The following is a 72,089-nucleotide window of genomic DNA, read 5'->3' as shown; positions in this document are numbered from 1 at the left end:
CTTTTTGTGGCCTTAAAACACAGAATTACTTATAAATTTAAAGATGATATTTTAGGTCATCATAATTTGCGGCAGTGAAGATGGTTGGAATTGCTTAAAGATTATGATATCACCATTATCTATCATCCCGGGAATTCCAATGTAGTGGCTGATGCCTTGAGTCTTAAGGCAGAGAGTTTGGGTAGCTTAGCATATTTACCTGTAGCAGAGAGGCCTTTAGCCTTGGATGTCCAGGCCTTGGCCAACCAGTTTGTTAGACTGGATGTTTCCGAGCGGAGACGAGTTTTGGCTTGTGTGATTTCTCCATGTTCTCTTTATGATCATATCATGGAACGTCAGTATGATGACCCCCATTTGCTTGTCCTTAAGGATACATTTCAGCACGGTGATGCCAAGGAAGTCGCTATTGGAAATGACGATATATTACGAATGCATGGCAGGCTATGTGTGCATAATGTAGATGGTTTGCGTGAGTTGATTCTCCAGGAGGTTCACAGTTCACGGTACTCCATTCATCCGGGTGCTGCGAAGATGTATCAGGACTTGAGGCAACATTACTGGTGGAGGAGAATGAAGAAAGACATAGTGAAATGTATTTCTCGGTGCTTAAATTGTCAGCAGGTAAAGTATGAACTTCAGCGGCCAGGTGGGTTGCTTCAGAAGTTAGAGATTCCGGAGTGGTAAGGGGAGCGGATCACTATGGATTTCGTCTTTGGACTTCCACAGACTCAGCGAAAGTTTGATGCAGTTTGGGTGAGTGTGGATAGGCTGAACAAATCAGCTCATTTCATTCCTGTGATGACTACCTACTCTTCCGAGCAGTTAGCTCGAATCTATATTCGCAAGATTGCCAAACTTCACGGCGTACCGGTATCTATCATCTCTGACCGGGGTACGCAATTTATATCACGATTCTGGATGGAAGTACATCGTGAGTTAGGTACTCGGGTAGAGTTGAGTACAGCATTTCACCCTCAGACGGATGGGTAATCTGAACGCACTATTCAAATACTGTAGGATATGCTTCGTGAGTGTGTGATAGATTTTGGGGGTGCTTGGGGTCAGTTCTTACCACTTGCACAGTTTGCTTAAAACAACAGTTATCGGTCAAGCATTCAGATGGTTCCATATGAGGCCTTGTATGGTAGGCTGTGCCGTACTCCAGTGGGTTGGTTCGAACCGGGCGAGGCTAGACTATTGGGTACAGACTTGGTTCAAGATGCCTCGAAAAAGGTTAAGTTGATTCAGGATCTACTTCGTACAGCCCAATCTAGACAGAAGAGTTATGCGGATCGGAAGGTTCATGATGTTGCATTCATGGTTGGTGAGCGGGTATTACTCCGGGTTTCGCCTATGAAGGGCGTGACAAGTTGAGCCCTAGGTATATTGGACCTTTTGAGATTCTTGAAAGAGTTGGAGAGGTGGCTTACAGACTTGAACTACCACCTAGTCTTTCTGTAGTTCATCCGGTATTCCATGTTTCCATGCTTCTGAAATATCACGGCGATTTGTCTCATGTGTTAGACTTCAATTCAGTTCAGCTGGACAAGGATCTATCTTATGTTGAGGAACCAGTGGCTATTTTAGATAGGGAGGTTCGAAAGTTGAGGTCAAAGAACATTGTTTTTGTGAAAGTTCAGTGGAGGGGTCATCCGGTCAAGGAGGCGACTTGGGAGACTGAGCATGATATGCGCAGCTGTTACCCACACTTATTCACCAACTCAATTACTTTTTTCTAACTCCGTTCGAGGAAGAATGTTTGTTTTAGAGGTGGAGAATGTGATGACCCAAAATGTCATCTTTAAATTTAATAATTAATTATGTATTCTAAAACCTCGTAAAAAACTATTTATCATTTCTCGACTTGCATGCGCAATCCGTAAAATTTTCTGAAAAGTTTTAATGTGAAAAATAGATTAAAATGTGAATTAGAGCTTTAAAACTCAATTAAGTTGACTTTGGTCAATATTTTGAGTAAATGGACTCGGATTAGTGTTTTGACAGTTCCGGTAGGTTCGTATCATGATTTAGGACTTAGGCATATATCCGAAATCAAATTCCGAGGTCCCTAGCCCGAGATATGGAATTTTGATGAAAAATTAAAAGTTGGAAGCTTAATAATTTTTAAGAATTTACTCATGTTGGATTTATTGACACCGGGTTCGTATTTTGGTTTCGGAGCCCGGTATAGGTCCATTATAATATTTATGACTTGTCTGCCGAATTAGATGAGAAATGAAGTTGATTTGACGTATTTCGGACGTCCGGTTGTAAAAATATAAGTTTTAAAGTTTTCTTGAAAATTTCCTTTGATTTGGTGTCCGATTCGTAGTTTTAGGTATTATTTGGGAAATTTGATCACGCGAGCAAGTTAGTATAATATTTTAGGACATGTTGGTAAATTTGGTTAAGGTCCCGAGATCTCGGGTGAGTTTTGGATGGATAACGGATCAAATTCGGACTTAGAAAAAATCTGGGGAAAACTTCTATTTTTTGGTGTAATCGCACCTGCGAGAAATTGGCCGCATGTGCGATGCCGCAGATGCGGCTCATGTTACGCAGAAGCGAGAGGAAGGGCGCAGGTGTGGGCAGGCACGCATGTGCGATGGAATTTTCCGCACCTACGAAGACGCAGATGCGGTCCAAAGCTCGCAGAACTAAGTGTGGGGTGTTTCACCGCAGATGCGGGACCGTAGGTGCGAGAATTCTGTCTGCAGGTTCGAAAGCACTGGGCAGTGAACAAAATAGAAGGGTCCAAGAAATTTTGTCATTTTTGACATTTCCAAAAGCGGGTGAGATGATTTTTGAGCGAGAAATCACGGGAAATTTTGAAGTAAGTCACATGTGATCATTGTTAGTCAATTATATTGGATTATCATTGAATATTTCGAATAGATTACATATTATTTAGGTGAAATTAGAGAATTTGGGCCTAGAGATTTCAAAATGAGAATTTGAAATTTGGAGGTCAAGTTGATGTCGAATTTTAGTAAAAATGATATGGTTGGACTCATGGTTGAATGAGCGTTCATATTTCGTAACTTTCGCCGGATTCTGATACGTGTTTTTGAGTTAATTTTGGATTTTATTGAAAAATATAGTATTTTCTTATGGAATTGATTCTATAATTTTGGTTGATTGTATCGAATTAATTATGACTAGATATGAGTCGATCGGAGTCGGAAAATTGAGGAAAGCGCATACTATGTGATTAAATTGGAACAAGTCGAGGTAAGTGACTTGTCTAACCTTGTGTGAGAGAAATTTCTCCTAGGATTGGTATTAATTGTAATGTGATGAAAGTCGTGTATACGAGGTGATGAGTGTGTACACAGACTAAATGTGAAAGATTATGTTTTTTTAAATTGTGTAGATCACTATTGCATATTAATTAAATTATTAAATCTTATTATATTCTCCATCATTGATTTGATTTATATACTTTAAATTTGCTTGACCTTTTTCGTGCTAATTGTTTTACCTGTTTTAGTTGGAACTTGGTTTCTTTTTTTCTGTCCATTATTTGAAGGTTGATTTTCTTTAAATTAAATATTATTAATATGAAGTATTTGACATTTTTAAATTTTGTATTGAAGTAACGTATTAAGATTTTGAAATATTATTTTGCTGAATTATTTATTCCTGAATATTTTTGTAATATTTTTCGTACTCATTGTGATGGAGCCGTGAGCTCTTTATTAGTCAAAAATATTATTGATAATTTATTTTGGCATGAGCCGGGAGCTCTTTATTGTGAAAATACATTATTGTTGAATTATTTTGGCAAGTAAAATTATTTGAGCACTTGAGGTGCAAATTGTGATATATATTGTGATATTGATACGCATGCGGTTGTATAAGGTCTGAGTATTGAAACGCATGCGATGAGATAAGGGTGACTTGATACGCGTGGCTAGTAGGGGAAACTACTAGAAGTCATGCGGTGTGATAAGGATGGCTAAAACGCGGGATGCTATTTTGGAAAAAATAATTTTTTAAAATAAATTGTGAAGGCTCCCGCGATGAGATAAGAAAAATGAGATATTGTTAATTTATTTATGATTTGGGACTACGAGGCGGCACCTCGGGAGTGCCCTTATTGATATTGATTTATGGCCGCAGTTGCCTTTGATTCTTTGTTGTGATTTTTTTTAAGTTGAAAGGAGATTTTGTTTGTTTCCACTGAGATATTATGTCAGGACCCAAAATCCAAAAAGGCCGTGATGGCACCGGATACCACTGTCAGGCAAGCCAACCATAATCAATTAACTTAATTACCCATTTTAGTATTTTTGAAATAAAACTTTCTTCAATGAAATGGTAAAGATAAAATTCATAGAGTAAATGATAAATATTTTTAGCAACTAAATTTCTAAACAATTCACAACCATTCCCAAAACCCGGTGTCACAAGTGCATGAACATTTACTAGGAAATTAAAAATAAAATACAACATCTGTCCAGAATACAAATTAGACAGGAAAATATAATAGCTCTGAAGGAGACTATATTAGCTGCGGATCGTAATATAGAATGCAGCTCACCTATGTCTCCACAATTATTAACCACATATTTGCTCCCACAAGGCCGCTATACATTATGTACCTGCACAATAAAATATGCAGCAAGTGCAGTACGAGTTCGAAAATAACGTGTACCAAGTATCAAGCCTAATCTCGAAGTGGTAGAGACGAGATAGCCGACTTTGACACTCACTATGGGTCAATAATAATAATTGAAATAAAACTAGAATATCTAAATCAATATGATTCACAGAATTTACAATAATTTATTTAACTAGTAGAAATAATCAAATTCCTTCAAATGCAACATTTCTCAATATATTAATTAAATTACTTTAATTCAAATAATTTCTAATTATCAATTAATCTCATTTACAGGAATAACAATTAATTCCTTAACAAGCAGGAATAATAATTCATTAAATTCCAAGAATTCTCCAATTTATCAATTAGCTTCACAAGCTGAAATAAACTATTAAGGTATCGTGTAATTATTATTATTAAGCACGATTTCGGCCGAGGTCGATCGGCCCGATATAGAGTATCGTGTACACTGCCGAGGGACGTGTGGCATGATCCATAGCTGCATCTATCCTGCCGAGGCGTTCGGCCCGTTCCACAAGAAAGGAGGACGTTTATCTTATGTACTTCCGGGAATGAGAGTGTGTTTATTAAGATAAATTCGAGAGGATGAACAATTTCTTTTAACAATTTATTTAATCTAAACAAAAATTAAGCATATGAAAATTTCATCTTTTACTACCTTTCATAACAATTCACAATATACACATCAAATAATTTAATTAATAAAGAATACAATTTACACAAGTAATTCATGCTTTGAGTCCTAAACTACCTGGACTTTAGCATTAATAGTAGCTACGCACGGACTCTCGTCACCTCTTGCGTACGTAGCTCCCGCAATTAGAAACAATTATTTAATTTAATCCCTATGGGGTAATTTTCCCCTCACAAGATTAGACAAGAGACTTAACTCGTCTCAAAATCCACTTTCCGATTACCACGTCGCTTTGAATTCTCGATTCGACGCCGAAACAAATCCGAAGCTATCCAAATATTATAAAAAATAATTAATATATTCTAAATGATTTGAAATTTATCTATTAAATAAATTACCTTATCCAAAATGATAAAATTCCTAAAAATCAACCCGGGCCCACGAACTCAAATATATAATTTCCATCCAATTCCATAACTATTTCCGTGGTAAAAAATCAAAAATACCAATTTCTAGGTTTTTCTTCAAAACTCCAAATTTCTACAAATGTTTACGTCTAAATCCATATATAAACCATGTATTTAACTTACAATAGGTGTGAATTAAGTTAGCTCCAAGTTGCTAGGTGAATGCTCCTCTCAAGAAGCTCCCAAGATCGTCCAAGAATGAAGAAATGAGCAAAAATGCTCAAATTCCTGCTTTAAACACTCACTGCCTAGCGATCATCGCGCCCGCGGCAAAACTTTTCGCACATGCGGCTTCGCACCCGCGGTGGATTATTCGCACCTGCGGCTTCGCACCCGTGATGAATTTTTTGCATATGCGGCTTCGCACCCGCGATGGACTTTTCGCACCTGCGGCTTCGCACCCGCGATGGACTTTTCGCACCCGCGGCTTTGCACCCGCGATCACACCAGATATCAGCTGCCTCAACTCTTCTTCAAATTCCAAATTCGATCCGTTAACCACCTGGAATCCACCCGAGGCCCTCAGGACCTCAACCAAATATACCAACGAGCCCTACAATATCATACGAATTTATTTAAAACCTCAAATCACATAAAACGTCGCTAAAACCACGAATTATGCTCCATTTCAAGCTTAATGAAACTTAAAATTTCCAACCTCTACATTCGATGTCGAAACCTATCAAATCAACTCCGATTGACCTCAAATTTTGCACACAAGTCATAAATGACATAACGGAGCTATGAAAATTTTCAAAACTATATTCCAACTCCGGTCTCAAAAAGTCAACTCCCCGGTCAAACTTCCGAACTTAAATTCTTGTTTTAGCCATTTCAAGCCTAATTTCACTACGGACTTCCAAATAAAATTCCGATCATGCTTCTAAGTCCAAAATCACCATAAGGAGCTGTTGGAATCATCAAAAGTCTATTCCGGTGTCGTTTGCACTTAATTCGACATCCAGTCACTATTTGAACTTAAACGTTTTAATTGTTTCATCAACATTCAATATCTCGGGCTAGGGACCTCGGAATTTGATTCCGATCATACGCCCAAGTCCCAAATCACGATACAAACCTACCGAAACTGTCAAAACACTGATCCGAGTCCGTTTGCTCAAAATATTGACCAAAGTTTAAACTTAGCCTTTTAAAGCCAACTTAAGGAACCAAGTGTTCCGATTTCAACCCAAACACTTACAAATCCCGAACCAACCATCCCCACAATTCACAAATCATTTAAAGCACATACGAGAAGTTTTATTTAGGAGAACGAGGTTCGAAAAGTCATAACGACCGGTTGGGTCGTTATATTCTCTCCCACTTAAATATACGTTCGTCCTCGAACGTGCTAAGGAGTGTTCCAGAGTTATCCAAAATTACTGTTTTAACACCTCGTGCACCTACCCGTGTTACCACACCCAGTTGAGCACATTAACTCGAGCCAATTTGAAAATTCTTCCCTTTATTTAGGCAAATAACCTTAGAGCCTAATTCTAACATCCAGAATTCTCCACCATGCCTGTTTCCAACCTATGAATGTCGTATCAATCACTACACGATGCACCAATACATGATTGCATACTTTTGTTGAGTTTAGACCATGCACCGCATCATTCACATGACTATAATAACATCCTCCGATAACAATAGCCAAAATTCTACGAATCTGATGTTCACAACACACCTCATGATACATATAAGTCCTGTTCCAACTCTTGAAATGCTTCCACGATGGAAGAAATGTGTAGAAATTCATAACAAATTGCCGAATCAACAATTATTGAGTTTTTCCTTCTGACAAGAACCATTGCCTCATTATAACCAAATAATAGTATTTGCTCTTTATTACACTCCATATAATCCGATCGCACTGATTCCGAATCGAATAATCTCGTCTCACCAAGTATAAGCTGCTCAGGAAATAAACCACCTCAAACACGATAAAAAAGCCTCATATGACGCCACAATTAGCTAATAAGCTACAAACTCAATTGCGATACATAAGGAAAACGAACTCTGGAAAGGATTACTCAACCCACGTGACTAATTAGACAACTGAAAAGGTGTCATGAACCTTCCTCAGAAAACGGGACACAAAACACACAAAATAGAATATAGGTGACTGTACTCGACATCACAGTGTTGTGGTGTGCAACCCGATCCACACATGATACCGTTGCTGTGTGCAATCTGATCCAAACAACATACCCATGGCGGCGTGCCACCCGATCCGCACAAAAAGAATCTATAAGAAAATACTTACAAGCACGCTCAGTGCATAATATCATCCCTGGAAGGACCGACAACGCTATACGCTACAAAACTCAAGCATAACTAAGGTGCGATATATGATCTAAATCTCGAGAGCCATCTTGCTCACATAACACTATCGCTACGCGGAACTTCATCACATAAGAAATTTATCAAGCCGTTTCATAACTCACACGGCACAATACAGTATTACTTGAAATAACCAACGACGAAACGACATCCAACGTCCGAATACTCCTTCATAAGGAGCTTTTATGCTGAAATGAACACATCCGGCCTGATATAGAGTCTGTATTCATATTTAAATCCATCCACAGACATCAAGCCGATTCTGATAGCACCGTACTAGGATAATAACCTTTCAAGGATCAATAATAACCCTTTTCCCCATAACACACAAGAATAGCCATCATAATCGGAACAAACTTCCATAATCCGTAACCAAATGAACCAAGCGCCCTCCAGGCATAAATTCTCGAATCAACGATATTACCACAATATTCATACTTGGTTTCAATCTTCACTCAATCAAGTGATTACATGTAACTCTTACACAATCTTTCCGTGAGACATGCTCCCATGACCTTTCTCACCAGGTAACAAGTCTGCACATCCATGCTACCGGTTACACTAATGCTGTAAATCATATCAAGAATCCACAAATCAATACACAAGGTCTCTTACACCTTACATCGACCTTAGATAATGCCAAAAACAATACCACCTTACTTTAAACATCTAAATCTATTTCCTGCTCATCCGAGCTCATGACATCCTTGTCAACACCGAACCGAAATCTTAAATCCTCAACCTTCGAATCCCATGCTACTTAGTGCACTTAACCACGTCAATGCGCATGAGTACAAGAATTCCATCGTAACTTCCGAACCACTAATAGGGTAAACACTTCATCATATAGAAACCTTCTTCTTAACTCATTTCAAGAGAACCATTGCAACACGTGACTGAATTCCCATATCTGTAGAAAATACCGACCTCAAGTAGTGGTCTAAACCACCATAACTCTTCTAGGATCCATCTACACATAACATGTCATAATACTTGAATTTCTCCAAACAAAATTAATTACGGCGACCGTCAAGACTTGCACATACCGCCATAGATCACATGCATAATTCAATGCGCTGAAGGAACTGATCATTGCCACCATCATGCCGATTCAACCATTTTTAGCCGATCCGTCTTTTCTCAATTTACTCTTAACTTGCCTTAGAAATAATAATAGCTCCATTCATTACATCACGAGCTCAAATCCGCACTCATCCCAAGTGACATTATTTCACGAGACCATGCTATTTCAAAACCCACTAATTATCTCATATTCCTTCTTGTGCGTACTTTTTACATCTTCAACTAGTACACCCATTCTGATACTTCTTTTATGAATCCGAAGTTATTTTCTTACGTTTCTCTAATGCTACACCACAACCTGAAGATAATGCAGAGTACTCCAAGCCACGTTTCATAATCTGCTGCAAAAGCTCGATACTCAACTATACTATAGACTCGAGATCCTTAGACACCACACTTTAAATTTTTTAATCCACTAGGACTATTATTGAGAGTCACTTGCTCTGACTTGTTCCCAAATATGATCAATTCCAAGTCCCTGCTAGCACATGGACACTTTATTAAGGAAACATCTGACTGTTTCACTTTCCTGTGCATTACATCTACACGAAGCATAAACTCTGAGTCTTCCAAAAACCTGAATATGAATTGATAAGGCTAAATATGTCACACATTCCCCAAATCCTTTGCTCAAATTACCATTGATATTTTCTTTCCTTAGTTGCAATGACCCACCAATACACCGATAACCAGAAACCGCACAAGTTGACACTACACAATCCAATCATAGACGGTGGGTCTCTCCCACTTAGCTTGAAGGTACAATTATAAAATTTTGGAATCCACCGAGATTCTTTCTTCATCGTTGACATGATCTTGCACACGCTACTCGCAAACTTTTCTCGAAATCCTTCTATTAACCTTTAATAAACACTTCGAACCACTAGCCACATTTATATATTAAATCTCTTACTAGGTAACCAGTAGAATTCTTCGCAGAAGCTTCGTCAACACCACGCGACCGCTAACCTGCTTACAGGAGATAACCCACATGTGGAAATTACATGCTGACATATTCCAATGTCGCTGCACTGGGTGCAATTACTACGAAATCAGTAGATCATCCTGAGTCCGAGATCATTCACCAGCTGCACCAGTCCGTTCACTCCTCATGGACGTCAACTAGAGGTGTGACAATACATTCCAATCCAAAATCATGTTTTATCCTTCTTCATATCAAACAACTCTCTCATGTTGTATTTAATCTTCCTCAATATAAGAGCTAATATTACAACTTAAGTCTGTAGACCTAGTCACTGTCCATTTTACATCCCAAATCACTCCAAACGTTCCTCAAGACATGTAATCATCCTACCACGTAACCCATGTGCTACCTTGCCACTCTCCCACTTTGGTCAACCATCTCCTTTAAGCAACTACTCTGCTTCTGTTTTCTTACACTTGGCCTTTTCGGAACCTAACCACCACAAGGCACCTTCCATATGTCCTTCCTCATCCTTCGCTGCCCAGTTGTTGCCTTAACTCAAAATCCATCTCTGTAGCACTTGAACCAATAGCACGTTACCAGTTTTAAACCTTTATGACGATCATCCTTCTCGAAACATCAATACTAGAAACGGTGCTTCGATTCTGAATCACTGCATACCATGATATCTAACAACTGCTTCCCCTATACTAATTCCTAACACCCCGTCATGAAGGCGAGTTGAAGAAAACCATAACAATGGCGAACCTTAACGCATTTTACAAAGCGATGACACCACATCAAAATTGAAAACTCTACCACACTCGAAAATATCAAGCTTCGTTACTCCATCAACCCCAAACCTGAACATTCATAGTCCGATTGCCTTTTCTCCGCTGGAATTAAAATATGGAACCTCTGAATCATGTACTGAGAAAACCTTCTTTTAAGTCGTTTATTGCCCTGACACATAGACGGGTATTTTACTATTTCATAAACACTGTGCGATAACAACGCACGAATCGTCATAACAATCAATGCCAAATCTCAAAACCTTAGGTAGTACTGATACTTAATTTGAAATGACAGAGCGGCCTTTCGCAAGGCGACGACAATAGCCCAATTAATTACACAGGGAGAAGCATCTTGTACTACATCTGTAGTACCATTAAAAAATTTCCCGATCCCCAATTTATAACAAGCACTTCACGTCGCATAAGATTGAATAGGAAGGAAATGTAGGCATAAGCCTCAAAGGAATCGAATCGCAGGATGAGGAATCAAACAGGGAAGTATTCCTAACAACCCTATAGCTTCTCGAAGATAATCACAAACGTCTTTGTACCGATCCGCAAGACTTGATCATGACTCGTGAGACCTACGTGAACCTAGTGCTCTGATACCATGTTGTCACGACCCAAAATTCAAAAAGGTCGTGATGGCGCCGGACACCACTGTCAGGCAAGCCAACCATAATCAATTAACTTAATTACCCATTTTAGTATTTTTGAAATAAAAATTTCTTCAATGAAATGGTAAAGATAAAACTCATAGAGTAAATGATAAATAATTTTAGCAACTAAATTTCTAAACAATTCACAACCATTCCCAAAACCCGGTGTCACAAGTGCATGAGCATTTACTAGGGAATTAAAAATAAAATACAACATCTGTCAAGAATACAAATTAGACAGGAAAATATAATAACTCTAAAGGAGACTCTGTTAGCTGCAGATCGTAATATAGAATGCAGCTCACCTGTGTCCCCACAATTATTAACCACACCTCTGCACCCACAATGCCGTTATACATATATGTACCTGTATAATAAAATGTGTAACAAGTGTAGTATGAGTTCGAAAATAACGTGTACCAAGTATCAAGCCTAATCTCGAAGTGGTAGAGACGAGATAGCCGACTTAGACACTCACTATGGGTCAATAATAATAATTGAAATAAAACTAGAATATCTAAATCAACATGCACAGAATTTACAATAATTTATTTAACCAGCAGAAATAATCAAATTCCTTCAAATACAATATTTCTCAATATATTAATTAAATTTCTTTAATTCAAATAATTTCTAATTTATCAATTAATCTCATTTACAGGAATAACAATTATTTCCTTAACAAGCACGAATAATAATTCATTAAATTCCAAGGATTCTCCAATTTATCAATTAGCTTCGCAAGCTGAAATAAACTATTAAGGTATCGTGTAATTATTATTATTAAGCACGATTTCTGTCGAGATCGTTCGGCCCGATCTAGAGTATCGTGTACACTGCCGAGGGACGTGCGACACGATCCATAGATGCATCTATCCTGCCGAGGCGTTCGGCCCGTTCCACAAGAAAGGAGGACATTTATCTTATGTACTTCCGGAAATGAGAGTATGTTTATTATAAGATAAATTCGAGAGGATGAACAATTTCTTTTAACAATTTATTTAATCTAAACAAAAATTAAGCATATGAAAATTTTATCTTTTACTACCTTTCATAACAATTCATAATATACACATCAAATAATTTAATTAATAAAGAATACAATTTACACAAGTAATGCATGCTTTGAGTTCTAAACTATCCGGACTTTAGCATTAATAGCAGCTACGCATGGACTCTCGTCACCTCGTGCGTACGTAGCTCCCGCAATTAGCAACAATTATTTAATTTAATCCCTATGTTGTAATTTTTCCCTCACAAGATTAGACAAGAGACTTGCCTCGTCTCAAAGTCGACTTTCCGATTACCACATCTCTTTGAATTCTCGATTCGACGCTGAAAAAATTCGAAACTATCCAAATATTATACAAAATAATTAATATATGCTAAATGATTCAAAATTTATCTATTAAATAAATTACCTTATCAAAAATGGTAAAATTCCTAAAAATTACCCCGGACCCACGTGCCCGAATTTCGGAAATTTTTGGAGGGAATAGTTACCCATAATCTCAAGAACTCAAATATATAATTTCCATCCAATTTCATAACTATTTCCGTGGTGAAAAATCAAAAATACCAATTTCTAGATTTTTCTTCAAAACTCCAAATTTCTACAAATTTTCATGTATAAATCCATATATAAACCATGTATTTAACTTGCAATAGGTGTGAATTAAGTTAGCTCCAAGTTGCTAGGTGAATGCTCCTCTCAAGAAGCTCCCAAGATCGTCCAAGAATGAAGAAATGAGCACAAATGCTCAAATCCCCGCTTTAAACACTCACTGCCCAGCGACAAAGTTTTTTGCACCTGCGGCTTCACACCCGCGGTGGATTTTTCGCACCTGCGGCTTTGCACCCGCGGTGGAATTTTCGCACCTGCGGCTTCGCACCCGCGGTGGATTTCTTGCACCTGTGGCTTTGCACCCGCGATGGATTTTTCGCACCCTCAATGGATTTTTCGCACCCGCGATGGATGTTCTGCACCCGCGATCACACCAGATATCAGCTGCCTCAACGCTTATTCAAACTCCAAATTCGATCCGTTAACCACCCGGAATCCACCCAAGGCCCTCGGGACCTCAACCAAATATACCAAAAAGTCCTACAATATCATACGAACTTATTTGAAACCTCAAATCACATAAAACGATGCTAAAACCATGAATTATGCTCCAATTCAAGCTTAATGAAACTTAAAATTTCCAACTTCTACATTCGATATCAAAACCTATCAAATCAACTCCGATTGATCTTAAATTTTGCACACAAGTCATAAATGATATAACGGGGCTATAAAGATTTTCGAAACTGTATTCCGACTCCGGTATCAAAAAGTCAACTCTCCGGTCAAACTTCCAAACTTAAATTCTTGTTTTAGCTATTTCAAGCCTAAATTTACTACAAACTTCCAAATAAAATTCCGATCACGCTCCTAAGTCCAAAATTATCATACGGGGCTGTTGGAAGTATCAAAATTCTATTCCAGGGTCGTTTACACATAATTCGACATCCAGTCACTATTTGAACTTAAACGTTTTAATTGTTTCATCAAAATTCCATATCTCGGGTTAGGGACTTCGGAATTTGATTTCGGGCATACGCCCAAGTTCCAAATCACGATACAGACCTACTAAAACTGTCAAAATACTGATCCGAATTCGTTTGCTCAAAATATTGACCAAAGTCAAACTTGGCCTTTTAAAGCCAACTCAAGGAACCAAGTGTTCCGATTTCAACCCAAACACTTTCAAATCCCGAACCAACCATCCCCACAAGTCATAAATCATTTAAAGCACATATAAAAAGTTTTATTTAGGGGAACAAGGTTCTAAAAGTCAAAATGACCAGTTGGGTCGTTACATATTATTTGCCATTATTTTGTGTAATTAAATGATGACTTGCTATTTGATTCATTTCCTTTGTCATTTATTTTATTATATTGTTAACATTTTACCATGCTATTATTATTTTTCAGTAGGGCCTGACCTGACCTCGTCACTACTCTACTACGGTTAGGCTTGGCACTTACTGGGTACCGCTGTGGTGTACTCATACTATGCTTTTGCACATCTTTTTGTGCAGATCCAGCTACTTCTTACCTGCCCAAACATCAGTGAGTATTTGTGCACGTAGATTTCGAGGTATATCTGCTAGCGTCCGCAGACTCCGGAGTCCCCTTCTATTCTTGTTAGGTTGTTTTTCTTATTTTTCTTAGACTTTGTTATATAGAGACATTGAGGATAAATTCTTAGAAACTTGTGACTTATTTCTGCCAGGTTTTGGGAGTTGTAATTATATAAAGTTTCAGATTTAATTATTTCAAATTTCTATTTTTATTCTGCATTGATAGGCTTATCTAGTCTTAAAGACTAGGTGTCATCACGACATCCTACGGAGAAAAGTTGGATCATGACAGTGTTAGAGAAAGTTTGATTTTTCTTGTCATCAAAATGGTTCTTGAAAACAACATAAGAACTAATGAAACCGACGTAGCGCTATTTTGTTTGGATATGCTTGGAATATTTTTGAAAAATTAAATAAATAAAATGGGGAGAGACTAATGTGGAATATTAATAACGTAATTTTGTAAATGTTGCCACCAACTCTGGCCTTTTGTCATGAGCATATTATATATTTGCAAGTCAAGCTACTGGGATACTGTGACTATCCCATTCCATATACATTTTACAAATTTGATAACCTTCTTCAGTAATAACAATAAAATATATTTTAGTAGTTTTGTTACATAGAATAAATTAAAAGCTTAATAATTATAGTCTATTTGTAGTTTTAAATATTATCTCGTTACTAAAAGAAAATATACAGGTAGGGGTGTATATAGGTTGGGTTGATTTGTATTTTTCAACATTAAAATTAAAGGGACAAATCTGTTAAATTGTATTTTATTTATATTTATTTATATTTATTTTAAATGAATTTAAAGAATGGTTACAAGAAAATCAAAATAAGGGAGGTAGGCGTAATATTGTAAACTACAAGGAAGGTCAGTGTGATAGGGCGAAACCTGGAGGGAGGTCTTTGAAATTATCCATAATTATTTTTCACAATTATTAGTAAGGGTTAACATGGACCGGGTTGGTTCGATTTTTATCAAAACCAAACCAAACAAACTATATAAGTTTGGATTGCTTCGTTTTGTCGGGTGTTTTGAATTTTTGGGTTTTTTTATTGTATGAATATTATTTCAATCTTATTTTGTTAAATTTTTTATAAGTAAACATATGTTTAATAAAAATTAAAAAATATTTACAAACATATGATCTATTAATATATTCTTACGGGAGAAATTTCTTAGTAACATATGATAGTTAATATTTTAGTCGTACGACAATAATATTTCGTTGATATACACTTTTAAGGTTAACTGAATTAAATAATTAAACATAAAAATTAATATGATACCTATATAATGATATGTTCTATTTCATTTTAAATTATTGAAATACCATTTCAAATTCGAAAAAGATATACAAATTTTAGATCTTGACTTATGAATATGGAAGAACAAAGAGATTGAGACATTTTACTAACACTTAATAAGATAGTGATCATACAACCCATTATTTAAAGGTAATAAAAATAGAGCACTTCATATTTAACTAAATATTACATCTCATTAGTGAATCGTAAATATTTCTACACATCTTAAAAGAAAATTCTATGAAAAGTTTTAAAAGTATGTACACATGTCGATTTGGTTCAAGTATTTTAAATCAAACCAAACCTAATCGAATTTTTTAATCGGTTTGATTTGATTTTTTGATTTGGTGCAGTTTTTCAGTTCGGTTTTTACATCCCTAATTATTAGTACTAACTTCAGGGTACGTGCGTTGCATGTGTAAACCTTCTTATTAATAAAAGAATTGTATGTAACAAGAATAAACTGTGTATAATAACAATTGACGCCCTAATAGATCCAATATGCATTTAAAGGAAAAAATTAGTTGTAATTACATTTAACATAATAGATGTGTTCAAAATTATTGGATATTGAACATGCAAACATGGATGATTTAATTAGCTAAGTAAGTTATATAGTATTGTCAATGATACACGTTGTATTGTATGAGATAGTATGATGTAATGTTGTTGTATCCTCTTTATAGAGGATGTTCTCGGTGTATGTTGCGTTGTTTCAACTAAACTATCATGACTAAATATTTTATTGTTGGCATCAATATTCCTCCTAAAAGTATATTATATAGTTGTCCATGTGAAAAATTATATATGCGACAAATATAGTCCAATTTTGAGGATTGGTTGACCCAATAACTTATTTATTATTTACGTATCTACCAATTATTTAACTTGTCATTTTTTATTAATCACAAGTTTTATGCCCATACTGTAAAAATGTCAACTATTAATCTATAGTTTTCACAAAGTGGTGAGACGTATAAACAATCATCAAATTGTACTAATCCCTTCAAGTTAAACAACTAAGTAATAGTCAACTATTAAGAGCTGGCAACTACCATATCCATAAATACGAATATTGTAACGATCCGACCGGTTGTTTTGAGAGTTAGAGCCCCTAATCCCTATTAACTGCTTTTTCCATATCTATTTCTGCTAGTGTGACTTGTCGGGATGATTGGTTTTGAGTTTCGAAGTGTTTTGGGACACTTAGTCCCTAAATGAGAGCTTAAGTCTTAGAATTTGGACTGTAATTGGAACTATGTGAAGACTGTTCCGGAATGGAATTCCTTTAGCTCCGATAAGTAATTTTAGACTTAAGAGCGTGTCCGGGTTGTGTTTTGGAGGTCAATAGCTTATTTAGGCTTGAATTGGCGAAAAATCAAATTTTTGGAGTTATGGATCAGTAGTGAAAATTTTGATATCAGGGTCGGATTTCGATTCCGAAAGTTGGAGTAGGTCCGTAATGTTGAATATGACTTGTGTGCAAAATTTGGGGTAATTCGGACGTGATTTGATAGGTTTCGACTTCGGTTGTAGGAATTTAAAGTTTCAAGTTCTTTAAGTTTGAATTGGAGGGTGATTCGTGACTTTAGCGTTAGTTGATGTAATATGTGGGCTCGACTAAATTCGTATAGTGTTTTAGGATTAGTTGGTATATTTGATTGAGGTTTCGGGGGCCTCAATTGAGTTTCGGGTGCTTAACGGATCAAAAGTTGGATTTGAGTTGCTGCTGAAGTCTTCAGACATCTGTCATTTTCGCACCTGCGATGGAGAGACCGCAGGTGCGTGATCGCACGTGTGGAGAAGCAAGCGCAGAAGCGGAAAAATGGAGGAGTGTCAGGGGTCGCAGGTGCGAGGTGAATTCCGCATCTGCGATGCCCGCAGATGCGTCAGGGTCATCATAGGTGCGCAATGTCCGTAGAAGCGGAAGGGATTTCCGCAGGCGCGCACGCGCAGATGTGGCCCTTTCATCGCAGGTGCGAAGGAAGAGGGGGTAAGTGATTTGAGCAGATGCGCACATTCTTCCGCATAAGATCACCCGCAGGTGCGAGCCCAGGCTCCGCAGGTGCGGAAATACCTGGGCAGTGGTTAAAATCGAAGGGCTTCACAAAATCGAAGGTATTCCTCTTAGCCTTTATTGATGTCTGTCTTTTGTTACTCTGAATCAAAAATTTTGTTCATGTTTCCATCAAATAGGAGTAGTAAGTCAATATTACAATTCTCAATGCGAATTCTGTGTTATTTGAAAGAATTTTGCAGCAGCCTTTTACAAATCCTCTGGTTAATTGCCTAGGAAAGAAAACCACCACTTTAGTTGCTTCTTGTAAATGCAAATAAGCATGAAAAGACTTTATAGAAAATTATATACTAAAAGTAAATTTGATAAAGACTAACTAATGTCTTTTTGGTTTGTTAAATAATACTCGGTCAAATTTAAAAGGCAAAAAAGATATTTATCTTGAGAGGAGAATACCATTTTTAATCAAAATCACAAATATTTTACTCATTTTTAATCAAAATCATAAATATTTTACTCCTCTTTTATCGTTTGTAGTATGGAGTACTAGTGAAATACTATAGTTTCACATAGTATAAATCTTCAAAGTTTCACAAATTATTTAACAAATGAAGATTTATGTTGTAACCCAGTTTCAATATCCACAAAACCTTTACAATTTCAATTTTACTTTCAAATATTTATTTTTTCAATTAATTATTCAAGCGCCTACTTATTTTGGTTTATATCAGAGGCCTTTTTTTTGGGTTGAATAGTGAAAAAATGCACACAAGTTCGGCCAACAAGATGCACAGCTTGCTGTTACTTCAATCTTGAGAATTGCAATTGAGGTATTAATTATTTATAAAAATTATTAGTATTAGAAAATCAGAAAGCATTAATTATTTTTTTTAAAGCTACACTTATTATAGCAAAATAATTTAGTACTACAATTTTTTAAACGTTTTACCATACATATTTATATTTATTAGATTAAAGAGGGGATTAGGGGATTATTTGTCCACTATAGACTTTGCACACCCCTTAAAAAATAATAAATGAACTGCATAATTTATCATGATACCCATATTAATTGATGTAAATTTTTAATGGATTTAAAAAATGATTTAAAATGAGTAATTAATATTGTGGGTATAACACGAAAAAAGAAATTGTCTTCTCTTGATATGCTAAAATTGACAAGTAAAAGTGAAAATGTATTTTTAGAATATCGGACAAGTAAAAGTGAACGGGGGATTATGTTTCTGTAGATAAATGAAGCATAACCAAACGCCGTCCTTTCCCTCTTTCCTATTTTGCACACTTTAAACTATCCAAAAAACAATTATTACCATATACTATTTACATCAACTTACATTAATTAAGAAAGTGACGATAGTTAACCATATAGTTGAATGACAGAAAAGATGAAGATTTTCAGAGATATATCTTCAGGTTTATTTTTATACTAATACTTACTCCTTTATGGTTTGATGTATTATACTTACTTTTTTATTTTATTTTATTGTTTATAATAAATTGATTTTATAGGATAAAGATTATATATTCCAACTTTACCCTTTCATAACCTTAATTATTAGATTCTTAATCTTAACAGTAAGCATTTTTCAAAACATTGTAGTAGTTCATCACACAATGACTAGTAGTCAAGAATCACTTAATCATCAAAAAGTTTGATCTAATATTTGTATTTCATAAAACACCAAAACTCATTGGATTTTGTATAACCGGCTACAACAATATTTCACATTAGATTTCCAAAGTATTTTATATTTTTAAGGAAGAAAAGAGGTGCAATATCTTGTGTCTAATAATCAAGGTTAGAAAAAGTTAAACTTGGAATATACAGAATTGTTACACTTTAAAATGAGAGATAAATGTAATATGTCACAAATCACAAGGAAAGCAAGTGTTATAAAAGCAAAATTTGGAGGTAGGTCTTTGAATTTATTTTTAAAATTATAGTATGTTATAAATCGACATATGTCATTTATTTATTGATTTAGTGTAAACAAACAAAGTTCTAGCTTTTTATAACATTGCCATTTCTTGTTCCTGGAGTATACAAAGAAGAACAACAAAGTAGAAATGGTGAATTTCTTTAACTTTTACTTTAATTATGGTTTTCTGATCTCTAATATACGATTCTTTTTTTAAGGTAGGAAATGGTTCAAATGCAATTCCAAAATGGCTAGAGATGCTTTTGGGAGTGAAATTCTATAATGCATGTTTGGTCCATGAATTGGAGAGGAAAAATGAAGAAAATGTATTTTGTTTGGATTGTTGCTTTAGCTTATGCCTCCACTAGCGTTTGAACATACTTGGTTGAAACTTAAAAAAAAAAAAAAATGAAGTTATGTTAAAAAAATAATTTTAAAAAGTTAAATATTGTGTTTGGACATACATTTTACTTGAGAAAAAAATTAAAGTTTTATGAGTGGAAGAAAAGATTTTCAGTCAAGAACTGAAACTTGGAAAATTTTCTTCAAATGTTTTTCAAAAACTGACCAAGTTCCATAAACAAACAATATTTTTAATATATTTTTTTAAAATGTATAAAAAAAAAAAAAAAAAAAACTATGTCCAAGCAGGATCTTAATTTTACGTCGGATTTGGGTTGTATTTTAACTATTTCATTAAAAACAGTAGTATTTTCACCAGCACAAATTGGAATCAGCTCAATAAAAATGCAAGGGGGAAGATGTATTCACTGATTCAACTTTAAAGTTTAAAAAAAAAAGAAGTATTCAATCGAGTGAAAAGCTCTTCAGTGATTCTATTAAACGGATTTTTTAAAAACTTTTTAAAATGTTTTTTTTAGGAATTGCAAACTGTGATAAAATTGGTGCATATGAATTATTTAAGCAGATAAATAGAAGTAAGAGTTAAGTAAAGATGTAGGGGCAAATATTTAAATCTTCGGATATTTCATATTATTCATTTTCATATTTTTAAATCACAATACCAACTCTTCACTCTTCCATCCGAGTCATACGTATGTTTTCAAGAAGACTTTCAATTTCTTTTTTTTTTTTTTAGTTGTCACCACCCAAAATTCCATCACAGGCGTCGTGATGACACCTAATCTCTAAGACTAGGTAAACCGATTTCCATTACATTTTTGAAGTCATTTTGTTTTTTGAAACTAAGTAATAAAAACTAACAGCGAAAATAATTACAATATACAACCCCCCAATACTGGTAATACTGAGTCACGAACTCTAACTGGATACATAGAATGATCACGAGGACCGAATATACAATACTGTTTGATTACAAATTAACAGTACAGTGAAATGAAAAGACTGCAAGGGACTGCGACGACCAAACAACTCTACCTTGAATCCTTACGATCCCGCTTTTACTCTGCTCAAGTCCGATATTTCCAATACCTGGCTCTGCACAAAATTATGCAGAAGAGTAGTATGAGTACGCCACGGTCGGTACCCAGTAAGTATCAAGACTAACCTCAATGGAGTAGAGACGAGGTACAGTCAAGACACTCACTAGTCTAATAACATGTGCAATATAATATACAAAATAGAAAACAAATAACAATAGAGCAACATGAAACAACCAGTGATATGCACAACAGACAACAAGAATACCATTAATATCACTCAACAATTAATAAGTATAATTACACCCAATTAAATCAAGTCCTTCAAGTAAATGTCTTTCACATATAATTCTTCCAAATAATTCTCTTTCAAATATAATTTCCTCAAATAAACATCTTTCGAATATAAAATTATTTCAATAAATATCTTCAAATATAATTTTCTTAAATAAATATCTTTCATATAATTCTTTTGAATAAAAATTCTTCTAAAATAAATATTTTGAATATAATTCTTTCAATTAAAAGTCACCATGTGACACCTCATTTCAAAATCATAAAAATACGGGTCTCAACCCAATTTCATATTTTTCGTAAACACGAGTCTCAGCCTATTTTTCATGTTTTCACGGCACCTAGTGCCCATTATCCTATTTCCCCGGTACCTCGTGCCCTCAATTCATATCTCAACTGCACGGACAACTCACGTACCAATATCCTCAATGTATATAAGATCCACATGATCAATTTATTTTTCAATAAAGTAAGGTTAAAATCTTTAAATTAAGTAAGAAATCAATAAATGAATAAATTTATTTTAGAATTATTTAGGTGGAGAAAATAATATTTCAAATAAAATGAAACATTAGATCAACTACTGATTTGGATATAAAAATTTATTAAATTAAAACATATTAGAATATTTCTTTTACTTAAAACAACTCAATCATCAAAACAAATACAACCCAAAAATACAATTCCTCAAAGTCTCGTACGAAAAAGTCGAGGTCAACACAATACCTCAAAAAATACAAAATACTTAATATTAGGTGAAATAATACATCACGGAAAACACAAAAATTTACAAAATTCAAAAAATATTAAAGTAACCAAATGCAAGTGCAACCATAGAGAATATCAACAAAAGGGTACTCCAGAGGTACCGCGTCATAGTCCCAACTTATAAATAAATTCAAAATATCTCATTTCCTTATATCACCACGGGAGCCTTCACACTTAATTTTTAAAGAAATTATTTTTTTCCAGAAATAGCATCCTGCGTTTTTAAGCCACCCTTATCATACCGCATGACTTCTAATAGTTCCCCTACTAGCCACGCGTTTCAAGCCACCCTTATCTCACTGCATGCGTTTCAACACCCTGACCTTATATCACCGCATGAATTCTAGTAGTTTCCCTACTAACCACACATTTCAAGCCACTCTTATCTCACCGCATGCGTATCAATATCACAATATTTCACAAATCGCACCTCAAGTGCCCAAATATCACAGCATAATACAACTTGCACCTCAAGTGACCAAATATTACAACATTTCATAAATTGCACATCAAGTGCTCAAATCTTACAACTTATCACAGATTGCATATCAAATGCTCAAATCTTACAACATATCACAAATTACACATCAAGTGCTCAAATCTTATAACATATCATAAATTTCACATCAAGTGCTCAAACATTACAAATTATCACAGATTGCACATCAAGTGCTCAAATATTACAACTTATCACAGATTGCACATCAAGTGCTCAAATATCATAACTTGCCACAAAAATCAACAATACCTTATTTTCCACAATAAGGAGCCCATGGCTCGACTATAATGTGCACAAATAAAATCTTAACAAAATATCTATAAGTGAACAACTCAACAAAATAACATTTCACATAAAAATCAAGGTGGTAATCATACCAAAAACATCATGTAAAAATAATTTCAACAAACAAGGATCTAGGCATGACAAATAAAGGATTTAATGAGTGCCAATAATTTCCAATTTAATACATAAGGGCGTCTAAGGATTTTTAATCAATGAAATTTGCATATATAAACCAAGTACGTACTCGTTACCTCGCGTACATGGTTTTCAATTATACAAATTGCACATAAGACTCAATGCCTAAGGGGTAATTTTCCCACTCGAGGTTAAGCAAGACACTTACCTCTTTGAAATTATGTCGATATTCCAAAATAGCCTTCTTGCTTGAATTGACCTCCGGACAGCTCAAATCTATCCAAATTAATTGTATAACTTCATTAAAATTCATCGGAAACAATTTCGGGTAATATTACGTCGACTTAAAATTTTATTCCAAAAAGTCAACAAAAGTCAACGCGAGACTCGCCTCTCGGAACCCGACATAATTTTCATGAAATCTGAACACCCATTTCGATACGAGTTCAACCATACTAATTTTATCAAATTCCAATAACAACTCGACTTCCAAATCTTAAGTTTTCGTTTTTGGAAGATTTTACAAATATCTTGATTTTTCCTCCATTAAATCCGAATTAAATGATGGATTCAAAGACATAATCATGGAAATTAATCAAAAACTGGATAAGAATCACTTACCCCAAACACCCACGCAAGAATCTCTCCAAAAATCGCCTTCTACCGAGCTCCAAATTTGATTTTGAGTTATGAACTCAAACCCCCATTTTTGGGACTTTTAATTCTGCCCAGATAGGCCTTCTTCGCGTTCGCGACCATAGCTTCGCATTCGCGAATCACAAAAAAATGTGTTGCCCATATTCCTTCTTCGCGTTCGCGATATCCTCATCGCGTTCGCGATGCCTTCCGATCTCTGCCCTTTGCGTTCTCTAGACACGAGTCGCGTTCGCGAAGGCTTAACGCCAGGCAGGCCCCCAACTCCCTTTCCTCTTCGCGTTCAAGTCTGCCCACTCGCGTTCGCGTAGGCTTTACCCATCTCCTTCTTCGCGTTTGCGGATTCTTCATCGCGTTCGCGATGGGCAAATCCCAGCCATCCAAAATCCTTCTTCGCGAATGCGTGAGCCCCTTCGCGTTCGCGAAGAACAATATCAGATATCAGTTCCGACAGTTGCAAAACAAGGAGAAATGATCCGAAATCATCCTGGAACTCACCTGAGCCCCCCGGGACCTCAACCAAATATACTATAAAGTCCCAAAACATCATACGAACCTACTCGAAGCCTCAAATCATATTAAACAACTCGAAAACCACGAGTCATACCCCAATTCAAGCCTAATGAACTTTGAAATTTTAAATTTTATATCTTGTGCCGAAACACATCAAATCAATATGGCATGACTTCAAATTTTACACACAAGTCACTTTCGATATTACAGACCTACTCCCACTTCCGGAATTAGATTCTGACCCCGATATCAAGGAGTCAACCCCCCGGTCAAACTTTCCAAAATTTTGAGTTTCGCCATTTCCAGCTTAATTCCACTACGGACCTCCAAATAATTTTTCGGATAAGCTCCTAAGTCCAAAATCATCATACGGAGCTAACGAAACTGACAGAACTCCATTCCGGAGTCGTCTTCATACGGTTCCGACTACAGTCAAAATCCTAAGACTTAAGCTTCTTTTTTAGGGACCAAGTGTCCCAAATCACTTTGAATCATCCGATAACTGAATTCAACCATGCACGCAAATCAATACACATAATAAGAAGTTTGCTCAGGGTATTATGCCGCCAGACGGGGCTTAAATTCTTAAAACGACAAGTCTGGTCATTACATTAATTATCCTTATTTAATAAATGATTGAACAAATTTCTAAAAGGTCTTTCAAAATTTCTCTACACTTTCCTATCCAAGAATTAAAGGTTCTTTTAATAAGAAGTCACTTTTCTTAATTCTATAATGAGCCACTTAATCAATATATTAAGTGATTTTTTGTTAATGAGTGTGTCTAATCTTTAAAAATACTTACGATGAAATGAAGGAAATAATTATTAGTTTGGGATAATTACATTAACAAAAATATAATATGACCCAATTTGGGATGTACCTTCTATTTTTAAAATTAAATACTTATTCTTACACCTCTTATATTATGAAAATCCTACATGTAAACCCATGTGAGGTATATTCTTAGCTAAAAACAAAAAAGCAGCTCGGTGCTCTAAGCTCCTACTATACGCAGGGTTCGGGGAAAGGCCGGACCTAAAGGGTCTATCTTACGCAGCCTTAGAAATTAAATTAAAATATAATTGAAAGACAAATCAAAAGTATAAATGAAAAGTTTTTATATATTTATTTCTTATGAATTGTTTTAAAAAAATAAGCATTTTTGTTTAATATAGTTAGTTACAAATATGCCTCATAAACGTGTAAATATATGATTTTCATGTTATAAAGGTGTAAATGTTTGATTTTAAATACATGAAGTATTTCAAAAATTGAATCATATCATAGGGATATTTTGCGTATGTAATGATCCAACCGGTCATTTTGACTTTTTGAACCTCGTACCCCTAAATAAAACTCCTTGTATGCGCTTTTATTAATCTATGACTTGCAGGGATGGTTGATTCAGGATTTGGAAGTGTTCGGGTTAAAATCGGAATACTTGGTTCCTTAAATTGGCCTTAAAATGCTAAGTTTGACTTCGGTCAACACTTTGAGAAAACGACCTTGAAATCAGGATTTGACGATTCCAATAACTCCGTATGATAATTTTGGACTTAGGAGCGTATTCAGAATTTTATTTAGAAGTCCGTAGTTAAATTAGGCTTGAAATGGCTAAAACAAGAATTTAAATTTGGAAGTTTAACCGGGGAGTTGACTTTTTTATATCTGGGTCGGAATCTAGTTCCAAAAATTTTAATAGCTCTGTTATATCATTTATGACTTGTGTGCAAATTTTGAGGTCAATCAGACTTGATTTGATAGGTTTCAATACCGAATGTAGAAGTTAGAAATGTTAAGTTTCATTAAGCTTGAATTGGTGTATGATTCGTTGTTTTAGCATTGTTTGATGTTATTTGAGGTTCCGACTAAGTTCGTAGATATTTTAGGACTTGTTGGTATAATTGGTTAAGGTCCTGAAGGGCACGGGTGAGTTTCAGATGGCTAACAAATCATTTTTGGCTTTTGGGAGATTGTTGATAGCTGCTGGAATTTTCTTCTGATTTCCTTATACGCGATCATGTAAGTCCGTCTGCGATCGCCTAGGGCAATTTGGGCAGAGGTGAATTTGTTCTACGCGATCACATGAACTGGGTTGCGATCACGTAGGCTTAATTGGGCAGCTGGAAATTTGTTCTATACAATCGCGTGGGCTAGTCCGCGATCACGTAGGTTGGGCCAGTCTGTGCATCACGATCGTGTGGTATTGTTTGCGATCGCATAGAGGAAACTGGAGACGAAGTTGGGCCACGCGTTTTCTCTATGCGATCGCGTGAAGAGGGATGTGATCGCGTAGAGTTGGAACCTTGTGCATCGCGATCGCGTAGTGTTATTTTCTGGGCAGTAAAAATTTGTGCTACGCGATTGCGTGAGGAAGTTTGCGATCGCGTAGAAGAAATCACTGGGCAGAAAGTTTAAATTCTGAAAATGGGACCATTTTGATCGATTTGGAGCTCTGATTGAGGCGATATTTGGGATATTTTCAGAGAAAACAACGGGGTAAGTCTTCTTAACTCAATATTGGTTAAATTACCCGAATCCATCACTATTTTTATCATTTAAATGGTGAATTAAGTTGGAAACGTTTGAAAATCTTTTTGGATAGATTTGAGGATTTGAGGGCCGAATTGTTATTGGAATTTAGTAATTTTGGTATGGGTAGACTCGTGGTTGAGTGGGCGTTCATATTTCGTAACTTTTGCCGGATTCCGAGATGTGGGCCCCACAGATGATTTTAAAGTTAATTTTCGATTTTATTGAAAAACAATATAGTATTTTCTTATGAAATTGATTCCTATAATTTTTAGTGATTGTATCGAATTATTTTGGCTAGAATCGAGCCATTCAGAGTTGGATAATCGAGGAAAATACCTACTATTGGATTAAATCGGAGCAAGTTGATGTAAGTCTCTGGTCTAATCTTGTGAGGGAGAAATTACCCCATAGGTGATTAAATTAATAATTATTGCTAATTGTGGGGGGAGGCTACGTACGTACGAGGTGGTAACGAGAGTCCGTACGTAGCTACTATCTATGCTAAAGTCCGTGTAGTTTAGGACTCAAAGCATGAATTACGTGTAAAAATTGTATTCTTTATCTAATTAAAATATTTGAAATATATTGTGAATTGTTAGGGAAATATAGTAAAAGATGGAAATCTTACATACTTAATTTTCTGTTTAAATTAATTAATTGTTAAAAGAAATTATTCATCCTCTAGAATTAATCTTTTAATAAATATACTCTCATTTCGGAGGTACATAAGAAAATATCCCCCTTTCTTGTGGAGCGGGCCGAACGCCTCGGCAATATAGATGCATCTATGGATCGCGCTGCATGTCCCTCGATAGTGTACATGACACTCTGGATCGGGTCGTATGACCTCCGCAGAAATCGTGCCTAATAATAATAATAATTATACGATACCTTGGCATTTCAATTGCAGCTTGTGAATTTAATTAATAGTTTAGAAATTCTTGCATTTGAAAAAATTTAATTATTTCTGCTGGTTAAATAAATTATTATTAACTATGTAAATCATGTTGATTTAGATATTCTAGTTTTATTTCAATTATTATTATTGACTCATAGTGAGTGTTAAAGTCGGTCATCTCGTCTCTACCTCTTCGAGATTAGGCTTGATACTTACTGGGTACACGTTGTTTACGTACTCATGCTACACTTGCTGCACTTTCTGTGTAGGACTTGATACAGGTTCTATAGTTGGACCTATCAGTGCGCACCCTCGATATCCAGAGGCTTAGTGGTGAGCTGCCCTTCTGAGCCATTCTGTAGCAACCAGTGCCTCTTCCTGAATTTTTATTCTGTCTATTCTATTTCAGACAGTATTTGAATTTTTGTATAAACTACTAGATGCTCATACACTTGTGACACCAGGTCTTGGCACACACATTGGTATAATGGTTGGATTTAAATTCTGTTCTTGGTTATTTTAATTTATTAAATTCTTGCAAGTAAGAAGAGTTTAATTACTCGGTTAATTTTCAAAGAATTGAATATAGGTTTAAATTACTAGTTGACTTGCCTAGCTGCAGTGTTGGGTGCCATCATCACCTATAGGTAAAATTGGGTCGTGACAATATGGTATCAGAGCACTAGGTTCACGTAGGTATCACGAGTTATGAGAAGACCTAATAGAGTCTTGCAGATCAGTACAGAGACGTCTGTACTTATCTTCGAGAGGCTATAGGGTGTTAGGATACTACATTTCTTTATATTCCATCATGCAATTGATGTAGTACTAAATATCTTTCTCTTATTCTTTAACACATGGTGAGATCGCGCTCCAATGAGGTTCCAAACTAGGGAAGAGATACTCCCCCAGTTGCTAGAGGTCGAGGCAGAGGCTAACGGAGGGCTCCGGCCCGTGGTAGGGGGCGAGGACGTCCCAGGACTGTTCCAGTTATGCCGCCAGTGGGTCCAATAGAGAATCACATTATCGAGGAACATGGTGAGGTGCCTATGGCAGAGCCAGATCCTGTGCATTTCACATCTGCACCGGTATTTTAGGATGTCATAGGTTGTATATTGCGGTTCATGGACACTATGACTCAGGCCAGTTTATTTCCGGCAGACCCAGCCACATCTTAGGCGGGCGGGGGAGCAAAGACCCCTACCGCACATGCTCATAGGTAGGCAACTGCTGTATATCAGACCCATGGTGCACTACTTGTGGGTGGAGCCCAGTCAGTGGCAGCAGCTACACCTGAGCTCAGGCCAGCTGCAGCCGCTGATCCGCAAAAACTATTGGACAGATGGACTAGACTACATCCTCCTGTCTTTGGGGTGAGCGACATGAGGATCCCCAGAATTTCATTGATCGGTGCAAGGATAGACTGTACAACATGAGGATATTGGAGTGTCATGGGGTTGACTTTACTACTTTTCAGCTAGAGGGTAGAGCTCGTAGATGGTAGAAGTCCTATCTTCTTGGCAGACCAACAGATTCTCCTCCCATGACTTGGGACAGGTTCACCTATATCTTCTTGGACAGGTATATTCCACCCTCCTAGAAGGAAGAGTTGCAGTTTTAGTTTGAGCAGCTCCAGCAGGGTCAGATGTTAGTGACCGATTATGAGGCAAGGTTCTCTGAGTTATCTCGCCATGCACTTATGATACAACCTACTGAGGCGGAGAGAGTGCGGAGGTTTGTTACGGGTATACATACTGGCATTCAGGCCACTATGGTTCGAGAGGTTGAGATGAGTACTTCTTATGAGCTAGTCGTGGAGATAGCTCGGAGGATTGAGGGTGTGCGTCAGTGGAGCCGTGAGCAAGTTATGAAAGATAAGAGTTTTAGATATTCTGGAGAATTCAAAGGTGCTCCGTCTGGGGGGAGAGGTCAGTTCGTAAGAGCGCAGTCTAGCAGGCCCCCATATCCAGCACCACCGCCTCCTCGGGGTGCTCCAATGCGACCTTATTTCAGTGCTATACTAGAGAGTTCTTATCGCGCACCAGCTATTCAGGGTCCTTCCAGTGGGTATTCGGGTCACCAGGGCCATATTTTTAGTCAGCAGCCTATTGTATCTAAGAGTTGTTACGAGTGTGGGGTTCCCAGTCACATACGGAGATTCTTCCCCAGACTTCGGGGTAGACCAGTGCACCAGGGTCAGCAGCTTATGATTACTGCACCAGTTGCTCCACTAGTCGTCTGACCACCAAGAGGTGGAGGACAGGTGGGAAGGGGCCGTCCAATAAATGGAGGTCAGCCAGGCGGAGGGAAGCCAGTTGGCGCTCCAGCTCGGTTTTATGCTTTTCTTTCCATACCAGATGTAGAGGCCTCAGATGTTGTGATTACAGGTGTTATTTCTGTTCGCGGCAAGGATGCCTCCATATTATTTGATCCAGGATCTACATATTACTATGTGTAATCTCTATTTGCTCAATTTCTGGGTGTTCCTCGTGAGTCCTTGAGTACTCCTGTTTATGTGTCCACTCATGTGGGCGATTCTGTTGTTGTGAATCGGATCTACCAATCTTGTATTATTATATTTTGTGGTTATGAAACTAGATCAGATCTCCTATTACTTGAGATGACCGATTTTAAAATTATCCTGGGCTTGGACTAGTTATCTCCATATCACGCCATCCTAGATTGCCATGCCAAGACTGTTACCTTGGCTATTGCAGCATTGCCTAGGTTGGAGTGGAAGGGTTTGTATGTTAGTGCATCTAATCGAGTTATTTCTTTTATGAAGGCTCAACACATTGTTGAGAAGGGTTGTTTAGCTTATCTAGCCTATGTTTCTGATACTATTGCAGAGACTCCGACTATTGATTCAATGCTTGTAATTCGGGAGTTCTCCGATGTATTTCCTTCAGATCTTCTAGGCATGCCTCCTGATCGTGATATTGATTTCTGTATTGATTTGGCTCTAGATACCCAGCCTATATCTATCCAACCGTATCGCATGGCTCTGAAAGAATTGAAAGAACAACTTAAGGAGTTACTAGCCAAAGGGTTCGTCAGACCGAGTGTATCGCCTTGGGGTGAACCAGTGTTATTTGTGAAGAAGAAGGATGGTACTATGCGAATGTGTAATTATTATCGCCAATTGAACAAAGTCACTATTAAGAACAAGTACTCGTTGTCGTGTATTGATGACCTATTTGACCAGTTGTAGGGTGCTAGGGTGTTCTCTATGTTCGATTTGAGGTAGGGGTACCATCAGTTGAAGATACGGGATTCTGATATTTCGGAGACTGCTTTCCGGACTAGATATGGTCATTATGAGTTTCTGGTGATGTCCTTCGGTTTAACTAACGCCCCGATAGTGTTTATGGATTTGATGAACATGGTATTCAGGCCATATATTGATTCATTTGTCATTGTCTTCATTGACGACATCTTGATCTACTCGTGCAGTTAGGAGGAGCACGAGCAACATATAAGAGTGGTGCTTCAGACGCCGCAGGAATAAAAGTTATATGCTAAGTTCTCTAAATGTGAGTTTTGACTAGAGTATGTATCATGTTTGGGTCATATTGTATCGGACGAGGGCATTAAAGTTGATCCCAAAAAGATTGAGGCAGTTCAGAATTGGCATCATCCCAGTTCGGCGACTGAGATTGGGCGTTTTCTGGGTTTAGTGAGTTATTATCCTCGGTTCGTGGAGGATTTTTCATCTATTGCAGAACCTTTGACCAAATTAACCCAGAAGGGTGCTCTGTTCCGATGGTCCAATGATTGTGAGGAGATCTTTCAGAAGCTCAAGATAACATTGACTATAGCACCCGTGTTAGTGTTAACTTCCGGTTCGGAGATATATACAGTGTATTGTGACGCTTCACGCGTTGGCTTGGATTATGTATTAATACAAAAAGGGCGGATTATTGCATATGCTTCTCGCCAGCTGAAACCCCACGAGAATAATTATCCGGTACATGATTTGGAGTTGGCTACGATTGTTCACGCTTTTAAGATTTGGAGGCATTATCTTTATGGGGTGTCTTGTGAGGTTTACACTGATCATCGCAGCTTGCAGCATTTTTTCAAGCAGAGGGACCTAAATTTGAGACATTGCAGATGGCTTGAGTTACTAAAATATTATGATATTACTATCCTGTATCATCCGGGTAAAGCAAATGTAGTTGCAGACGCCTTGAGTAGAAAGGCGGAGAGTATGGGTAGTTTGGCTTTCATTTCAGCAGAGGAGAGACCATTAGCTTTGGATATTCAATACTTGGCTAACCAACTTGTGAGGTTGGACATTTCAGAGCCCAACTGAGTTCTTGCATATGTCGTAGCTCAGTCTTTACTATTTGAGCAGATCAAGGCTCGCCAGTATGATGATCCACACTTAATGGTTCTTTGAGAAACGGTACTACGGGGTGGTGCCAATAAAGTTGCTATTGGCGCGGATGGTGTTCTGCGACTCCAAGATTGTCTATGTGTTCCTAATGTGGATGGACTGGGGGAAACAATCCTAGAGGAAGCACACAGTTCTCGGTATTCTATCCATCCAGATGCTACGAAGATGTATCTTGACCTGAGGAAACATTATTGGTGGCGGCGAATGAAAAATAACATAGTTGACTATGTAGCTAGGTGTGTAAATTGTCAGCAAGTTAAATATGAGCACCAGAGGCCAGGTGGCCTACTTCAGTAGATGACTATACCAGAGTGAAAATGGGAACGCATCACTATGGACTTTGTCACACCTCTTTTTTTTCGAGGGATAGGGGAGTTTTTCCAATTTAAGTGACATTAATCGAAATAAGATTATTTATTTAAATTAGAGTCCCCACTTGGAATAAATTTTTATGTTGTCCCAAGTCACCATTTATTTTAAAATCCCAATTCAAGGAAATTGACTTTGTTTAAGTCTGCGAAACACAGAAGACCGGGTGTGAAACACTCCCGAGTTCCGTGGTTCTAGCACGGTCGCTTTAATAATCATACATGGCTTAATTAATTGTTAATTACGTAATTTTAGAACATATGTGTATTTTATTCTTTTTCCGCCTTTTAATTATGTTATGGAATTAATCTTGGAAACGGATCACGTATGTGTGAATCCTCTTTTTTTGGATGTCGAAATCATATAAAGCGTACGTGTACATATTTAGCGACACTTAATTATTTATTAAGATAGTTTCACCCAAAGTTGCGCGAACGCATACCTTGATTTTAACTTTTTGGAGATCGTAATTATGTCATGTGAACATATACATAATCACGATAATTTAATTATTTAAGAGCGCACCTAAAGCATTCCAACACATTCAGATTTGTTAAAATTTATTTATCCAACTTTATTATGAAAGATTGGACCAAATTAGTTACGGAGAAGATACGGGATAACATATTTATTATTTTTCTTCTTTGGTTGTAAATCTTAACTTATTCGTTTGGTACAAAATATTAAACATCGCCATGACCCATTAGTATTATTTGTCATCATTTATGCTAAACCAAACCCGACCTTTCACTCTTAACTATTCCGTTAGTTAACAAATGCATCCCTTCTTTAGGAATTGAACTGGATATAAATAAATTAAAAACTTAAATATGGAAACTATTTGAATAGAGATAACGACAACAAAGAAAGAACTACCAGTTTATTAAGGAACTAACATATTGTCATGCTCACATTTACACAAAATACCTTAGCATTTAAACTAATCATGAATCCAGCAAGAAAAGATTTTGGCAAACAACTTCAACCAAACAAACAAAAAAAATAAAATTTAAAGTTGAAGAAATAGTTAGTAAGGAAAAAGATGAACCTTTATTACCGAATCTTATCAACATATACAGTGAGGTGAAAGCTCCAACAATATCAATCGAACGGAGTATCGGCCAAAATCTTTCAAGCTACAAGCATAACCAATGACCGAAAACTCAACAGCGACCTCGAACGGAAACCTCGCCAAGCGAGTGTCATTTATTTTGACCTAAACATAAAAGGGCTGTTTTTGCTGGTGTTTCAAGGTGTTTGAGGTGGTGTTATTGGCTGATTTAAGGTAGAGTAATAGTAAGGTTTCAGAGTTGCTCTATGGTTTGTTTTCGTGGGTTTTAGAGCTGATTTTTGGGAGGTTTTTCAGCCGGGTTTGGGACTGTTTTGGTTCGTTTTCTGATGCGCTTTTCTAGGAATGTTCAGTGATGTTTTTTATGCTGGTTTGGGGCTGTTTGAGGTTGGCTTTTCAGGTATTTTGGTTGGTTTCGAGCTGTGGTTTCATGGCTGCGTTTTCAGCGGCGTTTTTTGTGGTATTTTTGAAAGTTTATGACTAGACAGTAATGGAGTTTAGGTTGGGAAGCTATGTAACTATGGAGTTTCCATGGCGATTTAAGAAATAAAAGAGATGGAGTCGAGATGATGCACATGTTTTGGGACCTAAAGCTCTAAAAGAAAGCTGCTCTTAAGGCTTCTCCAATTGTTCTCTTCCATGCTCCTACTAAAGATTAGAGTTTTTCCTCGATATATGCATGTGTATCAGTTGAGGATAAAGGTGTGCAGGTATTTAACAAAAATATGTGTGATCGTGTGTGTGTGCCAGTGATTGTGTGGGAGTGGGAGTATAGGATGAGAGAGATGTGAAATCGTGGGGGGGGGGGGGGTTATGAGGGAGTTGAGTGGGGGAAGTGGGAGTGTGAGCGGAGAAAGTGGGAAATGAGCGGGGTAAGTGGGAAGTGAGGTATTGCTGAGATGAGTGAGATATAATTTTCTTAAGTAATTCCTATAAAAGGTGAAATAAGAGCTAAAATATGTAGATTAAACTTAAAATATATTTACATATTAAAAAATGGTAAATAATTCAAACATGCTCAAAATATAGGTGCTCACAGCTGTCCCTCTTTGCTTGGAAACATGAAAGTTTTTAGGCAAAGACTAGGTGAGCCATGTGACTAATTTTTGACCAAACCGTTATTCAAAAGGAAAAGAAATAAAAGATAGGGTGCAATCGAGTACTGATTTTGGACTGCCTACATATCCCGGGTTATATGGGAATCAGGTCACGTGTAGTTCTAGGAGAATAGTGGAGTGATGAGTTGAGGAATCGAGTGAGGTTCCGTCAAGGCTCCGGTCCGCGGTGCTACTATTATAAAAAAGAAACTAAACAATCCTATCAGCTATGAGTTACAAGATTCCTATCTATGAGTCTTCTGAAACTTGATCTTGAGTCTTGACTGGTTCTTCATGCAGACTCTGATCTAAACCTTGATGCTCGCTAGCTGTAGGTGCTAGTTCATTAATCTATAGCTTCTTCTAATCAAAACGGGACTCCAATGGTCGTGGCTTCAGTCATGTCTTGAGCATTCCACATCTTTTCAACTACTTTTGCATTTTGGATTCACCTATTTTTTCTTTTCTTTTATTCTGAATTGAGACTTCTTTTTTTGGCCATCTCGAACACTGTACCTCAAGGTAAAATATACTAAGACACCAAAACAAACAAACGAGTGAAATTTTTCTGTCCCAATTTGCACTAGAAAAATTTTGTGAGTTATTGTAACAAAATTTTAAACTAGTTCTTTATTGAAATCAATAAAAGGTCGGGAATGGTGTACCCTGAAAAACAATCAGAGACTAAGGGAATGGAGACCATATGTATAAAATGAAAGAAACTAGGGAGTGGAGACCATATATTGGAAAAGGAACTAGGGATTGGTGTACCCTAATACCGGTAAGGAAATATGACCAGGGGTTGATACCTTGTATTACTGAAAAAGAATGTAATCAGGGGTTGGTACCCTGTATTACTGAAAAGAATGTAGCCATGGGATGGTGTCCTGTATTACTGAAGGGAAATGTAATCAGGGGTTGTTACCCTGTATTACTGAAAATAATATAGCCATGGGATATCGTCCTGTATTATTGAAAGAAAATGTAACCAGGGGATGACACCCTATATTACAGAAAGGAAATGTTACCAGGGGATGGCACCATGTATTACGGAAAAGAAATGTAACCAGGGGATGATGCCCTATATTACTGAAATGAAAATGAATCCCTTGGGCAAACAGTTTATACCTAGGTTAAACTGTGAAAAGCGAGCCTGGGCAAAGATTACTTCTACCCGGAACTATGAGATGGATCCCCCTAGGTGAAAAGGTTCTACCTGGGTTAAGCTATGTAAAACAACCTGAGCGAAGAGTACTTCTACCCGAAACTTTGAGTTGGATCCCCCTAGGAGAAAAGGTTCTACATGGGTTAAGCTACGAAAAATAGTGTGGGCGAAGAGTACTTCTACCCAGAACTATGAGCTGGATCTCTCTAGGCGAAAAAGGTTCTACCTGGGTTAAGCTACTGTAAAACAAACTGGGCGAATAGTACTTCTACCTGAAACTATGAGCTGGATCCCTCTAGGCGAAAAGGTTCTACCTGGGTTAAGCTACGAAAAACAACATGGGCGAAGAGTACTTCTACCCGGAACTATGAGCTGGATCCCCCTAGGCAAAAATGTTCTACCTGGGTTAAGCTACGAAAAACAAGCCTGGGCGAAGAGTAATTCTACCTGGAAATATGAGCTGAATCCCCCTAGGAAAAAATGTTCTACCTGGGTTAAGCTACGTAAAATATCCTGGGCGAAGAGTACTTATACCCGGAACTATTAGCTAGACCCCCAAAGGAGAAAAGGTTCTACTTGAGTTAAGCTACTGTAAAAGAACCTGAGTGAAGAGTACTTCTACCCGGAACTATGAGCTAGATCCCCCTAAGTAAAAAGGTTCTACCTGGGTTAAGCAACGATAAACAAGCCTGGGAGAATAGTACCTCTACCCGGAACTATGAGCTGGATCCTCCTAGGCTAAAAGGTTCTACCTGGGTTAAGCTACGAAAAGCAAGCCTGGGTGAAGAGTACTTCTACCCGGAACTATGAGCTGGATCCCCCTAGGAGAAAATGTTCTACGTGGGTTAAGCTACGGAAAACAAGCCTGGGCGAAGATTATTCTACCCGGAACTGTGAGCTGAATCCCCCTAGGCGAAAAGGTTCTACCTGGGTTAAGCTACAAAAAACAAGCCTGGGCGAAGAGTACTTCTACTCGAAAATATGAGCTGGATCCCCCTAGGAGAATAGGTTCTACATATGTTAAGCAACTCAAATAATCAGTAACAGTGATACATGCTGAAAATAAAAGAAAATAGAGATTTTACGAAACTCACCTTTGGTGATATTCGTCCTTTAGGAATCGCCATTCTGCACTGCTTTGTTCCTGCTTCAAACAAAGAAACATTGTGAGTTTTAAAAGTGGTGGTCGGTTTGTGGCCTTGATGTCTTTGGAAGCTTAGCTTTGTGCCCATCTTCTTTCGATGATGATTTCAACCTTCCACTAGATGTTTTACGAATACCACTTGCATTTCTGGCCCTCGAGAGCCTTTGACTTTTCAAACTTTTACATGACGGTTGGTCGCGTGGGACTTAACCTTTTCAACTTTATTTTTCCTTTGTGGCATTTCACTTTCGACTTCTTTCCTTCAAAACTTTCAATTTCATAGCATTGAGGAACCTTTGGCTTTTCAAACTTTGCCAAAACGGTTAGCCACTTGGGACTTAACCTATTCAACTTCATTTTTGCCTTGTAGGCATTTTCAATTTGATTTCCTCATTTCGAGAGTTTTTGATTTCAAAGAATCAGCCACCATGGCCAATCAGGGTTGACTTGATGCTCCTGCCAAGGCTGGGTGCCTCTTGAATATTAGCTTGTATAAAACAAAAGCCCTATAAATCAGTCTTGCTATCCCTTTTTTGCCATAGTTTTCAAACAGAGTTAGAACGAAAGGGATTCAAAGAACAACAATGGAATGGACAATGAATTTAGACAAGAGATATCCCTTTCGGGATAACATAGACAATGGAACGAAAGGGATTCAAAGAAGGACTTATCTGTAGTATATGCGTACTTCAATGAACATGACATGCCTTTTGGACTGGATGCCCGATCTGTGTACACTGTATGACTCTCAGATATTCATCACCACTTTTTCCTTAAAACCAAGAAGCCTTGTCTAGGACGGTATCAATGCCAATAGGTGTGAGGATCCTCTTTTCGATCAGTGGAGCCCTTTGCGGGTTTTCACCAATTGATCTCTCTCATTTCTCTTCTCGCCATCGTCTTATAGTGCTCTTTGTGAGTTTTCACTAACAAGACTCTCATTTTTGTTTCTTTACTCACCATCGCCTTGCAGTGCCCGTGAGGGTTTTTACCAATAAGACTCTCTCATTTTACTTCTCTCATTTTGTTGTATCAGATCCAAGTAACTGTATCTTCCAATTCTTGAACATTCTCGTTGATTGATCGGAAGGACTTGAAAAGGATTTGGGTAAAAAAGATTTGGTTTGAATTACATATTTGGAACCTTTCAGGCGAAACCATCGCCGAACCATTGTAACATCTGCCCCAGTTTCAAATTTTGGGGGAATGTGGATTTTTGTTTTGGTGTGACTGAACCCCAAGAGAGACTGCCTACATATCCTTTCGGAATCAAGTCAAACGTAGTTCGATGAACTTTATTTTTTTATATTTTTCTTTTGTTTTTTCTTCTGTTTTGTTTTCTTTTCTCTTTCTTTTTCCTTTACTTTTTCCTCTTTTTTTCATTTTTTTTCTATTTCATTTTTCATTCAATTGTTTTTTCAATAATAACTTCCAGGTTCCAAAAAGGGTAATAAAACAAAAGGATCCGGCTTAAAGGGTTTGCAAAGGGTTGAATATTTGGATAGTGAGAAAGAAAGCCTTATTCATCCCAATCGGAGAACATTAATGTTATATAGAGGATCAAGCATAGTACCTTTTGACTGCACTTGCATTGACAGTTATTTCAGGGACATTTCCTTCGATGTTTTCCAGATACAACATTTCCTTTTGGCAGTACTCTTGTTACAATGTATGGACCTTTCCAATATGGAGCAGATTTTCCTTAGTTGTTCCGATTCTTTATTTTATATCCTTAAACTTATCTTCATTGCTTTCTCACTCTTGAATAATTATTTCAAAGTCTAATACCGTTTTAGGATATGGGCATGAAATCCGCAAGCATGTCATGTTATTGAAATCTGCATTAATATAACTGAAATGAGAATAAACAAAGTGACAAGATTAAGAAAAGAGACATTCTTGTACAATAAAATATTAATTTCATTTTATTTTGTTTTTTATAAAGATGGAAGGGTTCAATCAAGAAAATAAGACAATAAAGTAAAACATCCAGACTACACCCTGAAATAATCCGGATGCAGAAAGGATAGCAAGACCGGCTACCGAGACTCCCGTCTGATAGGGAACTTTTAGGTTTGGCGACTGTTTTTTGGCTTTTTCTTCTGTCTCGTCAATGGCCTTTGGAGCCGGATCAAATTCTTCAACTGCCCTTTTAAGGGTCCAACATTCCTCTGTATCATGTCCTACTGCTCCAGAGTGGTATTCACATCTAGCATCAGCTTGGTGCGAGGGGGACTCTGGGTTTGGCTGGTTTGGGGCCACTGGCTGCAGCAGACCTAACCCGATTAGCTTTTGAAACAAACTTGAATATGATTCACCAATAGGGGTGAACTAATTTATTCTGAGGGGCTCTCTTGGGCGAGGATTGTATTAGGATAATTTGGTTAAGGATTATATGGAGCTTGGTAGGGACGGGCATTTTTTAGAGGTGGAGCTCGATTTTGTGTATAATGATGTGGCCGCGTGTAAGCAACATCTTGATGGGGATAATAGTGTTGTGGGACTTTAGGAAGCATATATGACTAGTTGAATAACCTGCGGGCCCTCTCAAGCTTGAAGCTATAATGGCTCCCTCTTCTCTCCAATTTCTGTTCATCAAACCCTCTAGACCATTTGAACGGCCTATGATGTGGCCTTAAAGAGCATGGCTCAATATTCGGCCCGTTTTCAACCCATTTTCTACCATCTCCTCAATTTTGATAGCCTCAGCGAACGACTTACCCATAGCATACATAATATTCTAGAAGTAGTCCGCCTCTTAGGCCAGTTGGAAGATCGTAACCATTTTTGCTTCGTCCATTTGAGACTTTACCCTGGCGGCTTGCTCGCGCCATTTGACAGCATATTCGCGAAAACTTTCAGCCATTTTCTTTGTCAAACTGGACACAAACTTCTCTTTTTAGATTTTTCACTATTGCTTTTTTTTTTCTTTTTTTTCTTTTTGTTATTTTTGTCACTCTTTTATTTCCTTTTCTTTCTCTTTTTTTTTTCAATTTATTTTATGGCAATGATTGAATCCGATGGGGATTGCCTACGTATCATGACGCCGCATGAATCAGATCTTGCGTAGTTCGGGGAAGATCAGAAATAAAATAAACAAACTAACCCTTTTTTCCTTTATTTGTTTTTACTCATACACAAACCAGACCACGAAAACTTCTAACAAGGAACATATTTTTGAGTTTTGATATATTTCTTTTGGAGGGAATATTTTAAAGGAAAACTTCTTTAAGAGTAAAGAAAATATTTTTGGAATTTGATTTTTTTTTGTTATGTTTTTTTAAATATATTTCTTTTTATGTTTTTCTGAGAATTTTTGAAAAGAAAGACTTCTAAAGAAGAAAGAAAATATTATTTTTTTGAATTTCAATTTTTATTTTATTTTTTCCAAAGAAAGACTTCTAAAGAAGGAAAAATAATATATTTTTGGATTTTTATTTGATTTTCTTTTTCGAATGAAAGACTTCTAAAAAGAAAGAAAATATTTTTGGTTTTAATTTTTTTATTTATTTGGGATTTTCTAAGGAAAGACTTCTAAAGAAGGAATTAAATGAAAATATTTTTGGATTTTTGAAAATTGGGGCCGAAACCGATGAGATTTGCCTATGTATCTCACATCCAATGAGAATCAGACCTACGTAGTTCGGTCAATATTTCAGGAATGGGATGACACTTTTATTTTTGGGAAAAATTCGAACTTATTTTGTAATAATCATTTTGGGGTAAAATTTTTATAGGGATTTTGGATTTTCAAATACCTAGATTTTTTAAAATACCAGATAAATTTTCTCTCTCCTATTTTCTTCCTTCTGATTTTCTCTCAATTCTCTATGTTTTAGAAGCCGGTCAACATGCACAAACCGATAAAACATAATGTACATCTAGCACATAAGATGCATCACGATGGTCTTGTAATTATCGGGTACACCTGTCCTAGACGGACCCAACCCTTAGGTTGAGTCCCCAAAGTCAAATGCACGTGATGCAAACAAACGTTCCTACTAGGGATCTGGCATGAGGCTATGTTATTCTAGGTTTAAAATTCTGGGAAGAGTGTTTTAGACGTGGCTTACCCAACCGGACAGCTCGAGCCGGGGTGGGGGCAAAGTACTGAGAGCACGAAAGTCTACCCGGCCTAGTTATTGATCTAACTTCGTTCTATTTGGTATGATCTCTAACAGAAAAGTGGGCCACACGCACGTGTGCATCATAAATTCAGAAGACTCAAATAACATCAAAGTGGTAAATGAGCGGCAATTAGCACATTAGGCCCACAAACACAGTAATATCAATAATCAAGAAAGCCAAATATAGATCACATTACAAGCTCAAATTCTGAAACCTGAACCAGAAGTTTTGGGTTCTTATCCCCAGCGGAGTCGCCAGAGCTGTCACACCTTTTTTTTTCCGAGGGATAGAAGAGTTTTTCCTATTTAAGTGACATTAATCGAAATGAGATTATTTATTTAAATTAGAGTCGCCACTTGGAATAAATTTTTACGGTGTCTCAAGTCACCATTTATTTTAAAATCCCAATTCAAGGAAATTGACTCTGTTTAAGTCTGCAAAACACAGAAGATCGGGTAAGGAATTCTGTTAACCTAGGAGAAGGTGTGAGGCACTCCCGAGTTACGTGATTCTAGCACGGGATCTTTAATAATCATACATGACTTAATTAATTGTTAATTACGTATTTTTAGAACCTATGTGTATTTTATTCTCTTGCCGCCTTTTAATTATGTTATGGAATTAATCTTGGAAACGGATCACGTATGTGTGAATCCGCTTTGTTTGGGTGTTGAAATCATATCACGCATATGTGTACATAATTAGTGACACTTAATTATTTATTAAGATTATTTTGCCCAAAGTTGCGCGAACATATACCTTGATTTTAACTTTTTGGAGATTGTAATTATGTCACGTGAACGTATACATAATCACGATAATTTAATTAAGTAAGAGCGCACCTAAAGCATTCCAACACATTCAGGTTTATTAAGATATATTTGTCCAACTTTATTATGAAAGATTGGACCAAATTAGTTACGGAGAAGATACAGGCTAACATATTCATTATTTTTCTTCTTTGGTTGTAAAACTTAACTTATTCATTTGGTACAAAATATTAAACATCTCCATGACCCATTAGTATTATTTGTCATCATTTATGCTAAACCAAACCCAACCTTTCACTCTTAACTATTCCGTTAGTTAATAAATGCATCCCCTCTTTAGGAATTGAACTGGATATAAATAAATTAAAAACATAAATGTGGAAACTATTTGAATGGAGATAATGACAGCAAAGAAAGAACTATCAGTTTATTAAGAAACTAACATTTTGTCATGATCATAATTACGCAAAATACCTTAGCCTTTAAACTAATCATGAATCCAGTAAGAAAAGATTTTGGCAAACAACTTCAACCAAACAAATAAATAAAAAATAAAATTTAAAGTTGAAGAAATAGTTAGTAAGGAAAAAGATGAACCTTTATTGCCGAATCTTATCAACATATACAGTGAAGGTGAAAGCTCTAACAATATCAATCGAACGGAGCATCAGACAAAAGCTTTCAAGCTACAAGCATAGCCAATGACCGAAAAGTCAACAGCGACCTCGAACGGAAACCTCGCCAAGAGAGTATCATTTGTTTTGACGTCAAAATAAAAAGGGATGTTTTTGCTGGTGTTTCAAGGTGTTTGAGGTGGTCATTGGCTGATTTAAGGTGGAGGAATAGTGAGGTTTCAGAGCTGCTCTATGGTTGTATTTTCGTGGTTTTTAGAGCTGATTTGTGGGAGGTTTTTTAACCGGGTTTGGGACTGTTTTGGTCCGTTGTCTGGTTGGTGGTACTGGTGGCTGGTCCTCCTGACCGGTAGCACGAGTCCTCACCATCTATGAGAGAATGGAACAACAGGTGTTTAGATACCAGAATCAACAAATTCGCATGACAAGATTTCAAGAAAGTGAGATTTCTTAAAGGTTCTGCAGCCTCTTGAAGATAAGTATAGACGTCTTCTTACCGATCCGCAAGACTCTACTAAACCTCATGACCCGTGAGACCAATGTAACCTAGGCTCTGATACCAACTTGTCACGACCCAAAATTAATCGTCGTTATAGCGCCTATCGTGGAACTTGACCAGCCTCAACTTAACAACCCAACGACAACAATAATAAGTTTGAAAACGTTAACAAAAGCATTTAACATTAAAGAAAAACTGTTTAAAACATATGAAAATCCCAAAGTGACACAATCCATCCCAAAACCAAGGTGTCACTGAGTACATGAGCGTCTAGATTCGAATACAGTCTACTATAATATCTAGAGATAAAAACTAAAAGTACGACAAAGATAAAGAAGGAGAGTCAAGGACCGCAAACACCGTGCATCTACCTTGAAAGTCTCTAAACCTCTAGGATCCTCAATCAGCAATTACCGCTACGACCAGTATTGCCTGGATCTGCACACGAGGTGTAGGGAGTACCGTGAGTACACCAACTCAGTAAGTAACCAATCCAAACTTGGGACTGAAAGGTGGTGACGAACTCTATACAGCTCAACAGTAAAAGAAGTACATATCTGAACTGTGTAAGGTATACAACTCGGTTAACTCTACATGCCAATGCACAGACTGTATGAAATGTACCATGTGTAACCTCTGAAGTATTCAACCACTCGATACTGTATATGGCCATCTGGCCCAAGGAAATCCAACCAGGAACATATGCAACACTAACTATAAGTCACCAATACCGAGTAAAAAGGGCAATCCAACCCGGTGTTGAAATCCATCTCTAGGTATCAAGTACTTCAAGCAAATCCATGTCCAGGGGGTGTGTTACAGACTTCGGAGGGGCTCCTACAGCCCAAGCGCTATCATAATCATCAATATAACCACTGCGGCGTGCAGCCCGATCCCATAATGGTCACTCATAACCAGTCATTTGGCCTCACTCACTCATCCACCTCTCCAGTCTCACCACAGGCTCATAATGTCATGAAAATAGCCCGAAACAATGATATGGTGAATCAATAAATAATTGAGACCGAGATATGATATAAAAATGCATGATCATAACTGAGTATGAAATAGTAAATGAAAACTAGTGAGATGACAGCAAGAAACGACCGCTGAGGGTCCAAACAATACCGGCACAAAGCCTAAACATGATATCTGGCATGATTTACGTCTCAACTACTTTATCACATGATGAAAACATGGATATTAACAGGATAGAGTTACTAAACGGTACCATGGAATCACCCAGGTCACAATTCTCTCGGTGCAAGCCCGCACGCCCGTCACTTGACATGTGCGTCACCTCAATACCAATCACATAACACATAACTTGGGGTTTCTAACCCTCATAACCAAGTTTGAAAGCGTTACTTACCTCTAACCAAGTAAAATGTAAAATCCTACTCCGCGAAGCCTTTGCCTATCAAATCAGCCTCCAAACGTCCTGAATCTAGCCACAAGCAATATAATACGATTAATATAGGCTAAAGAGGTCAATTCCACAAGAAAACTATCAAATTAGAGTCAAAATCCGAAGTCAACTCAAACCCAGCCCCCCGGGCCCATGTCTCGAAATCCAAAAAAATCACAAAACCCGAACGCCCATTCACTCACGAGTCTAACCATATGAAATTCATCAAAATCTGACATCATTTGGTCCCTCAAATCCTCAATTTACACTCTCTACAATCCCAAGCCCTAACTCCCAATTTTCAATTCAAAACCCCATTAATTAGATGAGAAAACAACGGGAATACACCTTAGCTAGGAGTATTAGAGCTATAAGCAACTTACCTCTGTGAAAACCTTTCAATCCCCTTCAAACATCACTCCAAAAGCTCCAAAGTCTGAATTGAAAATGGTGAAAATGATCAAAAATCACAAAGTCCCCTTTTTATACATTCTGCCTAGTGAAACCGCAATTGCGGTCCCTTTTTCCGCTTATGCGATGCCGCACCTGCGGAATTTCCATCGCAGGTGCAGAACTCACTTAAGATCCCAGGTTCCGCATCTACGGCCAAATCTCGCACCCGGGGAAGTGCACTTACGCATCTCCCTCCGCTTCTGCGAAGCCTGCCAAATTCCTCCTTCCGCATCTATGCCCCAGGTCTCGCACCTGTGGCCTCGCAGATGCGACAACCTTCTCGCACCTGCGGTTCCAGCCCACCTTAGCCTTGCCCGCATCTGTGACTTCCCCAAGCGCTTTTGCGCCCTCGCACCTGCGGCTCCCTCTCCGCAGGTGTGGCAAAACACTAGCAGCAGCAGTTCAGCTCCATTTCCAAATTCCAAACCTCCCGTTAACCACCCAGAACCACCCCGAGGCCCTCGGGACCTCGACCAACATACCAACACATCCCATAACATCATACGAACTTAGTCAAGCATTCGAATCACTCAAAACTATATCAAAACACCAAATTACCCCCAGATTCAAGCCTAAGGACTTCTAAACTTTCGAATTCCACAAACGATGCTGAAACCTACCAAATCACGTCCGAATGACCTCAATATTTATACACACGTCACAAATGACACCACAAATCTACTCCAATTTCCGAAAATCCATTCCGACCCCGATATCAAATTTTCCAATGCCGACCAAAATCGTCAAAGATCCATCTTTCGCCAATTCAAGCCTAATTCCACTTCGGACCTCTAAATCACATTTTTGACGCACTCCTAAGTCCAAAAATCACCTAACGGAGCTAACAGAACCATCAAAATTCAAATCCGAGATTATTTACACATAAGTCAACATTCGGTTGACTTTTCCAACTTAAGCTTCTACTTTAGAGACTAAGTGTCTCAATTTAATCCGAAACCACTCCGGACCCGAGCCAACTAACCCAGTATATCACAATATAGTTGAAGGACACAAAAAGAAGCAGAAATGTAGGAAATAGGGCTATAACTCTCGAAACGACCGACCGGGTCGTTACAAAGATATAAACAAAATCAAGTGTAGAATCATTTCCCAATCGATGCCTCTGAAAATCTCTCGAAATCTCGTCCAAATCCAAGCTCCCAAACTCAAGTTTTGATAAAAAAAAAAAGGCCAAACCCTCACTTTTGAATCTGTATATTTGCTTAGTTAATTCCCTAGTCACGAACGGGGACAAAGCCTCGCGTTCACGTTGAACAAAATAATGTTGACCAGAATTTCTCTTTAGTGAACGCGAGTGACCTCTTGCGAATGCCTACCTTTCACTGGCGGACCCTACGTGAACGCGGGACCCTCTTCGTGAACGCGGGACCCTCTTCGCAAATGCGTAGGCTTAAATTCCTGAAGCTCCATCTGCTCGTTCCTCTCCGCGAACGCGAAGACCATGTCGCGAACACGTAGCCTCAGGGTTCCACATCTAGGCAAGCCGACATTTCCAAAATACTTTCAACATTTAACAGAAATGAATTAACACATTTAAAATAACTGGAGTTTTTCATAAAAACGGGGTAAAACCCAACATTGGGGTGTCATTGAGTCATGAGCATCTAGATATCCAGTCTAATACAAACAGTGTCTAAGTATCAATACAGAAAAGAGAGATAACATAGAAGGAGAGACAAGGTCTGAGGATGCCGGCAACTACCTCGTAGTCTCCGATACTCGATCGCGCACGAACTCAACGACCTCGGTGATCAAACACACTTAGATCTGCACATGAAATACAGGGTGTAGCATGAGTACAACCAACTCAGCAAGTAACGAAAATAAATAAGGAACTGAGAAAGTAGTGACGAGCTATACAAATACAATTCATTTTCAATAATTCCAGCAAAGAGTAGACACGCTTTCAAATCTGGCAGTTCAAGTCAAATCAGTTTATACAGTTACAGTGTAGGTAATTCAGATATAGAATCTTTCAAAAATTTCACAATAATGACAAATAGCAACTAAGTGCTTCAACAAATGAAGAACAAGTACAACCTCTCAGGGCAACAGACACTCAATTCGTCATAACAACTCAATCACTCGACTCTCAGCCCTCAGTACTCACACTCAATAGGTACCTGTGCTCACTGGGTGTGTGCACACTCCAGAGAGGCTCCTTTCAGCCCAAGCGCTATATAGCTGTGGCGTGCAGGCCGACCCAATCATATAAGTAGCCATAAGGCTCATTGCGACATGCAACCCGATCCATAATCCATAAATAGCCATAAGGCTCATTGCGGCGTGCAACCCGATCCATATACCCTCACATAGCTCACAGCCCGACACTCAGGCCCTACCTCAGTCACTAACCTCTCCATCCCCTAGGACTCACAGAATATCATAATAATCAGCCCAAACAGAGAATACAACAAGTGTCAACAAGAAATGAGAGGGAACAGAGATATAACGCACAGGTAAGACTGTGACTGAGTACAAGAAAACAATTAGCAGTCAATTCAACAAGTATACTATCATTGCGGGTCCCAATAGTGATATCATATGGCCTAAGCATGGTTTCTAACAGGCAAGGCAGTCAATTTCTTAAAGACAAGGAAAAACAAGTAATAACAATGACTATTCAACTCTATAGTCACACGGGACAGACCAAGTCACGATCCCTCATGGTGCACGCTCACACGCCCATCACCTAGCTTGTGAGTCACCTCCAAACACTCACATAATACCAATCCTCGCGGTTTCATACCCTCAAAACCAGATTTAAGACTGTTACTTACCTCAAACCGCACAAAATTCTACTCCGCAATGCCTTTACCCCTCGAATCAGTCTCCAACTACCCCTAATCTAGCCACAGGCAGTACGAAATAATTAACATAGGCTAAAGGAATCAATTCCACAAGAAAAATACAAAATTACAAGCCAAAATCCGAAATTGGTCAAAAGCCGGCCCCCGGGCCACGACTCGAAATCCGACAAAAGTCACAAAACCTGAAATCCCATTCACTCATGAGTCCAACCATACCAAATTTATCCAAATCCGATGTCAAAATCCCAATCTAAAACCAAAATCTTAGTTGAAGAACCTCTTCCCATTTTTCCCCAATTTTTAACCCAAATCCGAAATTTAAATGATGAAATTAATGATAGATTAGTGGGATATAACCAAAATCAAGTGTAGAATCACTATCCAATCGATGCCTCTAAAAATCTCTCGAAATCTCGTCCAACTCCGAGCTCCCAAACTCAAGTTTTGAAAAAAATGGCCAAACCCTAGTTTTTGAATCTTTATATCTTCCCAGTTAATTCCTTTTTCGCGAACGCGGTCAAAGCCTCGCGTTCGCGTTGAACAAAATAATGTTGACCAGATTTCCTCATTCACGAATGGGAGTGACCTATCACGAACGCGTACCTTTCACTGGCAGACCCTACGCGAGCGCGGTCCCTCTTCGCGAACGCGTAGGCTTAAATGCCTGAAGCTCCATTTGCCCATTCCTCTCCGTGAACGCGAGGACCATGTCGCGAATGCGTAGCCTCAGAGTCCCACATCTTCTCGAACATGGGAACCACATCGCGAACGTGAAGAGTAACTCAGCTGGACTTTCCAGATGCTTTACGCGAACGCGATAACTCCCTCGCGAACGCGATGAAGAAAATGTCTGCAACAAAACACTAGAAAATCTGCTATCTTCCAAAGTCCTAAAGTGATCCGTTAAGCATCCGAAACTCATCCGAGGCCTTCAGGACCTCAACCAAATATACCAACCAATCCTAAAACACTATACGAACTTAGTCAAGCCTTCGAATCACTCAAAAAATCAAAACACTAATTACACACATATTCAAGCCTAAAGAACTTCTAAACTTTAAAAATCCACAAACGACGCCGAAACCTACCAAACCACGTCTGATTGACCTCAAATTTTGCACACAAGTCATATTCAACATTGCGAACCTATTCCAACTTCCAGAATCAAAATCCGACCCCGATATCAAAAAGTCAACCCCTGGTCAAACTTCCCATAATTCGACTTTCGCCATTTCAAGCCTAAATTAGCTACAGACCTAAATTCACAGTTCGGACACGCTCCTAAGTCCATATTCACCTAACGGAGCTAACGGAACCGACGGAATTCCATTCCGGAATCGTCTTCACACACTTCTAACTATGGTTAAAATCCTGAGACTTAAGCTTCAGTTTTAGGGACTGTGTTCCGAAACACTCTGAAACCAAAAACAAGACCTCTCAGCAAGTCACTTAAGCAAAATTAGATACTGGGAAAATGATAAATAGGGAATCGGGGCTAATACACTCAAAACGACCGTCCGGGTCATTACATCCTCCCCTTCTAAAAATAATCATTCATCCTCGAACAAGCATAGAGACATACCTAAAGTAGTGAAAAGATGGGGATAACAGTTGCGCATATCATGCTTGGTCTCCCAAGTCGCCTCCTCGACCAGCTGACCTGTCCACTGAACTTTCACAGAAGCAATACTCTTCGACCTCAGCTTTTGAACCTGCCTATCTAAGATCTTCATTGACTCCTCAACATAAGATAAATTCTTGTCCAACTAGACTGAGCTGAAATCCAACACGTGAGACGGATCGCCGTGATACTTCCGGAGCATATAAACATGGAATACTGGATGAACTCCTGCTAGACTGAGAGGCAAGGCAAGCTCATAAGCAACCTCCCCAACACGTTGCAATACCTCAAATGGACCAATAAACCTCGGGCTCAGCTTTCCCTTCTTTCCGAACCTCAAAACACCCTTCATGGGTGACACCTAGAGTAAGACCCGCTCTCCAACCATGAATGCAACATCGCGAACCTTTCGATCCGCATAACTCTTCTATCTGGACTGGGTTGTGCGTAGTCCATCCGGAATTACTCTAACCTTCTCCAGAGCATCCTGAACCAAGTCTGTACCGAATAATCTAGCCTCGCCCGGCTTGAACTAACCCACTAGAGACCTACACCGCCTACCATACAGAGCCTCATACGGTGCCATCTGGATGCTCGACTGTAATTGTTGTTGTAAGCAAACTCTGTTAGAGGCAAGAACTGATCCTACGAACCACCAAACTCCATCACACACGCACAGAGCATATCCTCTAATATCTGAATAGTGCGCTCGGACTGTCCATCCGTCTAAGGGTGAAATGTTGTGCTCAACTTATCTCGAGTACCCAACTCCTGCTATACGACCCTCTAGAACCGTGATGTAAATTGCATACCCCGGTCAAAGATGATAGATACCGGTACTCCACAAAGCCTGACAATCTCGCGGATATAGACTCGAGCCAAATGCTTGGAAGAATAGGTAGTCATCACAGGAATGAAATGAGCTGACTTGGTCAGCCGGTCCACAATCACCCAACGGAGGTAACAGAACTCCATTCCAGAGTCGTCTTCACACACTTCCGACTACAGTCAAAATCCTTAGATTTAAGCTTCCGTTTTAGGGACTAAGTGTCCCGAAACACTCCGAAACCAAAAACAAGAACTCCCGACAAGTCACTTAAGAAAAAACAAATACGAAAAAACAGTAAATAGGGGATCGGGGCTAATACACTCAAAACGACCAGCTGGGTCATTACAACCGCATTTGCGAAGGTTCGCTTGGTAAAGCATCACGTTCATGACAGGGGTCTCACGTTCGCGAAGGGAAATTTTTGGGCTGCACAATTTTGTGCTTCGCGAACGTGAGGGACATGTCGCGTGCGCGAAGAAGAAAAGTCTGGACAAAATGTTTAAGTTCTTTTCCATTTTTACTGATTTGGAGCTCGGGGAGAGGGGAATTTTGGGAGATTTTCAAGGAAAATATCGGGATAAGTGTTCTTAACTCAATTTTGGTTAAAGTACCCGAATCTATGATAGTTTTTAATATTTAATTGGTGAATTAAGTTGAAATATTTTGGAAACCCTCTTGGTTAAATTTGAAGATTTGAGGGTTGAGTTGATGTTAGAATTTAGTAAAATTTGTATGGTTGGACTCTTGGTCGAATGGGTGTTCATATTTTGGAACTTTTGTCGGGTTTCAAGACGTGGGCCCCACGGGCGATTTTTTAGTTAAATTTCGGATTTTGTTGGAAAATTAGTATTTTCATATGGAATTAATTCCAATAAATTGTATTGACTGAATTGAATTAATTATGACTAGATTCAAGGCTTTCGGAGACAAATTCACGAGGCAAAGGCATAGCAGAGTAAGAAATTACACTGTTTGAGGTTAGTAACACTTATAAACTTGGTTCTGAGGGTATGAATCCCCGAATTTGGTATTATATAAATTGTTTGGAGGTGACGCACACGATAGGTGAGGAGTGTGTGGAAGTGCACCATAGAAATTGTGACTTGAATAAATCCTGTGAAGCTATAAAATTAAAGAATCATGTTATTATTCACATATTCTCCACGTGTTAGGAAATTAAATTGAGACTCGTATTAAAGATCATGATTAGGCTACGTCCCGATATTTTGGGACCCACAAGGTCGTGTTGCTGTTGAATTTAATTATTTTAAAAATATATATTTCATACTTAGTCATACTAATCCATTGTGAGAATATTTATGGGATCGGGGATGCCCGCCTACATTAGGCTATATTGGCTTTATATATTTTATTATTATATGGAATGGGTTGCCTGCCTACAGTAGGTCTTATAGACATTATGATTATATAGATCGAGGTTGCCCACTTGCAGCAGGCCATATAGGCTTATATCACGCCTGGGCTGAAGGAGCCCCTCTGCAATTTGCACCCCTCACAGTGAGCATGGATAATTTATATACAGGATGGACTTCCTAGGGCATGGACTTGCCTTACTTATTTATATTTATGATGAATTTCCATGGACATGGATCTTGTCCGAATCATTTATATTTGGGGATAAATTACCCAGGGCTAGATTGGCCTTATACGGTACTAAGTGTCTGACTGTCAATCGATGCATATATATATATATATGGGATGGAATATCCATAGGCTGGATTAGCCATAAACAGTACCGAGTGACCGAGTGATTAGTGATCATGAGTACACGAGGTTTTCCATTGAGATGTCATATTCCTCATATCATGAAGTAATGATCTATCTTACTTGTACTGAGTTTAACTATCGAACTTGAAAGCATGCCTACATTTCTGTACCGTTATTTGTATATTGGATTGTACCTATAGAACTCATCACTACTTTTAGCCCAAAGGCTAGTCTTGTTACTTATTAAGTTAGTTGTACTCATACTACACTCTGCACCTCGTGTGCAGATCCAGATGCTTTCAGACACGACGACTGCTAGTTTTTCAGAGTGTTATCAATTGGAGACTATCAAGATAGTTGTCTGGCGTCCGTTGACCTTGACTCTATTTTTTTAGTTATTGTACTATTCTATACTTTTGGATAATGTTTTTATCAATCAGACTTTGTATTCATTTAGATGCTCATGTACTTAGTGACACCATGTTTTGGGAGTGTATTTATATCTAGTATTTGTGGGATTGCCTCTTAAATTTAATTATTATATTTTCAGTATGTATAAGAAATTGTGGTAATGTTGTTGGCTTGCCTAGTATTAAGATAGGCTCCATCACAACAAGTGTGATTCTTGGGTCGTGACAAGTTGGTATCAGAGCCTAGGTTACATAGGTCTCATGAGTCATGAGCAGGTTTAGTAGAGTCTTGCAGATCGGCACGGAGACATCTGTACGTTTGTTCGAGAGGTTTCCTAACCCTTAGGAAAACTTTCACTTTCTTGTATTCGGTTGTGCGAAATTGTTGATTCTGGAAACTAAATTTTTGTTATTCTATTCTCTCACAGATGGTGAGGATACATACTATCGGATCGGACAGTCAGCCACAAGTGCCACCAGTTAGGGTCGCGAGAGGCCAGGGCTGTGGTAGAGGTCGGGGCCGAGGTAGAGGTCGAGGATTAGCTCGTACAGCAGTTAGAGAAGCACCACCAGTTGCTCCAGATCAGGAGAAGATTAAAGACATAGCTATGCCGACAGGACCATCTCATGCACTATTTGTGCCCATTGTGATTCCAAGCCTTCAGGAGGCTTTGGCTCAGATATTGAATGTTTGCACTAGCCTTGTTCAGGTGGTTTCGGCTCAGGCCGTACCTACCACTTCTCAGGCTGGGGGAGGTACTCATACCCCTGTTACCCATACTCCAGAGTAGGTAATGCAGGGACTTCAGATATCGGGGGCACCACCAGTCTAGCCGGTTGAAGCTACTCATGCCTAGGTGATCCCCGTTATGACCGATGATGAGTAGAGTAGACTTGAGAGATTTGGGAGGCTATTACCTCCATCATTTAGCGGTGCTGAGTCAGATGATGCTCAAGATTTTCTGGATAAGTGCTAGCGGATACTTCGGACAACGGGTATTCTGGAGACCAGTGGGGTATCGTTCATTACTTTTTAGTTTTCTAGGGCTGCCTTCAGATGGTGGGAGACTTATGAGAGGAGCAGACCAGTTGGTACAATGCTACTTTCATGGCATGAGTTCTCAGTATTATTTCTGGAGAAGGTTGTGCCACAGACCCGCAGAGAGGAACTGCGCAGGCAGTTCGAGTATTTACGTTAGGATGACATATCCGTGACTCAGTATGAGATGTATTTTTTAGAGTTTGCCCGTCATGCAGCTTGGTTGGTTACGACTGAGAGAGAGAGGATCAGGAGGGTCATTAGTGGCCTCAACCAGCAGTTCCATTTTGTTATGACTGTGGGAAATATAGTATGTGCTAGATTCGATGAGGTGGTTGATAGTGCTCGACGGTTAGAGATGGTCTGTACTCAGGAGCATGAAGAGAGGGAGGCCAAGAAGTGTCGTGGTCCGGGTAATTGCAGCGGTGTTCCTTCTAGTAACAGCATTATCACAACGGAGGTCGTCCTTATAGGCCCGCTCAGATGGCTCGTTCAGCTAATCGTGGCATATCAACTAGTCATGGTTCATACAGTGCTCGACAGAGTCAGTCTTCTCTTGGTGCATTTCCAACTCAGAGTTCATCATATGCCCCATCAGTTCAGGGTTCATATGTATCAGGTTCTTCTGGTAGTTATTCTGGTTCTCGAGGTTTGCCTTAGAACTCACCACCATTTTTCGAGAGGGATTGTTATGAGTGTGGAGAGCTATGTTATATGAGGAAATATTGTCCCCGCCTTTCGCGAGGTCCAGTTCTGCAGAGGAGTCAGGCTACGACTTCTACTCCATTTGCTCCACTAGCCGCCCAGCCAACTCGGTGTGGGGCTCAAAAAGCTATGGGTCACCCAAGAAGGGGAGGTCGATCAAGTGGCGGTCAAACCCGATTTTATGCTTTTCCTGCCAGGCCCGATGTTGTTGCTTCAGATGCAGTGATCACATGTATTGTCGTAGTGTGCGACATGGAAGCTTCTATATTATTTGACCTTGGTTCCACATATTCGTATGTTTTATCATATATTGTTCATTTTTTGGATATTCCCCGTAAGTCCTTAGTTTCCCCTGTTCGTGTATTAACACTGGTGGGCAATATTATTATTGTAAACTGTATATATCGGTCGTGTATGGTAACTAATGGGGGACTAGAGACCAGAGTTGATCTCTTATTGCTTAGTATGGTTGATTTTGATGTAATCTTGGGTATGTATTGGTTGTCTCCATGTCATGCTATGATGGACTATCATGCAAAAACAGTGACATTGTCTCCATGTCATGAATTTCTCGTGATATCATTTGGGCTGACTAACGCCCCAGCAACATTTATGCACTTGATGAATAGCGTATTCCAGTCGTATCTTAATTCATTTGTCGTAGTATTTATTGGTGATATATTGGTGTACTCACGTAGCGAGGAGGAGCATGCACAATACTTGGGTATTGTATTATAGAGGCTGATAGAGGAGAGACTTTATGCCAAATTCTCTAAGTGTGAGTTCTGTTTTAGTTCGGTGGCATTCTTGGTACACATAGTATCCAGTGAAGGAATTAAGATGTATCCGAAGAAGATAGAGGCAGTTCAGAGTTGGCCCAGGACATCTTCAGCTACTGAGATTAGGAGTTTTCTTGGCTTGCTTGGTTATTTTCGTCGCCTTGTGGAAGGTGTTTTTGTCTATTGCATCGTATTTGACTAAATTGACCCAGAAAGGTGCTCCATTCACGTGGTCGAATGAGTGTTAGGAGATCTTTCAGAAGTTCAAGACTGCCTTGACCACAACTCTAGTTCTAGTTTTACCTTCAGCTTTAGGTTCTTATACAGTGTATTGTAATGCTTCTCGGATTGGCATTGGGTGTGTCTTAATGCAGGAGGGTAGAGTGATTGCTTATGCTTCGCGTCAATTCAATCCACATGAAAAGAACTACCATGTTCATGATTTAGAAATGGCAACTATTATCCTTACATTAAATATTTGGAGGAACTATCTCTATGATGTGTCTTGTGAGCTATTTACAGATCATCGGAGTCTTCAGCACTTATTTAAACAGAAGGATCTAAATTTGAGACAGCGGAGATGGTTGGAGCTGCTGAAGAATTATGATATTACAATTCTGTATCATCCCGGGAAGGCTAATATGGTGGCCGATGCCTTGAGTAGGAAGGCGGTGAGTATGGGTAGCCTTGCATTCATTCCTGTTGGTGAAAGGCCTTTGGCAGTTGATGTTCAGAGCCTGGCCAATCGGTTCGTGAGATTATATATTTCGGAGCCTAGTCTGCTTCTAGCTTGTGTGGTTTATCGGTCTTCCTTACATGATCGCATCAGAGAGCGCCAGTATGATGATCCCCATCTTCTTGTCCTTAAGGACACAGTTCAGAACGGTGATGCTAGGGATGTTACTATTGGGAATGATGGGGTATTGAGGATGCAGGGTCGTATTTGTATGCCAAATGTAGATGGGCTGCTTGAGTTAATTCTTGAAGAAGCCCACAGTTCTCGATATTCCATTCGCCCGGCTGCCGCTAAGATGTATCAGGACTTGAGGCAACACTATTGATGGAGAAGAATGAAGAAAGATATAGTGGGGTTTGTAGCTCGGTGTTTAAATTGTCAGCAGGTAAAGTACGAGCATCAGAGGCCGGGCAGATTACTTCAGAGACTTGAAATTTTGGAGTGGAAATGGGATCATATTACCATGGACTTCGTAGTTGGACTCCCACGGACTTTGAAGAAGTTTGATGTTGTTTGGGTGATTGTAGATCGATTGACCTAGTTCGCATTTTATTCTAGTCGGTACTACTTATTCTTCGCAGCGATTGGCCAAGATTTATATCCGCGAGATTGTTCGCCAACATGGTGTGCCAAGTGTCCATAATTTCAGATCGGGGCACGCAGTTTACATCACAGTTCTAGAGAGCAGTGCAGCGAGAATTAGGTACACAGGTGTCACGACTTGGAATTTCCACCGTCGGGACCATGATGGAACCTAACATATCACTTGTTAGGCAAGCGAACGTAAGAGAATCGTTAAACCAATTCTAATTCCATTCAGTAAATAACAGAAAATTAGCTAAGGTGAATATAATGAGTGAGGAATAATATAAAAACTGCATTAATTACTACCACCCGGATCTGGAGTCACAATTCACGAGCACTCTAGAATTCACTACAAGTAATAGTCTGATAGAAATACAACTGTTTGAATGAAAGAAACAGTAGAGTAGAAATGATAGACGGTGATTTCAAGGTCTATGAACACCGACAGATCTACCTTGAGTCTCCAGATAGCGGTCCAATAGCAAAAATCTCGATCAGCCCGAGCCGACACCAAAATCTGCACAGAAAGTGCAGTGTGCGGTAACAGTACAACCAACCCCATGTACTGGTAAGTATCGAGCCTAAACTCGACGAAGTAGTGACGAGGCTAAGGCAAGGCACTTATAAATCAACCTGTACAATTTAATAGTGTATATACAAACAACAGTGATGAAGAGCTAGACAGAAAATATCGGGAGGAGGAAACATGCTAGGGGAAATACGAGATAGGAACTACAACATAATGATAACTGGAACAACCAATATACTATGAATCAATAGAAATAATGAATACAATAAAGGAAATATACACGGCATCACCCTTCGTGCTTTTACTCTCAATCTTACCATAAAATCAATAAAAACGGTACGACATCACCCTTCGTGCATTAGTTCTCATATCATGGCATGGCATCACCCTTCGTGTATTAACACTCACAATATGGCACGGCATCACCCTTCGTGCTTTTACTCTCACAATATGGCACGGCATCACCCTTCATGCATTAACACTCTCCCTTACCATAATGCAATGCATAAATAACAACAGGGAGATAGAATAACAAATACAAGCCCTACTTCAACATTTGGTTCCACAATATCAATCTCAACTTTGAAATAAATACTTAATTATCACCAAAAAATCCGTAAACATGATAAGAACGATCAATTTAACAACACTAGTATAAACACGTAGCAATTAGGCATATGAAAGAGACAACACAAGAAAACAGGAGAAACAGGGAAAACAGGTAAATTGGCGGCGCATAAGTACACGTCACCTCACATATACGCCGCTCACATGAATTTCACATAACAAATAGTCTGAGGTTCCTAATTCCCTCGAGTAAAAGTTAGACACAACACTTACCTCACTTCGAAGGCCACTTAATACTCAATTACAACTTTTCCTCTAAAATCCACCTCCAATCCACTCGTATCTATTAAAAAGCGACTCAATAATATCAAATATTGCTAAAGGAATTAATTACATTGCATAAATATAGATTTCCCAAATTTTCCTCCAAAAGGTCAAAAATCAACCCCAGGCCTGCTTGGTCAAAACCCGAGGTTCGGACCAAAATCCATTTACACATTCACCCCCGAGCCCGGATATATAATTGGTCATGGAATCCGACCTCAATTTGAGGTCTAAATCCCAAAATTTCTGAAATCCCTAGTTTCTACACAACCCCCTAATTCTACCATGAAAACTCTAGATTTTAGGTTGAAAATTTATGAAATGAAATGGGTAATTGAATGAAAATGATTTAGAATCACTTACCAACACTTTGGGGAAGAATCGCCTCTAGCTCGTTTGTTTTTTGAGAAAATGAATTTATGGCTTAAGTCCCGTTTAGATTATGTTTTAAGTGTTGGGAGACAGTGTTCATCGTGTTCGCGAGGACTCTATTGCATTCGCGAAGAGCAGAATTGTCAAGCCTTCGCGAAGCCTACTCCCCCTGGCCTTCGCGTTCGCGAGACCATGCTCGCGTTCGCGATGAAGGATCACCGGCTATCCCCCAGGTGTGCCTAACACTACGCGTTCGTGATGAGCTGGTCGCGTTCGCGATGGGAAACTCCCCCATCTCTTCGCGTTCGCGACCAAGCCTTCGCATTCGCGAAGAAGAAAATTCCAGCCTGACCAGTTTACTTTTCGCGTTCGCGAGAGTACCTGCGCGAATGCGAAGAAGGACATGCAAGAACACTTGCTGCAGCAAAATACCAGATTTTCCCAAGTCCAAAACATCCCGTTGCCTATCCGAAACTCACCCAAGCCCTCGGGTCTCCAAACCAAGAATGCACACAAGTCTAAAAACAACATACAAAATTGCTCGTGTGGTCAAATCACAAAAATAACACCTAGAACTATGAATTTAGCACCAAATCAAATGAAATTCTCAAGAACACTTTAAAATTTCTATCTTCACCACCGGATATCCGAATCACGTCAAACCAACTCCGTTTATCACCAAATTTTACAGATAGGTCATAAATATTATATTAGACTTATACCGGGCTCGGGAACCAAAAATATGGAACCAGTATCAACAAAGCCACAATTCTTAAAAACAATTAATTTTCATACTAATAATGTTCATCAAAAATTTATAACTCAAGCTAGGGACCTCCGAATTCGATTGCGGGCATACGTCAAGTCCCATAATTCGATACAGATCCACCGGGACCGTCAAAACATGGATAAGATCCCGTTTACCAAAAATGTTGACTGAAGTAAACTAAAATTAACTTTTTAGGCAAACATTCTTATTTTCATCAATTTTCAAAATAAAAGCTTTCCGGAAACATGCTCGTTCTGTGCACGCAAATCGAGGAGGGCAAAATGAGATTTTTAGGGCTTAGGAGCGCAAAATTGAGTTCTAAAACATAAGATAACCTTTTGGGTCATCACATTCTCCACCTCTAAAATAATCGTCCGTCCTCGAACGGACATAAAAAAGTACCTTGAAAAGGTGGGGATATCTACTCCGCATATCGGACTCGGACTCCCAAGTAGCTGCCTCAACAGGCTGACCTCTCAACTACACTTGAACTGAAGGGTAACTCTTTGATCTCAACTGGCGAACTTGCCGGGCTAGAATAGCCACCGGTTCCTCTTCGTAAGTCAAATCCTTATCCAACTAGACAGAGCAGAAATTTAACACATGGGACGGATCGCCGTGATACTTTCGAAGCATGGACATTTAGAACACCGGATGAACTGATGATAACCCCGGTGGCAATGCAATCCTGTAAGCCACCTCTCCTACCCTCTCTAGAATCTCAAGAGGTCTGATATAACTATGGCTCAACTTGCCCTTCTTTCTGAACCTCATCACATCCTTCATGGGTGATACCCGAAGCAGCACTCTCTCCCCGACCATGAATGGAACATCACGAACTCTGCGGTCAGCATAACTCTTCTTCCTGGATTGAGCTGTGCGAAGTCGATCCTGGATAATCTTGACCTTATCCAAGGAATCCTGTACTAAGTTTGTGCCCAACAATCGAGCCTCTCCCGGCTCGAACCACCCAACTAGCGACCGGCACCGCCTACCATATAATTTCTCATAGGGAGCCATCTCAATGATGGACTAGTAGTTGTGTTTGTAGGCGAACTCTGCAAGGGGCAAGAACTAATCCCACGACCCTCCAAAGTCTATAACACATGCGCGGAGCATATCCTCCAAGATTTGAATAGTACGCTCGGACTGCCCGTCCCTCTGAAGATGGAATGTTGTGCTCAACTCAACTCGCGTACCCAACTCACACTGTACTTCCCTCCTGAAGTGCAAGGTGAACCGTGTACCTCGATCAGAAATGATAGACACGAGCACACCGTGAAGACGGACGATCTCACGAATGTAAATCTCTTCTAACCCCTCCGAAGAATAGGTAACTGCCACAGGAATGAAGTGTGCTGACTTGGTCAGCCTGTCCATAATGACCCAAACTGCATCGAACTTCCTCTGAGTCCGTGGGAGTCTAACAACTAAATCCATAGTGATACTATCCCACTTCCACTCAAGAATCTCTATCTTCAGAAGAAAACCACCAGGTCTCTGATGCTCGTACTTTACTTGCTGGCAATTTAGACACCGAGATAAATACGCAACTATGTCTTTCTTCATCCTCCTCCACCAATAATGTTGCCACAAGTCCTGATACATCTTGGCGGCACCCGAATGAATAGAGTACCGAGAACTGTAGGCCTTCTCAAGAATCAACTAACAAAGTTCATCCACATTAGGCACACAAATATGACCCTGCATCCTCAAAACTCCATCATCTCCAACAGTAATCTACTTGGCACCACAGTGCTACACTGCATCTCGAAGGACAAGAAAATGAGAATCGTCATACTACCGATCTCTAATGCTCTCAAACAAAGAAGACTGAGCAACTATACAAGCTAGAACACGGCTAGGCTTAGAAACATCCAACCTCACGATATGATTGGCCAAGGCCTGAACATCCAATGCAAGCAGTCTCTCCCCAATTGGTATATATTCAAGGCTACCCATACTAGTTTACTTTCTACTCAAAGCATAGGCCATCACATTGGACTTCCCAGGATTATACAATATGGTGATATCATAGTCTTTCAAAATCTCCAACCACCCCCTCTGCCTCAAATTGAGCTCTTTCTGCTTGAACAAATACTGCAAGCTCCGATGATCTATGAATACCTCACATGGCACGCCGTAAAGATAGTGCCTCCAAATCTTCAGCGCGTGAACAATGGCTGCCAGCTCTAGATCATGAACAAGGTAATTCTTCTCGTGAACCTTCAGCTTCCGCGAAGCATATGTAATAACCTTGCCACCCTGTATCAATACCGCACCCAGACCAATACGAGATGCGTACCAATATACTGTATAAGATCCTGAACCTGTGTGTAACACCAATACCGGTGCCTTTGTCAAAGCTGTCTTGAGCTTCTAGAATCTCGCCTTACACTCGTCTGACCACCCGAACAGGGCACCCATCTAGGTTAACCCGGTCAACAGGGCAGCTATGGATGAAAACCACTCCATAAATCGACGGTAGTAGCCCGCCAAACCCAAGAAACTATGTATCTCTATAGCTGATGTGGGTATAGGCTAGTTTTGAACTACCTCAATCTTCTTAGGATCTACCTGAATACTTTCTGTTGATATAACGTGACCCAAGAAAGCAACTGAACTCAAACAAAACTCATATTTTGATAACTTAGCATATAACTGGTTGTCCCACATAGTCTGAAGGACGATACGAAGGTGTTGCTTATGCTCCTCTCGGCTGTGGGAATAGATCAAGATATCATCAATAAACACAATCACAAAGGAATCCAAGTAGGGCTTGAAAAACCGGTTCATCAAATCCATGAATGCTGCAGGGTCATTTATTAGCCCAAATGACATCATTGGAATCTCATAATGCCCATACCAAGTCCGAAAAGTTGTCTTAGGGACATCAGATTCCCTAATCCTCAACTGATGGTAGCCAGCTCTCAAATCAATCTTCAAAAATACATTGGCACCCTGAAGCTGATCAAATAAATCATCAATCCTCGGCAATAGATACTTGTTCTTGATGGTGACTTTGTTTAATTGCCGATAATCTATACACATCCTCATCAATCCATATTTCTTCTTCACAAACAACAAGGTGCACCCTAGGGCGAGACATTAGGACTAATGAAGCCCTTATCAAGCAAATCGTGCAATTATTCCTTCAATTCTTTCAACTCTGGCAGGGCCATGCAGTATGGCGGAATGGAAATGGGCTGAGTGCCTGGAGCCAAATCAATGCAGAAATCAATATCTCTGTCTGATGGCATCCCCAGTAGGTCTGTAGGAAACACCTCTGGAAACTCACGAACAACCGGTACTGAATTCATGGAAGGAACCTCCACACTAGAATCGCGTACATAAGCCAAATAAGCTAGACACCCCTTCTCGACCATATGCCGAACCTTCACATAAGAGATAATCCTACTGGTAGAATGGCCAAGAGTCCCTCTCCACTCTAATCGAGGAAACCCCTGCAAGTCTAAGGTCACCGTCTTGGTGTGACAATATAGTATAGCATGATAAGGTGACAGCCAATCCATACCCAGCATGACATCAAAATCAACCATATCGAGAACTAAAAGATCTACACGAGTCTCAAGACTCCCAATGGTTACCATACACAAACGATAAAAATGATCTACAACAATAGCATCTAATACTTGTGTGGATACATACGCAAAAGAATTCAAATAATTACGGGGCACAACCAAATATGAAGCAAAATAGGATGACACATAGGAGTATGTAGACCCCAAATCAAATAGAACTGAAGCATCTTTACTGCAAACTAAAACAGTACCTGTGATAACAACATCAGATGACTCAGCCTCATATGTGGCTGGCAAAGCATAACACCGAGGTTGGGCCCCACCACTCTGAACTACATCCCTGGGACGGCCTCTAACTGGCTAGTCTCCACCTCTAACAGCCTGACCTCCACCTCTAACAGCCTGGCCTCTACCTCTGACTGCCTGACCCCTGCCTCTGGCTGGGTGAGCAGGTGGTCCAGTAACTGGTGCTAGAACCATGTCACGAGAACTCTGATACTGTGAGTTGCTCGTTGCCCGAGGGCAGAATCTAGCAATGTACCTCGGATTACCGCAAGTATAACATACCCTCGGCTGCTGTGACTGCTGACCCTAAAACTGACCCTATCGACCTGAGTAAGCACCCTAATAACTCTGGAGTGGAGGTGCACTAATAGGAGCTGGTTATGCACTGTAGGCTAGCTAGTCGGAATAAGGCATATGAGGACCACGACCACCTGAGGCACAGTGGGATGCCTGAAGTGCTGAATGAAATGGCTTGGGAGGATGGCCTATACCAAAGGTGAGGCACCACTGAACTCGCCGGAATAACGAGGTCTCTTGTCAGACCCCTAGCCTCCCTGAGCAAGAACCATCTCGAGTCGTCTGGCGACATTAGAAGCCACCTGAAAAGAAATCTCACTCCCAGTCTCCTTAGCCATCTGCAATCAGATAGGCTGAGCAAGCCCGTCAAAAAACCTCATCACTCTCTCTCTCTCTCTTTCTCTCTCTGTAGGAAGCAGAAGAATAGCATGACGGGCCAAATCCACGAAATGGGTCTCATACTAAGTAACAGTCATACTGCTTTGCTGGAGACGCTCAAACTAATCGCAACACTCCTATCTCAATACGATAGGAAGAAACTTCTCTAGGAAGAGCTGAGAGAACTGGTTGCAAGTAAGAGCAGGCGACCCAGCTTGTCTGGTCAACAAATAATCTCTCCACCATTTCTTGGCGGAACTAGTCATCTGAAATGCAGCAAAATCGACCCCATTGGTATCCACTATACCCATGTTCCGTAGAACCTCGTGACAACTGTCAAGATACTCCTGAGGATCCTCTGAAGTAGCACTACTGAAGTGAACTGGGAAGAGCTTGGTAAACCTGTCCAATCTCCAAAAAGCCTCAAAACACATAGCTGTCCCATCTCTGATATGTGGCGCAATAATCGGCTGAACTACTCCGACTGGATGAGCTGCTGGAGTCTGATACTGGGGAGCTATCTGCTCCGGATGGGGAGTAGTGGGAGTCTAGGCTCCTCCCCCATCCTGGGAGATGACTGGTGCGATGGGAAATGCGCCAGTCTGGGCCACACTCTCCATAAGGCCCACCAAACGACCCAAAGCTTCCTGAAGTACTGGAGTGGTAATGAACCCCTTCGGAACCTGAGCTGACCCAGCAGGAACAGTCTGGGCTGGAACCTCCTCGTCAAGATCTATCTGAGGCTCCACTGCAGGGCTACTTCTCGGACTCTAGGTTGAGCCCTGCCCCTACCTCGGCCTCTGGCATGGCCTCGGACTCGACCTCTGCCCCTCGTAGGAGATGCCACTGGAGGCTCTGGTTGCTGCTCAGCTGAGGAAGCGGTACGTGTTCTCGCCATCTGCAATAGAATAAGAGTAGAAGAGTTCAATCAGTATTGAGAAAATATCATCGCATGACAGAGAAGAATAGAAGCATAGACGTCTTCGTACCGATCCTCCAGACTCAACTAATCTTCCTCGTGAATCGTGAGACCTAGGCAACCTAGTGCTCTGATACCAACTTGTCACGACCCAGAATTTCCACCGTCAGGACCATGATGGCACCTAACATTTCACTTGCTAGGCAAGCCAACGTTAGATAATTATTAAACCAATTCTTATTCCATTTAGTAATTAACAGCAAATTAGCTAAGGTGAAATATAATGAGTGCAGAATAATATAAAAACTACATCGGTTACTACCACCCGGATCTGGAGTCACAATTCACGAGCATTCTAGAATTCACTACAAGTAATAGTCTGAAAGAAATACAACTGTTTGAGTGAAAGAAACAGTATAACAGAAAAGATAGACGAGGACTTCAAGGTCTGTGAACGCCGATAGATCTACCTTGAGTCTCCGAATAGCGGTCCAATAGCAAAAATCTCGATCAGCCTAAGCCGGCACCAAAATCTGCACAGAAAGTGCAGAGTGCGGTATCAGTACAATCGACCTCATGTACTGGTAAGTGTCGAGCCTAAACTCCACGAATTAGTGATGAGGCTAAGGCAAGACACCTATAAATCAACCTGTACAATTTAATAGTGTATATACAAACAACAGTAATGAAGAGCTAGACAGAAAATATTGCGAGGGGGAAACATGCTGGGGGAAATATGAGATAACGAAATACAACAGAATGATAACAGGAACAACCAATATACTATGAATCAACAGAAATAACGAATACAGTAAAGGAAAAATTCACGAAATCACCCTCCGTGCTTTTACTCTCAATCTTACCATAAAATCAATCAAAACGGTACGACATCACCCTTCGTGCATTAACTCTCATATCATGGCACAACATCACCCTTCGTGCATTAACACTGACAATATGGCATGACATCACCCTTCGTGCTTTTACTCTCACAATATGGCACGACATCACTCTTCGTGCTTTTACACTCACAATATGGCACGACATCACCCTTCATGCATTAACACTCTCCCTAACCATAATGCAATGCATAAATAATAACAGGGAGATAGAATAACAAGTACAAGCCTTACTTCAACATTTGGTTCCACAATATCAATCTCAACTTTGAAATAAATACTCAATTATCACCAGAAAATCCGTAAACATGATAAGAAAGATCAATTTAATAACACTAGTATAAACATGTAGCAATTAGACATAGAAAAGAGACAACATAAGAAAAATGGGCAAAACAGGAAAAATAAGTAAATTGGCGGCGCATAAGTACTCATCACCTCGCATATACGCTGCTCACATAAATTTTACATAACAAATAGTCTGAGGTTCCTAATTCCCTCAAGTCAAAGTTAGACACAACACTTACCTCGCTCTAAAGGCCACTTTATACTTAATTACAACTTTTCCTCTAGAAACCACCTCCAAAACCACTCATATCTATTCAAAAATGATTCAATAATATCAAATATTGCTAAAGGAATTAATTATATTGTATAAATTTAGATTTCCTAAATTTTCTTCCAAAAGTCAAAATTCGACCCCGGGCACACTTGGTCAAAACCTGAGGTTTGGACCAAAATCCATTTAAGCATTCACCCCCGAGCCCGAATATATAATTGGTCTTTGAATCCGACCTCAATTTGAGGTCTAAATCCCCAAATTTCCAAAATCCCTAGTTTCTACCCAAATCGCTAATTCTACCATGAAAACTCTAGATTTTAGGTTGAAGCTTTATCAAATGAAATGGGTAATTAAAATAAAATGGTTTTGAATCACTTACCAACACTTTGGGGAAGAAAATACCTCTTGTTATCGCCTCTAGCCCGTTTGGTTTTTGAGAAAATAAATTTATGGCTTAAGTCCCGTTTTGCTTCTGTTTTAAGTGTTGGGCGACAGTGTTAATCGCGTTCGCGAAGAGCAGAATTGTCAAGCCTTCGCGTTCGCGAGACCTCCTTCGCGTTCAAAATGGCTACTCCCCTTGGCCTTCGCATTCGCGAGACCATGTTCGCGTTCGCGATGAAGGATCACTGACTCTCCCCCAAGTGTGCCTAACACTACGCATTCGCGATGAACTGGTCGCGTTCGCGAAGGGTAACGCCCCCATCGCTTCACATTCGCGACCAAGCCTTCGTGTTCACGAAGAAGAAAATTACAGCCTGACCAGTTTACTCTTCGCGTTCGCGAGAGTACCTTTGCAAACACGAAGAAGGACATGCCAGAACACTTGTTGCAGCAAAATACCAGATTTTCCCAACTCCAAAACATCCTGTGGCCTATCTGAAACTCACCCGAGCCCTTGGGGCTCCAAACCAAACATGCACACAAGTCTAAAAACATCATACAAACTTGCTCGCGTGGTCAAATAGCCAAAATAACACCTAGAACTACGAATTTAGCACCAAATCAAATGAAATTCTCAAGAACACTTTAAAAATTCTATTTTCACCACCGGACGTCCGAATCACGTCAAACCAACTCCGTTTCTCACCAAATATCACAGATAAGTCATAAATATTATATTGGACCTATAACAGACTCCGGAACCAAAATACGGACCCGGCATCAATAAGGCCAAACATCAACCAATTCTTAAAAGTAATTAATTTTCAGACTTTTAATTTTCATCAAAAATTCATAACTCATGTTAGGGAACTCCAAATTCGATTCCTGGCATACGCCTAGGTCCCATAATTTGATATGGACCCACCGGAACCGTCAAACCATGGATCCGGGCCTTTTGACCAAAAATGTTGACCGAAGTCAACTAAAATCAACTTTTAAAGCAAAAATTCTTATTTTCATCAATTTTCAACATAAAAGCTTTTCGGAAACATGCTCTCGATCTGTGCAGGGTCCATTGACGTTTGGAAATGAGTTGAGACACTTAGTCTCCAAGATGAAAACTAAAGTTAAAAAGGTTAATTGGATGTTGACTTATGTGTAAGCGATCCCGGAATAGAATTATAATGATTTCGAAAGCTCTGTATGTGTCCAGAAGAATTATTTGGAAGTCCGTAGATAAATTAGTCTTGAAATGGCTAAAATAGAAATTTAAGTTTGGACCGTGGATTTGACTTTTTGATATCGGAGTCAAAATCCAGTTCTAAAATTTTTTCTAGCTCCGTTATGTCATTTATGAGTTGTGTGCAAAATTTGACATCAATCAGAATTGAATTGATAGGTTTCGGAATCGAATGTAGAAGTTGGAATTCGTTAGTTTAGGTAAGCTTGAATTGGGTTATGATTTGTGACTTTTGCGTTGCTTGATGTGATTTGAGGCTTAGACGAAGTTTGTATGATATTTTAGGACTTGTTGGTATATTTGGTTGAGGTACCAGGGCCTCGGGTGAGTTTCGGAGGGTTAACGGATCAATTTTTGGACATGGAATGCTGCTGAAATATTTCTGATGTCTGCACCTGGTTTCCTTCTTCGCGTTCGCAAAGAGGAACTGGAGGCAGGCGAGGTTGTTCATCGCATTCTTGACATGGGGCTCACAATAAGGCAAGGAGGCGAGGCTACACGTTCGCGAAAGAGAGAAATGGCTAGTGAGGATTTTTGCCTTCGCGTTCGCGAAGGTTCGCCTGGTAAAGTATCGCGTTCGCGACTGAGGTCTCGCGTTCGCGATTGGAAATTTTTGGGCAGCACAATTTTGTGCTTCGCGAACGTGAGGGACCTGTCGCGTTTGCATAGAAGAAAAGCCTGGACAGAATGTTTAAGTTCTGAAAATGGAAATTTTCCATTTTTACCGATTTGGAGCTCGAGGAGAGGCGATTTTCGGGAACCTTTCGTCGAAAATATCAGGATAAGTGTTCTTAACTCAATTTTGGCTAAAGTACCTGAATCTATGGTAGTTTTTAACATTTAATTTGTGAATTTAGTTGGAAAATTTTGGAAACCCTCTTAGTTAAATTTGAAGATTTGAGGGTCGAGTTAATGTCGGAATTTAGTAAAATTTGTATGGTTCGACTCTTGGTCGAATGGGCGTTCATATTTGGTAAATTTTGTCGGGCTTCGAGACGTGAGCCCCACGGGCAATTTTTGAGTTAAATTTCGTATTTTGTGGGGAAATTAGTATTTTCATATGGAATTAATTCCAATAAATTGTATTGACTGAATCGAATTAATTATGACTAGATTCGAGGCTTTCGACGACCAATTCGCGAGGCAAAGGCATAGCATAGTAAGAAATTACATGGTTTGAGGTAAGTAACACTTCTAAACTTAGTTCTAAGGGTATAAATCCCCGAATTTGGTGTTATATAAATATTTTAGAGGTGATGCACTCGATAAGTGACGAGCGTGTGGACGTGCACCTTAGAAATTGTGACTTGAATAAATCTTGTGAAGTTGTAAAATTAAAGAATCGTGTTATTATTCTCATATTCTCCATGTGTAACGACCCAACCGGTCGCTTTGACTTTTAGAACCCCGTTCCCCTAAATAAAACTCTCCGTATGTGCCTTTACTAATTTATGACTTACGGGGATGGTTCGTTCGGGATTTTGAGGTGTTCGGGTTGAAATCGGAACACTTGGTTCCTTAAGTTGGCCTTAAAAGGCTAAGTTTGACTTCGGACAACATTTTTAATAAACGACCTCGGAATCGAGATTTGACGGTTCTAATAGGTTCGTATGATGATTTCGGACTTGGGTATATGTTCGAATTGGGTTTTGGACAACTCGGGAGCGTTTCAGCGCTTAATGCTGAAAATAAATTATTTAAAGGTTTAAGGTTCTTTAAATTTGTTTTGGAGTAGGTTTTGGAGTAATTGAGGTCCGTTTGGAATTTCAAGCCTGAGAATAACTCTGTATAGTGATTTAAGACTTGCATACAAAATTTGGCGTCATTCCAAGTTGATTTGATAGAAATTGGATGTGCGAAAGTATTTTAGAAGTTTTTGGAGTTCATGAGTTAATCCATGCATTTTGGCATCCAGTTCGTGGATTTTGATGTTATTTCAGTGTTTAGATCACGCGACCGAGTCCGTATGATATTTTTAGATATTGTGTGGATGTTGGGTGTGGATCCCCGAGGGCTCGGGTGAGTTTCAGACAATGTTCGGAAGGATGAAGTGAAGCTTCAGTTTTCTGGTGTTTTCTTCACTGGTGTTGCAGGTGTCGCAAATATGAGAAATAGTTCGCATTTTCGAACCTCGCATCTGCGAGAAATAGTTTGCATTTTCGAACCTCGTAGTTGTGAGAAATAGTTCACATTTGCGAGAAAGGCTTCTCATTTGCGAAGAAGCCTGATCTGGGAATAGCTCGCATTTGCGAGAAATCAGTCGCATTTGCGACCTTCGCATTTGCGAACCTAGCACTTTGAGGTAAATAAATTCTACACAACATGAGTTAAATACATAGATTATGGGTAGATTAACATGTAAAAATTGGTGAAATCAAGGATTTAGATGAAAACCTAGATTTTGGATAAAAATGGGATTTGTCCACAAAAATGGTTATGGAATTTGGTGAAAATTATATATTTGAATTCTTGAGATTATGGGTAACGTTTTACTCCGAAATTTTCTGAAATTCGGGCATGTGGGCCCGGGGAAAATTTTAGAAATTTTACCATTTTGGGTTGGGTAATAAATTTCGCAGTCTAATTTTTAATTATTGAGCACGTATTAATTATTTTATATAACTTTTGGATAGTTTCAGATTTTTCGGCATTGAATTGAGATTTTAACGCGACATTGTGATCGGGAAGTGAACTTTGAGACAAGGTAAATCTCCTGTCTAACCTTGTAAGAGGAAATTTACCCCATATGTGATTTAGATTAATAATTATTGCTAATTGTGAGGGCTACGTACGCTCGAGGTGACGAGAGTCCGTGCGTAGCTACTAATTATGCTATGTCCGAGTAGTTTAGGACTCAAATCATGAATTACTTGTGATAGTTATATCCTTTATTTAATTAAAATATTGGGATTATATTGTAAATTATTAGGGGAAATAGTAAAAGATCGAAATTTCATATACTTGAATTTTTGTGTAAATTATTTAATTGTTAAAAGAAATTGTACATTCTTGTATGTTAGTTTTATAATAATTTCTCATTCCGGAGGTTCATAAGAAAATGTTCTCCTTTCTTATGGCGCGGGATGAACGCCTCGGAAGTATAGATGCATCTATGGATCGTGCAGCACGTCCTTTGGCAGTGTACACGATACTTTGGACCGGGCCGAACGACTTCGGCAGAAATCGCGCATAATAATAATAATTACACGATACCTCGATATTTTATTGCAGCTTGTGAAGCTAATTGATAAATTAGAAATTATTGAAATTTAAGGAATTAATTATTTCCGCTTGTTAAGAAAATTATTGTTACTCACATAAATCATGTTTATTTAAATATTTTATTTTAATACCCCATTTTTGACTCATAGTGAGTGTCAAAGTCGACCTCTCATCACTACTTCTTCGAGATTAGACTTTATACTTACTGAGTACACGTTGTTTACGTACCCATGCTACGCTTGCTGCACTTTTTGTATAGGACCCAAGACAGGTGCTATAGGTGGACCTACCGGCACGCACCGATATTATCCAGAGGCTTAGTGGTGCTCTGCCTTTCTAAGTCGTTCAACAGCAACTAATGCCTCTTCTTGTATTTGTATTTTGTCTATTTTATTTCAGACAATATTTAGAATTTTCTTGTATAATCTACTAGATGCTCATACACTTGTGACACCAGGTCTTGGCACACACACTAGTAGAATCTTGGATTTAATTATTTTTCTTGGTTTTTAATTTATCAGATCCTTCATGTTTTCTTAATTCTTTCAAGTAAGAAGAGTTTAATTACTCGGATAAATATTTAAAAAATTAATATATATTTAATTCACTAGTTGGCTGGCCTAGCTGTGACGCTGGGCGCCATCACGATCTATAGGTAAAATTGGGTCGTGATACCACGTGTTAGGAAATTGAGCTGAGACTCGTATTAAAGATCATGATTAGGCTACGTGCCGATATTTTGGGACCCACAGGGTCGTGTTGCTGTTGAATTTAATTATTTTAAAAATATATATTTCATACTTAGTCATGTTCATCCATTGTGAGGATATTTATGGGATCGAGGCCGCCAGCCTGCAGCAGGCCATATTGGCTTTATATATATTATTATTATATGGAACGGGATTGCCCGCCGGCAATAGGCCTTATAGGCTTTATTATAATATGGATCGGGGCTGCCCGCCTATAGAAGACCATATGGGCTTATATCACGCTTGGGCGGAAGGAGTCCCTCCGGAGTTTACACCCCCCACAGTGAGCGTAGATGATTTATATACGGGATGGACTTCATAGTGAATGGACTTGCCTTACTTATTTATATTTGTGATAAATTTCCATGGACATGGATCTTCTTCAAATCATTTACATTTGGGGATAAATTATCCCAGGGTTGGATCGGCCTCATACTAAACTGAGTGACTAACTGTAAGTCAATGTGTGTGTATATATATATATATATATATATATATATATATGTATATATGCCTGCCTATAGAAGACCATATATATATATATATATATATACGGGATAGAATATCCTTAGGCTGGACTGGCCATAAACAGTACCGAGTGACCGAGTGATTAGTGATCGTGAGTACAAGAGGTTTTTTACTAAGATGTCATATTCCCCATATCATGCAGTATTGGTCTATCTTACTTGTACTGAGTTTAACTGTCGAACTTGAAAGCATGCCTACATTTCTATATCGTTAT

The sequence above is a fragment of the Nicotiana tomentosiformis genome, chromosome 12, assembly GCF_000390325.3.
Source record: "Nicotiana tomentosiformis chromosome 12, ASM39032v3, whole genome shotgun sequence".
In the NCBI taxonomy this organism is placed as follows: domain Eukaryota; kingdom Viridiplantae; phylum Streptophyta; class Magnoliopsida; order Solanales; family Solanaceae; genus Nicotiana; species Nicotiana tomentosiformis.
The sequence above is the reverse complement of the archived record's forward strand: the minus strand, read 5'-3'. Positions refer to the sequence as shown.